Below are 71,685 nucleotides of genomic sequence, written 5' to 3'. Positions count from 1 at the left end.
GAGGTTTTGTAAGGAGTTCCAAACATGCATTTGGAACCTGAAACAAGATAGACAGCTATAGACTATACATAATCTTGTCCCTGCCTTGTGACTGGTAGAATTCTAAGTCCACAGTACTGGAGATAGTTTCTAGTTTACCTTGATCCAATAGATTGCTAGGACTTCAAGCTTACTCTTAGGTCAGTGTGAACCCCCAAAACCTAGACTGAATTTGATTTAGACTCTTGAATGGACTCCATTTTCCAATAGGCCATGGAATTAAAGGGTACCTTACAGCCTTGTATTTATGGTAGTGTCTGTAGATGTATCTTCCTATTGTACTGCTTTCTTGAACCAAACTCATTACCTGCTCAAGTTTAACCTTCTTCTTCAAGGAAGAGACAATTATGCCTAAATGTTTACAAGCTAAAGTTACTTATAACCCCAGCACTTACTGTGCTGGAGGCTTGGGGAAATACATGTTTACTTGATATTTCTGCATTCCTCTTTCACTAAAAAAAAAAAAAAAAAAAAATCTGTAAATCCAGCTGAACACTGTGGTGCACTTCAGCAGTTCTAGCTACTTGGGAGGTGGAGGCAGGATGATTTCTTGAACCCAGAAGTTTGGGACCAGACTGGGAAACATAGCAAGAACTTGCCTCAAAAATAAAAAAAAATAAAATAAAATATTTCTGTAAATCCAGTATTCCTTCACTCTCTTCTATGAGGAAAAAAAATCATCCTTCTCCAATTTCCAAAGACCTTTTCTGTGTGGCACACATGCTTCAACTTCCGTCCTCATCTCATGGACAACACAATTAATTTCCTGTTGATTTGAAGATAAATCACTCATGTGCCATTAGATACTATGACTAATGCATGCCACCTTCTGAAGAGGAGCTAAATAACCTACCTGTAATTCTAGTTCTTTTGTAATAGACCCACATCTGGTTTCTCTTCCTGGTCTAGTTAAGGCAGGTGATGCATGGGTAATTTTTCTATCCTCTTCCCCATGGACATAAGGCTGAGGCGAGCTACCCATCTCTGCACTGTAGTTCTGTGTTAGAAACAAAGGAAAGACAATTTCCAAAGGGCTTCTGGGAAGCCTAATAAATAGCTTTATACAGCTTTTATGGTCCATTTCTCCAAGGTGCATATAACCAGCAAATTGAGGTAGAGCAAATTGAGTCTTAAGTGTCATATCTCAGCTTTCTTATCTTCTAGCACATCCCAGAGAATACCTGAAACCCCAGGGTAAGCCAACACCAAGGTTAAAAATACCTTTCTTGTTGGCTAGGGAAAAGCAGGCCTGCACCTAGTAAAGGGACGGTAAAGGCCACAGTCACACCTGCTGGACGCTGTTGCTGGACAGTCAACCATATACAGATATAGCCCACAATATACTTCCTCCAGAGCATTGTGGGGACAGGCTGGAAAAGGTTTTCTTCTGGGTAAAATACTTTCCCACCCTGATAAACAGCCACCTGAGACTCTTATTACAGCTGTCTTTAGCTGAAGTCATGTTAAAATCAGTGCCTTAAAAACCCATGAGATTATTTAAAAAGTCATAAGTGTGCTGGGTGCAGAGGGACACACCTGTAATCCAAGCAACTCACAAGCCTGAGGCAGGAGGATCACAAGTTCAAGGCCAGCCTCAACAATTTAGTGAGGCCCTAAGCAACTTAGTGAGACCTTGTCTCAAAATAAAAGGACTGGGGATGTGACTCAGTGCTACAGCATCCCTGGGTTCAATGCCCAATACTATCCCTGCCCCCCAAAAGTCATAATCACACATGGTGAAAAAAAAATTTAAATAATATAAAAGTTTATACAGTAAAATTTGTCTTCCTCCCCCTTCATACCCTCAGTCTCCCAATTCCTCCCTCTCCACCAGCAATCATACTTATCAGTCATTTATAACCTCCCAGAAATGTCCTGTACAAATTCAGGCATATGCATGACTTATGACCTTTCAGAGCTGCCCTCCCTTTTTAAAATCTAAGCATGAGCACACACTTGAGTTTCCTTGCTCCCTCCTTCCTCCTTTTTTATTACCTCCTTGTTTTTCTTTGCAGACTGGCTTGCTCAAAGGGTCACTGTTTTAGTCATTTATTTCACGGCTGTGACTAAATGATCTGACCAGCACAATTATAGAGGAGGAAAGGTTTATTTGAAGGCTCACAGTTTCAGAGGTCTTAGTCCTTAGAAGGCCGGTTCCATTCTTTGGGACTCAAGGTGAGGCAGAACATCATGGTGGAGGAGCATGGCAGAGGGAAGTAGCTCGAATCATCAGGGGCGGGGTGGGGGGGTGGAGAGAGAGAGAGAGAGAGAGAGAGAGAGAGAGAGAGAGAGAGAGAGGGGCGGGGAGAGAGAGGGACAGGCTCCACTTCCACTCTCCAGGTACAAATATGTACCCCTTCAATTAATCCCGTCAGGGATGGATTCACTGATTGGGTTAAGACTCTTACAACGCAATCATTTCTCCTCTGAACCTTCCTGCATTGTCTCACGTGAGCTTTTGGGGACACCTGACAACCAAACCATGACAGTTAACTCAGTGCTTGAAGACTCCAGCACTGCCTGCAGTTCCCTGGTCTCCACCATAGAGGGCAGAGGCTTAAGGATGACCAATGGCTCAACATTTCCTCAGAAGTGGTCATAGTCACTTTATGGTGGCTTGTTTATGTAAGATACGAGCTCATAGAACAAATTATTTATTTCATAAAACCTGGTAAACTGTTTAAAATTGTTTTGACAGTAGAAATTCTTGAGGCTGAGTATGTAGCATGGTGGGAAAGAGCTTGCTCAACATGTGCGAGGGCCTGAGTTTGATCCCCAAGACCACTCCAATTTAAACACTCTTGTAAACCTTGAGAACAAGGTAGAGCTTCACATCCAACATCATTTAGCTGGATTTGTGTCTGCTTTTGATGTGGCACTTATGGGTTTGGGACCAGGACAGAGACCAGGCAGAGGTGATGTGAAGTAGAAAGAGTGGACCATGATCAGAACCAGGAGTGGGGTCAGGGCAGGGTTGTGAGTCAAAAAGCAGAAATAGACAAATCCAATTTCAAGAGAAGATAAGGGAGTTTCCTGTAGAAGATTTAAATATGCTGATAGTGTTTGTGTAGATTTCTTCCAAGTCATATGTCTATGACTTACTACAGTCTAAAAATAGTTATTAAAGCTTTCCATCCATATCACAAACAAGGAGACTTTGTGTTTCATGAAATTAATAAATGTGGTCTAATCTGATATATGTTAAATGCTTTATGTAATTTATGTATTCCTTATTTATGGAATTCAGCTTTTCTATGTGACACTTTTCACCCTTATGAAATATACTTAGAGTTCTGGCACTTTAGAAACATTTAACTTGAATCTCAAACTTCGAGGCCTAACTTCCAGGTTACAAGAAAATCAAGGGGTAGAGAAACAAGCTAACCAGCATTGTGAAGAAGTCATTTGGTATACCCAGGAGACCTGGTTCTCCACGGGGCAGCAGACCCCAGGTCTGCAGCAAGTCAGCAGCATGACAGAAAGGACCTGCTGTGGTTAGGCACCCTAGGGACATAAAAAACAGGTGCAATGTATGTCTTGTGTTGGATACTAATTCAGATAGACCAATTATAAAGGACATTTTTAGGAATAATTTGGGAAATTTGAATGTTAACTGGGAATTTTATAATCTTAAGGAATTATATAACTTAATTTGGTTAAATGTTAGAAATATTATTTTGACTCTAGAAAAAATCGTCTTATTTTTTAAAAGGTATACCCTGAAGTTTAAAAAAACAAGCTTTTTTTTTTTAATTTATTTTTTCTTCCTGGGAACTTTGAGTATTTAAAACAAAGGAACCAGATTAGGGTAAACATGGCCGTGCTGCATTTTCCGTTTTGTTTTTGTTGCTTACAAACAGGGTGTCATTGACAACCTGGGATAGGATGTGTGGGGAAGAAATTAAAGCAAATTAAAATGCTTGCAGTCATACCTGGCTGACGACCTCCAGCTGCCGCTTGGAGAGTATTGAGTTCTTGTATTAAGTTTTGCACTGTCAGCAGGGCAGGCATGTGTTATATAAAGTCAGGATTCTTGCATCACAGTATTCAAGCCCTCTTACCCACATCCTATCACATTCAGCAGTATATGTGGCAAGAAACTTCAAAGCAGCAAAAATGGCTTGCCCCAGGACTGCCTCTGGTCCCAGTGTGTTGAGGTTCAAAGTGAACCACCAGGACCCCTGCTTGGGAGGGAGGGCAGATGGGCTTAACCTGGGGGCGTTAGTTCTCCCAAGGGCACAGACCTCAGAATCATGTCTGTGCCTCTACAGTCTAAGTCCTTCTTAAGGAAGAACCAAGGAGAATTATTATTATTTGGGCCCTCTGACTTGCTAGGCGGAACAATTTGGACTAACTCTTGAAATTCCCACAGAGACAGCAACCCACAATGCTCCTAATCCCCGTCTGGACCAGAAACTCAGGAACAGCTTCTTTTGGAATGGATTCAAAAAGCTCATCCCTGACTGTCCTAATATCTCTCAAGCCTAGGCCCCAGGGACCTGAGGCTCTGGCTGATTCTGAGACCATGTCCTTCCACCCATCCTTCTGACCTTGCTGAGTGCACTGAGGGAGTTGCAGGGTGCTGGGCAGAGTGTAAACTGAGTGTTTCAGTGCTGCAGGGATCTCTCTGAGCAGCCACCACAATGCCCATCTGTCAATTAGCAGCAGGCTATGGATTAGGAGTGGTAGAAAGGATGTCTTTAAATAGATTTCTTTGTTTGTTTGGTTTGAGGCCTAGTGATTGAGGTCACTCTGGGAGAAGCTTCAGAAGGTCGGAGGCTTTGGGTTTTACATTTCACAACCATTATCCTTGCACTTGAATGGGGAAAAGACAAGGTTAACTGGGTGGAGGACAAAGTGAGGAACAGAAGTTCTCAGTCTAGGAAAATCAGAATATGAAACGTTATTAAAATACATATTTCAGGGCTGGGGGTGTAGCTCAGTGGTAGAGTACTTACCTAGTATGGGCAAGGCCCTGGTTTAAATTCCCAGCACCACAAAAAGGAAATGAAAACCAAAAAACTCCATGTAATTCTTATGTCTTAATCATTGCTGGGAAGGTTTGGCTTGGTGGGCACCACTCACCTTGATAATGAGTCCTTGGTGCCCACTGCTGGAAAGGAACCCCTGTCCTTGTCCCCTTTGAGCCCATTCTGTAGGGTAAAGGGCACCAGCTTGGAGCAGGTTTCTGTTCCATAGAAGGAGAAGGGAGCCAGGTGCCGTGGCACATACCTGTAATCCCAGTGACTTGGGAGGCTGAGGCAGGAGGCTCTAAATTCAAAGTCAGCCTCGGCATCTTAGCGAGGCACTGAGCAACTCAGTGAGACCCTGTCTCTAGGTAAACAAAACAAAACAAAACAAAACAAACAAACAAGCAAACAAAAACAAGAAAAAACAGCTGGGGATGTGGGTCGATGTTAAGCGGCCCTGGGTTCAATCCCTGGTACCAAAAAAAAAAAGCAATGAATTCAACCAGTCTTGACTTTAAGTCCTAAATCTGGCACTGTAGTGTTGATATTTTAAACCAGGCTCCGTGGCTAATAAAGAAAGCTGAGATAACTGGATAACTGTGGTCAGGTGTGGACTTGGGCAACAGCACATTGACATGAGCATGTGGGTTTGGGAGAGAAGACAGGAGAACTAAGTGAAGCTCCTTCCAGGCCACAGTTCTAAGAAAAACCAGCACCCTCACCTCCTCCAGCTTCAGCCTCCCAAGTAGCTGGGATTACAAGCGTGTGCCACTTTGTTATTCTTTCAACCGTGTGTCATTAAGTACCAGGGAGGCGTGATGCCTAGGGCTCCTTCTTGATGCTCCAGGCTAGGGGTGGGAGGAGGGTGGGGATAGGGTGAGGGTGGATAATTTTGCCTCTAAGGCTTACATCACTGTTTACTAGTTCATTCCTGTGTGCCCCATCACTTAAGTGTCCATAAAAATGGCATCTCCCTATAGTGACTGAACATCAAATAATGATGTTCTTTCCCTTAGCTCCTGTATTGGAGATATCTCATTGTTTTACTGACCTCCTTTCAATCTTCTTTCCTTTTCTTCTGGGGTTTTGCTGATGGGAAAGCGGTTATGTGCTGCCATCTACTGGCCAAAGTGTAGGCCAGGAGCTGTGGTCTGGAAAAGTCAAAACCCCTCTGTGCTATCACAAGTTTCTGGGTTGCCGCTTTTACATAATTTTGTTAGAAATCTGTATAGCAAAGAAAGGACCCACAACAGTGCTTTTAGGGAAAAATCTGGAAACATTGTGTAATAAAAAGTAAGGTTTTTAAATATCAAAATAATTTTAGACATACAGAAAAGTTGCACAAAGGGTACAAGGAATTCCATTTACCTTCTACTTAGCTTTCTAAGAGGAACACCTCACATAGCCATAGTACAAATATGAAAAGCAGTAAATTAACATTTATACAATACTTCTAATTACTCTTTGGAAATAATTTGAATTTTTCCAATTTTCTCACTCATCCTTTTCTTGTCCAGGATACAATCTGTGTCCCTGTATTGTATTTAGTTGTCCTCTCTTCTGGGTCTCCTCTAAACTGTGACAGCTCTTCCGTGTTTCTTGACCTTCACACTTTTGAAGAGTGTTGGTCAGTTATTTTGTAGGATGTTCAGCAATTTCTCTGATTTTTCATAGTTAAATGAGGAAATGCATCTTTGGGGAGGATAGGACAGTTTTCTTAGTGCATCACATCAAGGGATACATAATGTTGATTTGTCTTATTAGTCAAAAGTGATGCTAATGTTTACACCTTAGTTATGGAGGTGTCTGTCAGTCTTCTCCACTGTAAAGTTCTATTTTTACCTCTAATTAATAAATCATAAGAATTATGGGGAGCTGGATGTGGTGGTGCCCGCCTGTAAATCCCAGTGGCTCGGAAGGCTGAGGCAGGAGGATTGCAAGTTCTAAGCCAGCCTCAGCAACTTATCGAGGCCCTGAGCAACTTAGTGAGACTACCTTTAAATGAAAAAATTAAAAATGGGCCAGAGATGTGGCTCGGTGTTTAAGTGTCCCTGGGTTCAATCCCTGGTACCAAAATAAAATAAAATATAATAAAATAATAAAATAATTATGGGGAGATTCTTCTGAGATTGTGCAAATATCCTATTGCTTATTTTACTTTTACCTGTTGATTAGTTGTGTAGCATTCATGGGTATTTCTGGCTTGCAACAATTTTCATCGTGGTATTTGTCTAATGCTTATTCTCTATATCCATCACTCCTCCTTTTTAAAATTGAAATTCTGCTGTAAGGAAGAACTTTCGTTTTCCTTCATTTATTTATTCATTCAATCATGTACTTATCTCAATATGGGTTGATGGATATTTATTTTATTCTGTACATTGTAATCCAATTCTTTCTTTTCTTTCTTGTGGTGCTGGGGCTCTTTATTTATTTTGTTGCTCAGATTGTCCAAGCTTAGGTTCTGGGAGCTCTTTCAAGTCAGCTTCTGTGCCTTTCAACATGCTCCATCATTTTTTAAAACAGAATTTTATTGACGCATACTTGACAAATAAAAGTTGCATTTATTTACAATGTACAACTCAATCAAGATTATCAAAATACCCATCATTTAATAAAAGATTTTTGAGATATAGTCCACATACCATAAAACTTACCCTTTTAAAATGTATAATTCAGTGTTTTTGTAAATTCACAAGATTATTCAACCATCATCATTAATTATAGAATATTTTCATCACCCTCCAAAAAAGTCTATAACCATGATCAGTCACTTCCCATTAATCCTGTCCCTCTGGCCCTGGCAGTCACTAGTCTACCTTCTGCTTCTATGGACTTGCCAGCTCTGGACATTTCACATAAATGGAATTATAGGATATGTGGCCTTTGGTGTCTGGCTTCTTTCACATAGCATAATGTTTTGAGGTTCATCAATGTTTTAGCATGTATTACTAGCTCATTCCTGTATACAGCTGAATTATTCAGACATACAACATTTTATTTATTCATCAGTTAGTGAACATTTGCCTAAATTTCTCTTTCTCACTGTTATGTCTAATGCTGTTATGAAATTTTGTGTACATGTTTTTGTGTTAATATGTGTTTTCAGTCCTCTTAGTTATATACCTACCAGTATAATTGTTGAATCAGGAGGTAACTCTGTGATTAACTTTTTGAGAGGCTACCAAATTTCTTTTTAAAGTGGTTACACCTTTTTATATTCCTGCCAATAATATAAGAGGGTTTGAATTTTTCTATAGTTTCTCCTATTCTTGGTTTTTTTTTTTTTCCTTGTACCTTTTATTTTTTGGGGAGGGAGTTGTTTCTTTTTGAATTATTTTATTAGTGCATTATAGTTGTACTTAATATTGGGGTTCATGATGGCATAATTATACAAGCATGTAATATAATTTATTCCAATTCAGTTCCTAGTGCTTCCCCTTTTCCTCCCTGCCTCGCTCCACCTGCTCCCTTTCCTCTACTCTACTGGTCTCCCTTCTATTTATTTATAGTTTTGTGAAATTGGTGCTTTATAGGTAGACATAAAGATGAAATTCACTGTGGTATATTCATATATGTACGTAAGACAGTTTGGTCAATTCCATTCCATCTTTCCTCCCATTTCCCAGCTGTCCTTCCCCTATCTTTTTGTTTGTTTGTTTGTTTATATATAGAGCTATCTTAATGGGTATGAAGTAATATTTCACTGTGATTTCAATTTTCATTTTCCTAATGACTTAATGATGGTAAGATATTTTCATGTCCTTATTGACCATTTGTATATATTATTTGGAGCAATCAATGTCCAAATTCTTTGCCTTTTTGTATTCTTCCCCCCCCCCACCGCCCCCTTTTTTTTTTTCATAGAGGAGATTGAGCTTAGGGATGCTTTACCACTGAGTTATATCCCCAGTCCATTTTATTTTTCATTTTGAGACAGGTTCTTGATAAATTGCTGAGGGACTTGCTAAATTGCTGAGTCTGGCCTTGACCTTGTGATTGTCCTCCCTCAGTCTCCCAACTCTCTGGGATAATGGGTGTGTACCCCCACACCCCGCTTCTTTGCCACATTTTAAAATTGGTGTATTAGTCTTTGTATTGTTGAGTTGTAAGTGTTCTTTATGTATTCTATATACAAATCCTTGCAGATATGTGATTTGGAAATGTTTTCTCCTATTCTGTAATTTGTCTTTCACTTTCTCATATCCTTTAAAGCACAAAGGTTTTAAATTTTGTTAAAGTTAAATTTCTTGCCTTCTAGGATTGGGTGTTGAATCTTTTGTGGGTGTGTTTTCAGAGTCATAGCTGAGAAACTATTATGTAACTCAATGTTGTAAAGATTTACTCCTTTGTTTTCTTCTAAGGGTTTTAGTTTTGAGGCAGGAGCAAAGGACAGGTAGTCAACTTAGATAGTAAATGATTGGGTCAGAAAGATGAAGGCTGATTATCAAAGAAAAGGAAATAGGTTGCTAACACCTCCGAATCCATACCCTCCCCCGAAACTAACACCTCTGGGGAGATCTGCACTTTCCAACAGAAGTGATTGACCCTGGGCTGCTCCTTCCTGCCCGTAGGCACCATACACAGGGAAGGAAGAGAAGGTCGGGAGGGAGAGAAAACCTAGAATCTATGAAAGGGCAAGACACACCTGCTCCCTCGGGCACCCAGCTCTGGGCCCCAACTTCTCTCCAGAGAAGTCTGCTACCCCTGTAATATCTCTCTCTTAAATAAAACTTGCTTTCTGTTCTTGCCTTGGCATTCTCGGGTGTTTAATCTTCAACACCGGGGGGATGAGAACACAATTCTGTTTTCTAAGACTGGTATCAGTTTTAGCTATTATATTTAGGTCAAGACCTATTTTGAGTTAATTTATGTATATTGTCTGGGTAGATGTACAACTTCATTTTGCTTGTGGATATCCATTTGTTTTAGCACTATTTGTTAAAAGAATTAACACCAACTTAAGTTCAATAGTCCATAAAAACATTGTTCCGATATCCTTATCTCTTCCATAAAGGTCATTTTTTGTTTGTTTTGGCACTAGGGATTGAAACCAGGGGTGATCAACCACTGAGCTACGTCCCAGCCCTTTTTTGTATTTTATTTAGAGAGAGGATCTTGCTAAGTTGCTTCAGTGCCTTGCTAAATTGCTGAGGCTGGATTTGACCTTGTAATCCTCCTGCCTCAGCCTCCAGAGCTGCTGGGTTTACAGCTGTGCACCACCACACCCTGCTGAAGGTCAGTTTTATGTGAGGATTTAGTTGGTCTCTAGTCCTTCCCTATTCAATTAAATACTAAGCTAGGTGTGGCTGAGTTTGGTAGCTGTGATTATCGTTAATCATTTGTTGACTTTGAATAGATGATATTATGCTATCTAGGTGTGCACAGCTATTCAGATTCCCACCTTTTTCTTTTGAGTTTTTTTTTGTTGTTGTTGTTGTTAGCTTCACTATTACCCTGCTTTGGGAAGCTGCAATATTAAACACTTGTCTCTGTTTTTGGGGGGAGGCTGGGGTTTGGACCCAGGGGCACTTAAACACTGAGCCACATCCCCAGACCTTTTTATGTTTTGAGACAGACAGGGTCTCACTAAGTTGCTTAGGGTCTCACTATGCTGCATAGAGCCTCACTAAATTGCTGAGGCTGCCCTCCAACTTGTGATGGATCCTCTTACCTCAGCCTCCTGAGTCACTTAGATTACAAGTGTGTGCCACCACACCTGGCTTTTTTTTTTTTTTTTTTTTTTTTTCCTTGAGTTGGGCTCTTACTGTGTTGTCCAGGCTGGTCTTCAACTCCTGGGCTCTAGGGATCAGGGACTGGGTTCTGGTTCTTGTTGGTTAACGCCCTAGGGACAAGGGTGCTAAAAAGGATGCTAAAAGATCTCAAGTTTGAGACTAGTCTGGGCAACTTAGTGAGACCCTGCCTCAAAATAAAAAATAAAACTAACTGGAGATGAAGCTTAGGGGCAGAGCACCCCTGAGTTCAATCCCCAGCACCTCCAAAAAATAAATAAAAACTTGAGCATACTGAGTCAGGTCAAATTTTTAAAGTCTTGTGAATGGGGGTTTCCAGGAAACTTCCAGAGAATTCAAATAATAACTATGATCTGAAAAGGGTTCTTTGGAGTGGTCCCAACTCCTTCTGCCCACTCCAGTAGCTATAGGACTGTTTTCATTCTGATCCTTGAGTTGTTTGGTTTTTAAAACTAGTGCAGAACTAGGCAAGGGAAAATGGGAAGAGCTCAAGTTAAAATGTCACATAGCTTGTGTCTTTACTGAGATTCTGAAGAATGTTACCCACTCTTTTTTTTACAGCTGATTGAACCTGAGCCTTTTATTATTATTATTATTATTATTATTATTATTATTATTTATTTATTTTTTACAAACTGCATTTTGATGCATTGTTCACAAATTTGGTACATAATTTTGTTTCTATGGTTGTGCATGATGTAGATTCATACCATCTGTGTAACCAAACATGTACATAGGGTAATGATGTACATAGGGTAATGAAACCATTTTTCATACCCCCACTCCCTCTTGATTGTTGCAAACCTTTGGTTAATACCCAGAGCTCTGAAAAAGCTTATTTTTGATTTTTTTTTTTTTTTGCCAGTACACTTGTTGCTTTTATGGAGGAGAGGTTGTGTGTAGCTCTTCTGCCGTTCCTCTTCGCCTCAGGATGAAAACACAGAGCCGAGGTCCAGGTGCCTCTCTGTAAGAGAACTAGGACCACAGTAATGGTCTTCAGAACTCAGGTTTGTTTGTCGTGTTTTTTTTTTGTACCAGGGACTGAACCACATCCCCAGCCCTTTTTTTATTTTTTATTTTTGAGACAGGGTCTTGCTAAATTGCTTAGGTTCTCAGCTTCCAGAGCTGCTGGGATTACAGGTTTGTACCACCACACCCAGCTCAAATGTTTTTTGAAACCTTGAGGTAACTTTGCCACAGTTACATCAAGTCTGTTTCTGTACTGAGCCTGTTTCTGCAGTAAAACCTCGAGCTCTGGTTGTGTATGAGTGACTGTCATGCAAACAGCGGGTAGTTGTGCTCAGGGAAGAGGATGTCACCTGCCCTTTTCTGAGTTCACATAGTGAACACGTCATGGTTTGCTCTGTGAGACTCCTGAGAAAGTCACAGACATTTCAGTTCTGAAGTTATCTTCAGGTCCATTCATTCTAGATGAGGCCTAGATTTAAGTGTAAAATCTAAGCCAGATGGAGCATTGGCCCACCTGGAGAGAGAGAGAGAGAGAGAGAGAGAGAAGAGGGGTCAGATAGAAACAGGCAAATAGAAACATCATCAAAGAGAAAGTATGGTGGAGATGAGGGGCAGGAGCTGTGCTAGAGAATCACGGGGAGGGTTTCAAGCATCTCAGGTGATCAGGTGTGAGGGAAAAACATTTAAGAAGGATGAGGAGTGGTGGTGAGCAATTTTTGCAGCGTGAAGGGAGAGATAGCACTGCAGGCAGAAGGAATGGCCTTCAAAGGCAAAGGCAGACTGGGGTGCAGAGAACAGCCTGGGGAAGAGTGGCATAAAGTCAGAGAGGACAACAGGGGCCAGTTCTTGCTGGGCCTTATGTGACTGTGTCCTGGTTTGCCCAGCATATCATTTGTTTGTTTGTTTGTAGTACTGGGGATTGAACCCAGGGGTACTGTACCACTGAGCTACATCTCCAATCCTTCTAATTTTTTATTTTGAGAGGCTAGCCTCAAACTCGCAATCTTCCTGCCTCAGCCTTCCAGGAGCTGGGATCACAGGTGTACACCAAGTATCTGCTAGCATATGTTTTTTTTTCTTTTTTAAGATGTTTTAATTAGTGATTATAGTTATGCATATGCATTGTGGTTCGTTGCAACATGATCATATGAGCTTGGAACAGAACTGTCCCCAGTACTTTCTTTTTGTTTTCCCTTCTTCCCTCTACACAATCCAAAGTTCCTTCATTCCTCTCTTACCTGCCCCTCATTATGTATCATCATCCACTTATCAGAGAAAAAATTCGGCCTTTGTTTTTTTGGAATTGGCTTATTTTAGCATATGACTTTGATGATAAATCCTATAGTCACTCTGATCACTAGTCATGGTGAGCATTATAATAAAAAGAATTTGGGGGGCTGGGAGTGTAGCTCAGTGGTAAACTCCATGCTTAGTATGCATAAGACCCTTGGGTTCAATCTTTAGCACAGAAAGAAAAAAAAAAAAGGGTAAGAATTTTATCCTAGGTGCAATGGAGAGCCATGGGTTTGGAGGCAGAGAAAGACCTTGACTGGGAAGGTGGACCAGGCCACATTGTGAGGTGAGGGAAGGTTACATCCAACCAACCAGATCTCACTCAGATTGTTGCATAGAGCTCATGGTATTGACCTCTTTTTTGGATTTTGTTACATCAGAATCACTTAATGCAGATTTGTACGCCCTTTTCCAGAACTGCTTATTCAAATCTGTTAATAAATCCTGTATTACTGGGAACTCTACAGCTGGGTCTGGTGCAGAGTCTCAAATCCAGCATTTTGGAGTCAATTGCCGGGGCCCTTTGCCATCCAGACGTGTTGCTCAGGTGCCATCAACAGCAAGCAGTCAGTTGTGCTGGCATATGCTTGCAGAGGGTTAGTGTGTGCAAGTCACCTGGGGATTTTGTTAAAACACAAATTCTGATTTAGTGGGTCTGGGCTGGGGCCTGAGATTCTACATTTCTCATAATTCCCAGTGATGCTGTGGCTGGTGGCCATTGGATTTTACTTTTTGCAACAAAATGGCTCAAATGACTAAATTTGCTTTTTCACCTTTCAGCTATATTTTGATTAACTTAAAAATAAGAGTTATGTGTTATGTGCTTGCTCTCCATGAGGCACAACACATCCTTGCAGTCATTTTATGAAATGATACAATTGTTACATCCTTATAAAGTAGACCGAGCCTAAGAGACACCGAGTGATTGCGCAGGGTCACAAGCCTGGTGACCCTTACCATCAGTCTGTGCCACGTTTCCCACTCCCTCACTCATTTGTCCTGAGATTCTACTGGCTCTTTTAGACACTCTTCTTACCTACGATCTCTCTTCATTCTTACTTTTCAGGAATCCAGTATTTTGTTGCCACATGTTATCTGTCTGAAAAGAAATACCTCAGTGGGAGGATAAGACTTTCTGACTGCCTTCTTCCCTCCAACACTCAAACCATCTTCATGGGAGAGGGGCAGGTTAGGAAGATAATAAGGACAGAGAAAGAGAGGAACAAATTGCAGGCTTGACAAGGAAAATGAGTTGACACATGCATGAGAATCTGGATGTCTGTTTCCTAATATTTTAAAATTTCGGGGTATCTATTTTCTGCCAACCTAGTACTAGGATGGCATTTTTTAAGTAGCTGTATTTCTCACTCTGCTGCATAAGTAAAGATGCTATATCCTGTGACTGAAATTCTTGTTGTTTTGGAGAGGTGACTTGAGATCTAACCCCTTCCTCAAAACAAAAATCCTTAAAGAAGAAGCAAGGCAAAATACTCCTGCTTTGTGTTTTGTAAGGAACTGACTGATACCATAAACATGGTGTGGTCCTGACCTTGGCAACTTGACTAAATTCAAGTGGAGGACCAGAGATGAGTGTGAAGCTTTAAATACTTGAGTAGAGAGCAAGGTGCGCTCCCTCTCCTCAGCCCCCTCATGCTCAGAAGCATATCTTCAGAATGCATCCTGTTCTTCAAGACTAGTCACGGTCAGGTGCCATGGCACTACCTGTAATCACAGTGACTTGGGAAGCTGAGGCAGGAGGATCGAAAGTTCAAGGCCAGCCCTGGCAATTTAGCAAGACCCTGTCTCAGAATAAAAAAATTAAAGAACTGGGGATGTAACTCAGTGGTAGAGCAACCTTGGGTTCACTCCCCAGTACCAAAAACCAACAAACAAAAAAACAAAAACAAAGAAAACTGTGGTCACTAGGAAAAATGACAGAGACAGAGATGACCCTAACTAGTGGAGTAGAAATTGGGAAAACTGCTCTGAAAAGAACAAAAATCAAATGTCATTGATAGTTACTTGCTCTCTGCCACCAGGACAATATACTATTTTCAGTGCAGTAAAGAAATAGAAGAGAAACACCTCCTCAGGGAAAGCTTCCATTTTTCTTCTGGCTTCATTATCCCTGGGCTTAATTTAAAAAGTCCTCCCCAGGTACTCTTGGCCTCCTCAGGTTTTCCCTGTGAGACTTTCCAAACCTATGCAAATTGGCTCCGCTATGGGGAAAGTGTTCAGGACACCTCCAGGAGCCTCTTCTTTCAGTGTAAGGTTCAAAGTCTCATCTTCCAAAAACTTCTTGTGGCAAGATGATTGCTTTTTCCTTTCTGCTGTCCTAGTATTCAGACTTTCAACTGGGAACCTACCTCTACAAGGCCAGTTGAGGAGTCTGCATTCACAGGTCTCTTGATCAGTCATTAATCTAAAAGAGGACCCTAACTTCCCAGTCCTCTCCTAGCTCCTGAGACACACAAGCACACAAGCAGGCACGAATGTGCATTCCCCACATGTGCATTCCCTTGCATGCTATTTTACTAAAAAGACTTATAAGGCCTATCATCTCCAATAATAATTGGGTTGCTGAAAATGGCCCTCTGGAAATAGTGTCCCACTTCTGTTGAAAGACACCCTTTTGCTCCACTAGAGAACAACTTTTTTCCCCCTTAATTAAACTTTCCTTGATGATGGCACTGGCTTTTGTTTTCCAGCATGCTGTCAGTTTCACCCTTCCAAAGGAAATCCATGAACTCCTAGCTTAGGATTGCAGGTGGAATAAAAACAAAAGAAGGCAAGAATTGTCTAAATTTAAAGTGCTGGAAAATCCAACATTTTATTTACTACATTTTGGTGACTACATAAATGCTGAAACATTTTAACACTGGAAAGCATGATGGCATCATCGCTTGCTTTTTTTTTTTTTTTCTTTTTTTCTTTTTTGCTTAGCAAACACAGCAGATGATATTGCACGGCATAAAGTGAGAACAGTAGCGAAGCTTTAAAAAAAATGAAAGACTCCTTAATGCAGTACAGGAGATACTCATAAACAAACCAGAATAATGCCTAATGCATTACACTTCTTGTAGCTACACACAAAAATACAGAAGAAGCATTGGACAGAGAGTAAGAGAGAGACAAAATATTAGCAAACAACCATAACTGGGTACAATAATCATTTCATCTGAAATGTAGATGCAATGTAGAAACTACCACTGTTTTCTAATTGACAAAGAAAATGACAGCAACATTTGTCTTTTATCAAAAAATTTCTAAGCCCCTCATGGTTAAGTTTTTAATTCATTATGTCTTTTTTTTTTTTTTTTTTTGTATTTTTGTGGTTTTTTTTTTGTTGTTTTTTTTGTTGCTAAGGAAGAACTCCCTCTGCTCTTGGAAGATTTTTCTACTCTACTGATCTTTTTTAAAATTTTATTTTATTATTATTATTTTTACCTGATGATTGTCTTAGGCACCCTCCTTACATAATAAACCATCAAGCTAACTTGAACGGGGAAACTGAGTCACACTCGAACAATAGCTAAGGTCAGAGATGTACCAAAAATAGGAAAGTGGAAAGGGACAGGTCTAAGTGAGTGACAGATGGGCTGAATCAGACAGGACAATAAACACAGGGAGATACGAAGACAACTACCCAAGCAAGTGGAAGACAATGTTTTAAAGTTTATTTTTTTTAAAAAAATACTTGTCACTTGGTTCAGACGGCAAATCTAAAATGAGCCCACAATGATTATGTAATAAATGCAGAACATACCACAAAAAATCAAGACTAACACAAGAAACAGAAAATGTGACCTTGCGAATACAACTCTGCTCCGTGCTTCATTACTGATTTCAACTCCCTCAACCACTTTCGTCCAGTTTCTATGACTAACTGCACAGCATTTGTATTAAAAACACGTAATCCATCAATGCTTACCAACAGAGCACTGAATGATCCTGCAATTCAGAGCAGATTTATTGCCCTATTAAAATACAGAATGAGTATAAAAATGTTCCTAAGAAAATGTAACTTTTGACCCGAAATCTAAGCCCTCCCTTTCTTTCCCCACCCCAAACACACCTGCAAAAGAAAATAAGATAAAATTCTTGTGTCAAAGGGGAAAATATTTACATCTATGAGTTTATGACAAAGTCAAAGCAATTTATCTCACCAAATGAAACAAAACAGTGGTGCTGGCTCTTCTGAGGATGCCCTTCGTCATTTAGAATTCTGTGTGTGCTAATATAAAGTATGAGGGGTGGGGGTACTGCCTTGGTCAAGGGCCTGGGCAGGAGGGATGCTCTTGTGTGAAAAAGAAATTCAGTGGGAAGAAGAAGAGTGAGAAGAGACAAACTCAAAGAGCTCTGGGTGGATTCACCCCGGGACCCTGACATTCAAAGGTACTTCTTCCAATTGTGGCAGGGGTCTGTGGGAAGGTAAGGGGTGAGGGCAGTTGTAGAGAGAATAGGCAACTCTGAAACATTTTTTTTTTTTTTAAATTAGAATGAAAACCATGGCTGAACAATTGTTTTGGTTCTTCCAGGAGCTGTCAGACCCACCAGCGTGGATCAACTTGACTTTCTTTTTAAGGGCTTGACTCCAGTAAGCTCTCAGCTTTGCAAAAAGAAATGTCTCCGGGCCCTGCCCCTGACTGGAAGATATTTAGAAACTTAGGGAGAACAGAGGATTTCCAGATTCAAGTTAGCTTGTCTCTGCATTTTTATACTCTTTACTTCTCATAACTGTTCGAATGGTTGAAAAAAAAAATAGAAAAGTATCTCACAAATGCCGGTGCTTTGAAAACATAAAAAAAAAAAAAAAAAAAAAAGTCTTAAATTCTTTGGAATTTCAGGTCTTACCTGCAAAGTAATCTTTTTCCAAAAAATAAAAAATAAAATTAAAATAATAAAATTAATAAATTAAAGGATCAGCATGAATAAAGCCTTTCTTATTTCTAAATGATAGGACTACCTTGAAACACTCTTTTTTGGCATGTACAAGTTTTTGAGGGGGGACCTGGCAGTGTTCACAGCACGTGTGGAAGTGCCTGCTAAGAAAAAGCTAAAGATACACCCTGCAGTTAAGAGAAGCTCCTGCCTCCAGCTCATCTTAGCATCAAGAACAAAAAAGATTGTAACATAAAGCTTTGGCCATTCGATTCTACTATATACATTTTACAAACTACACAGTCATAAATTAAAGCAGTGATTAAATAAGCTCATATAAAATGTACTTAAATTAAAAAAATCACAGCACATTATAGAGAAAAATAGGAACCAGTTTCACAAAAAAGAGATTATATATATATTTATATTTTTTTGTTTTGTTTTTACCCTGTGGAAACAAATTTTCTACGAAAACACAAAACCTCCATAAGTAACTGTCAAAATGAAAATCATTTCTTATTCCATTCTTGCATTTTTACACAACTCTTAACCCACCTGGGGAACATATTCAGAAATTAAGTCTTCCTTGAGCAACAGAGCAGTTCTGCCAAGAAAATAAACCCCAAACCAAAGGGGAAGGGGAGGGAACATCCCAAACATACAAACTACAAAATAAATAAGAGTTATAAAGTTTTTTTTTTAAAGTAACCTTAACAATTATCAAACTAGTAAGTTCTGCCTTATCACATAGACTCTCTATACAACATAACCCTAAAACTTTATTACTATGAGGTATTTGGAGAAATTGGTAAAAGTGATGCACGGCCTGCCTGGTGAAGGGACCCAGGGAAGTGGAGAGGACCTCGAGAGGGAACAAGGAGGAGCTTTGGTTTATCAGCAAGAAATTGGGGGTGGGGGGAAGTCATCCTTTGGTATCAAAGAAAGTTTCATTGCATGGTTGCACGGAAAAAGCACCACGGTGAATAATTATTCCTTTTTTTTTTTTTTTTTTCATTAGTGGCCTTTCTAAGAGGCTGAGGTATTCAAAGAGTATAAGGTGAGAGAGGTTAACAGCGGTTTAACACTTTGGTTCAAGCAAGGCACTCATCCTAGGAGTTTACAAAGTTTGCAACATGTTTGCCTAGAGATTTACAAGAAGAACTAGCAGTAATAAGAGTAGTATTTCCTAACGTTGTTGTTACCATTACCATATCATTATTAAGAATGAAGACAAGTTTACACACTGAGTGAAGAGTGAGGAGGGGAGAGGAGGTGGGGGAAGGGAGGGGGCGGAGTTCCCTCTGCAGACCAAGGCCGGCATGAAAATATCTTTGGTATTCTTTGGTATCATCAATGTGATTAAAATCACCAATGGAAATTGAGTGAGGTAGCGTCTTTGGTTCACACTATAAATAGTAGATCTTTACACATTTTTTTTTTTTTTTTTTTTTTTTTTTTTTACACGTGGAAGTAGCTATTTCTTACCTTCTGCTTCTTTGTCCTTACTATTTAGGAAATAGTTACCAATGTACTGTAAAGCTAACCACACCACAATAATAATCCAGAAGGCCAAATGTGTCTCAAAACAGCCTCTGGCATTTGAATGCACCCTAAACAACTAGATAGAAAAGGGAGAAGTGCTTTCTCTTTGTTTGCTAAATGCATAGTTTTCATCCTTTATGTACAAAGAAGGGAGGACCTCTCTTGGGGAAAATGCCTTTATAGCTCATGTGAAAATGTCCTAGGACTCTTTGGTATAGCAAAATTTGCATTTAACCTGCAAAGACGAGTTATTCACCTGGGGTAGCAATGGGAGCGGAATGAGTCCAAATGTAGTTTAGTGCTTTTATATTTTCCTGGAAAACTAATTACACTTTTTGGGGGGCACAATGAGTGACATGTTCAGTTAGAACTTCTGGATTTCCCCACACATTTTCTTTGGTCTTTGGGGTCTATTCCAGCTGCATTCAGGGACTGAACTACTGAATTCCTGACATCCAGAACTCTCTAACTTGAACATTTACTGTAATTTGGGCTTCTGTGTTGTCCAGACTTCACACCTCCTGGCCCTCTTTTCAGGAAAGCTTCCAATTATGAGAGGACCTGAATGATTTATGGCCCAAAACAAAAAACAGACTAACTTCCATTCTAACAAAAAAAAAAAAAAAAAAAAAAGAGTATTATTTGAAGTGCAGTTTTGTCTTTAACAAACAAACAAATGAAAAAGCAAGATATCTTTTTTAGCTGAATTTTGCTAAAGGATTGAGAAATGATAATTGAACAAATGGAACATGACCTGCTCTGTTACATGTGGTAGGTTCAAAACAGGAGCCATAAACTAATGCTACACTAAGGAGGAATGGAATTTTTTTTTTTTTTTTTTTTTTTTTTTTTTTTTTTTTTTACTATACACCAGTTCAGAAACACCTAAAGAATCAGTCATATATGATGTGATAAGTGTATTGCTTGTGAGGAGCTACTTGTTCATTATGATTTCTAAAAATCAAAGGTTGTATGTTTAAGTAGTTAAGTAAAAAAAAATTGCTTTTCAGGCTCTGATTTGTGCATCTGTTTATGAGAAAATATATCTCTAGGCCCTGAAATTGCATAATGGGTGCAAATTCAATGCTGGTATGAAAATCATCTTTGGTGTCAGCAAGTAAGATAACTGGTTATTTTTCAAAAAAAACATTATGGTAGGATATTTAATGTTTAGTAATATTCTTTGAGACTGTGTCTACACAGCACCAAAATAATTGGTTGAAAATGCAAAATGCAGTTGGATTAATTTTCAGAGTAGTGCAGTAAAAAAGAAAAAAACAGCATGGCTGTATGAATTCAGTTTTTTTTTTTTTCCTGGAGTATTGAAATTTGGTAAGATTGTGTGTAAACACAGCTTGAATTTTCCCTGCATTTAAAATTCTTATGTTTTAAACAAATAAGGCTTTCCTCCCTCCTAAATTATGAATACATTTTATACCCCTGACTTAAATGCTAGTCATGTTTTTCTTTTTTATTTACGTTGATAAAATTATACTTTTAGTCAATCTTGAAGGGTGGCCATTTAAATAGTCTCTCAACAGCTGAACTATAATTGTGCCATATATAGAAGGGAAAATTTTAAGCTGAAATTTTGGATGAAAAAAAAAAAAAACTAAGACAAAATGTGTCAAGGCAAATGCAGTATTCCATTAAAGGAGAACTACATGATAGTTTCCTTTTCTCCATCTATAGCAGACTTCAGGAGACAGACAGATGGCCTGTTGGTTTAGCTTTAGCTCTCCAGGTGCTAGCCTGTTTTAAACCTAGTTAAGATACTGAGGTTTGATCTTAAAGAGTTAGGTTTTGTGGCAAGATAGTTTAATTTTTTTCTTCAGCATTTGAAGTGACTCTCAATAAACAACTTATTGTTAGGATAATTTTTAGTTTTACATTTCCAATGAGATGTGGTAATTAAGAGTATCCAATTCTTTACCTAATGTTAAGACAGGCATCCATTTACGTAAGTTATGATTCAAGAGAAGTTTCTGGGATCAAGTGATTCATGGGGGTACCACTAGGACAACATTACTACATTATTATTGTTTTTGCCTTGACTTATACGGCCTCAACCGAGTGATTTGGAGAAATAGAAATTTTAAATTTTGTATTTGGAAGCTCAGGCCTAATTTTTAATCTGACTCTGGAATCTGTGTTATAAAATTTCCAGTTTCATGCAGTAGCAAGAAAGAATGTAGTATGCTTTGAAGGTTATGCTTCATGGAACAAGTTGCATAATACTGACAGAACCAAAAATCTTGTGTTTCATAGAATTCTGGCTTCCTCGATGCAGTTCCACCAATTCTAACACTTCTCAGTAGCGCCTACTGTCTTATCAATGTTCAAGTCATAAAATGTCCGGGATTGGCAATAAAATCACTATGATTACTTTTTAGGATGATTATAAATTCTTGGGACAATTCATTTTAATAATAATGTTAGTCTGCTCACCTTATTTATATTTGTAAAAAAATTTTAAAGATATTTGGTACCAAATGCATTAAGCAAATTGAAGTCAAATTAATCTAAGTTCTTTACTGGGTGGTCTTGTGCTAAAACTCATCACTTTGGCATGTTCACTTTGGCCACTTTGGCATGTTCACTTTGGCCACTTTGAACAAATTTTCTAATTTAGTTACCTGCCCTTGTTAAAACTTAGTTTTCTAGTGTGTAAACGGGGTCCTATTTTGGAAGGAGTCTCACGTTTTCTCAGCTATGAACAGATTATGGTATCATGTCCATTTTTCTATGTAAGTGACATTTATGGATCCTGGAGAGGAGTGTCCCACCTGGATGTACATGTGTAGTGCATCGACCTCTCTGCCGTGATATTAATTGCTTCCCTGAAGCTACATTCTTTCTTGCCATTTCTGAAAACTCATATTTCAAATACTTCAAGAGTCGTAAATAATAGTTGTGGATCTATGTGGCATGTGTATTACAGCTAGATCAGTTCATACGTATAACTTTACATAGTATCTTGTGTAAAAATAGCTTTGGTTATTAAAATCATTGCAATAAAATACCTGCACTATAATATTAAGTGTGTTCTTTGGTACCTAGGTGATTTTTTAAATGGATGGACTCTTGTTTCATTTCTTAAAAAATATCTGAACATTCCTTAACAAACAAAGAGAATGCACTGGTTTAGGTGTCATTCAAATTTTCTTTGCTGGGTTTGAATCTGCATTTAGGTTGCGGGCCTGGCAGGTTCAAACGCTGGGCTAGACGAGTGAAATCACACTCTTAATCCAATGAACTCAGACAACCCCACACCATGTCGGTTGCACTCTTATAGTGCAACTCTTCCTGAAGACCAGCCCTGCCTAAGATTTTAACCACTGGTGGCGTGCGTGGTGTGTGTGTGTATGTGTGTGTGTGTGTACATGTGGGTGTACCCATACACAGTACTGAGACACCATACACCTTCGTGGTGCAGTGGGACAGTACTGATCTTAAAACTGTCCACACAATGGCTCAAAATCACTATGCTCCAAACCACTAAACAGCCAAGCACAGAGAGAATGATCATGGATTGAAGGTGTGAGATCCAGTGTTTTCCCACTCATAACTTCTTGCTGAGTCGTCGCCCTGCTGAAGTGTGTCTCCGAACAAAGTCAGAATGCAGGTGAGCTAAGTCTTTGGTTTCTTTGGACTATAAATATCACTTTTTTTTTTCTTCAAATATTTCTAAGTATAAACCTGCTATCTTGAGGTCCTGGTCTTTAAAAATTTTTTTGTTTTGTTTTGTTTTTTTTTAATTAAAGCTTTTCCACCGAGGTTTCAGTTTGTGGTTCTTCCTTCATGCTTTGGTACAAGTGCTTGATGAAGAAGATGAGTTGCCTGAATTGGAGCTGCCCTCGTCCTGCCACTTGTCCAGACTCCTCCTCCTCGCGTTCATGAAGAAGTTGCTGACGGTGCTCAGCTCCAACCCCAGCTGCTGGGAAATGGTGATTTGCAATTCTTTGGATGGACGCTTATTTTCCTTGAATATTGCATGTAGAGTTCGACGCTGGACATCTGTGAAGACCAACCTGGGCTTTTTGGGTGTGTTGCCTCTATCCTTCCCATGTTCTTGTTCTTTCCTTTTGCATGCTGAAAAGAAACAGAAGATGTTAGAATAAATTACCTGGGGGATCAGGAATAGAAAGACTGGGTCAATAACATTTTTAGCCATTCCTGATGGCCTACATTCTCTCTGCTGAAATCTGATTGAAACACCACAGGGGGCTGGGAGGGAAGTATAATAAAAAACAGAGAACTGGACACAGGTAAGACCTAAGCACGGGTTCCATGTTTGACCAGAGTATCTACTCTTTGACTTAGGTATATCAGTTAATTCCATCTGGGCCTCAGATTCCTCGTACAATGCAAGTCTCTTGCTAAATGAACTGATCACTTTTGAACTATGATTTCTCCCTCTGTAAGGCACACATAAGAATACTTACCTTGTTGGTTATGATATGAAATAACATATATAAAAGTTCATGGTGGCCGGATGCAGTGGTACATGCCTATATTTCCAGCAGCTCAGGAGGCTGAGATAGGAGGAACACCAGTGCAAAGCCAGCCTCAGCAAATGTGAGCTGCTAAGCAACTCAGTGAGACCCTGTCTCTAAATAAATACAAAATAGGACTGGGGATGTGGCTCAGTGGTCAAGTACACCTGAGTTCAATCCCTTGTACCAAAAAAAAGTTCATGTAGTTCAGTGGTTGAGTGCTTGTCTCGCATGTGAAAGACCCAGGGTTTAATCCCCAGCACCACCACCAAAAAAAAAAAAAAAAAAGAAAAGAAAAGAAAAGAAAGAAAAAGTTCATGGTAACTGAAATGCTTTACAGATGCATGGTGTTATTGCAAGAACTGATTGCAGATCTTAGGAATTTATTGTCTGCTGCTGGTAGAAAATCAACATTCCAACTGAGAGTCTAAAGGAATTGCATTTGTTTTCCTGCTGATCTTTTTTCTGTTCCAGGAAACTCTGTACATAAAATTTTGGGACTAGGTGTGTAGCTCAGTTGGTATTTTATCTAGCATGCATAAGATTCTGGGTTTGATGAGATTCTGGATTTGAGACTCCAGAGTTGAGAAAGAAAGAAAAAAAGAAAGGAGAAAAGAAAACCCTGTAGCCATGTTTATTTGGGGGTCTCTCTGTATCCATTTGGCTCTTTCGGTAAGTCTTGCTCTTAGAGTCCCCTCCTCCCTTACCTGGTTTCCCATTGAGAGACCCAGTCCTTGCCCATGCCTTTCTGGTCCTGTATCATGAAGCTGATTCTTAGAGCTATTCCAGTACACCATCCCAATGTGGCCCTTAGCCCTCACAGGTTGGTGTTGGATCAACATCTTCCTCATCTTTTCTTGTCTTTCCAGCCTAGTGTGACTCACTGGCTTCTTCATGACAAAGGGCACTAAGGGCTGCATTACTCACAACATCCTTCCCCTCCCCATCTCCACTATCAATGAACCCCTAACCAAACCCCAGTAGAAACTGTGCTCCAGTCATGCTGATACAGCTTGCAGATAAGCCTCCTGTGCTCTAACTCCATCAGACTGCTGCCTGTTGGGCCCCTACATAGGCCTCCTCTGGAACGGCCACTGCCATCTTCATACTGACTGGCTACACCTCTCCAACCACAAGAGGCATGCTCCCTGGGGGGTCGGGAGGGCCACTCTCACACCTCGTACATCTAGTTCACATCCCTGGCTGTGGCTGCCTCCCATTTCACCTAATCTGTGTGTTGTAGGTTCTCAGTCTCTGACTAGTTGTTTCGCCAGTTTTGGCTAGATTTGGGCTCTGTGCTTTCTCCAGGTAATCTGCTCCTGTCTGAGCCTCTACCTTTCATTCCTAACTATTCTAGATTCCAGATTTCCGAGTTCCTCTACAACCTAGGTGCCCCAGTACAAATTAGCTCAGCAAGAGATCAGTTGAAGTGCTAGTAGGTGAAAGCTGAAGAAGCCTCCAGTCTTTGGAGTTCAAAGGGGCTCCAATTTTTTATAAATATAATGTGTTATTTAGTTAAGAAAATTTTTTTTTGAGAGGCCAAGGGTGTAGCTCAGTGTCAGAGCATGTACTTAGAGTATGTGACATCTTGCATTCCATACCAAGCACCTTCAAAAATGTTTTGAGTATATGCTTTCTTGTTTGCAGATTATACATGTATTACTATACTATAAAATTATGCACATTATAAAATGTAGGAATACCTAAAATGTAGAAATTTTAAAAAGGGGTAATATAGAGACAAATAGACATAGGAATTCTCTTCTCCAGATGCATGAACTTGCCCAGGCTCTGGAATGCATTCACCCATTTAAAAGACCACCGCTGGTCCAACCATTATAAATACTAAAGTAAGAGCTTTGGAAGTGAGCTTCCCTAAATAGAGTTCTTCCTTCTGGGACCTGCAGCCCTCACAGGGCAACCAAATTAAGTCCCTGAAAAAAAATGAGTAGACTACAGTCAACTTGAGTCTGAGTTAACCCCAGTAGGAGGAGACTGGTACAAGACTGATGCACATGGCTGGTGGAGTCATTCATTCACACTCACTGAATATAATCCAGGCTCAGCTCATAAGAAGGTCTGTCTAGTGGTTATGTAAGTAAATTACCTCTCTTTGAGGTTAATAAGGAAGGCATTTCAGAGGTGCTAGAAAGATGAGCCCTAAAGGCTAAATGGAGGCCTGCTGGTGAGAGAAGTGGGTATCCTTCCCAGGTGAGGAGCAGCATTTGTAAGGGACTGAGACAGAGCAGCATAGTGGTATTCATGGCACAAGTGTGCACCCGAGGGGGAGAGGTGAGGGAGATGGACTTCTAGCAGACAGATCAGACTTGAACCATCATGTGGGTGAGGAGGAGTTACTGGAAGATTTTGAGCAAGGAGGCAATGTGATTAAGTTCAGGGTCAGAAAACCCCTCTGGTGTGTTGTGGGGATGACTTGGAAAGCAGCAAGATTAGGGACAAAGATATCGTGGTGGATGATGTCCTACTCCACCCTGCTTCCCCCTTAGGGGCTGAGGCTCTCATACCTGGTGGCTGGTGGCTCTCAGCTGAGATTCATTATAGGAATTTCCTTTGGTTAAAGGTTATGCCACCCTGGGGTCGGGTGGAGGCTGCTCATATCCAGTGGCAGGTAGAAGCAGTAGGAGATGGTGGGGTGAGTGGTGGTGGTCAAGGAGAATAGAATTTGTTAGTTTAAGATTCTTTCACCTCAACCCCTTATATCAAGTTTAGACAAGTCTAAAGGGTTATCCAGTTCCAGAGCACCCTGGAAGATTGGTTGAGGTTATTCTTGCAGTTCAACTAATAGTGAATTACAGTGCAGTTCAACTTACTTCCTCCAATCCCCACAAAGGCATCAGTCTGTCTAGCACTCTTCAACAAACTTCCCATGAAAATCTCAGAAACTCAAGCATTTGTTTCCTAAAAAACCTGACCTAAGATAGAAGACAGAAAACTGCAGTAATAAGGACCCCAAATTAGACAATGGCAGTTGAGGTCAGAGAAGTCTTTCTTAGGAGGTAGAATTGAGAGGAACAACAACTTGGCTAGGACAGTAGAGTTTAGAACATCTTCCAGGTGTCTGGTTGGATGGCAGTATTGGGACGTTTGGGAATGCAGAGATACATTTTATGAGGGCAGCAATTACTTCTGTATTGGATGAAATGCATTGGAAGTGCTTGTAGGACATTCTGTTAAAGATCTCCAATAGGTGGTCATCCAGCAGACAGCAGGATGTATGGGGTCTGGAGCTCAGGGGAGAGATTTAGGCTAAAAATACAGACTTGGACATCATTAGGGCTCTAGATGATAAATGCACAACACCTATGGAAAAGTAAGTAACAGTGTTGGTTGAAGCCTTGACTTATGTATCATTCAAAAGGAAGAGCTAAGGGAAATCACACAGATCCATTTTCCACCTAACCAGGATGTACTTTTAAAGGATTTTAGTCTGGTCTCAGTTCTTGGCAGGACTGGGTGGCTACCCTGGAGCCAGCATTTCCCAGATATCATCAGAGAAATGATTGGGTCTCTGGCAGAGGTTTTTGAAAAGATGGTTTGCAGATCAAGAAATTTAGAGAAACCTTTAGGTTAAATATAGCCTCTTCCTCAAATTCATAATATATGTTAGCATACATAATATTTTCTTTGGCAGAGACCATTGATTAATGTATTATATAGTACTAATGCTGGGTGACTCAGTTTGAAAGTTCCTGTCCTAAGATCACAAGCACTGTAGCTGCTACAATACCAAAACCTGGGAAGTGGAGATTTTGTTGGAGCAGGGACCTGGCTGAATAGTCAGGTCTCAGTCTCCTGGGCATCCTAAATAGGGAGGTAGAAGAGGAAGTCACAGCCCATGTGGATGCTGGGGGTGGTGCCTGTGGATAAATGGATGCAGTTATGTGTGGAGAGAACTCTGAAGAAGCTGGAGCTGCCAAATAAGAATACAGAGATAGCAGTAGAGTGGAGAAGAGACTAGACCTTGTTGAGGGTTCTGTGTGACCAGAGGAGGTGAGGAAGAGCAACCTGCAGAAATAAAAGTCATACTTTTAGAAGCTTTCACAGGACTGTAACTGATAGAGCCTTTGAGAGCCTATGAGAGGCATGCTTTGGAATGTTTGAGGGATGCATTTTGGGGTAGAGATGATCCATCATAAGGGAGGAAGCTATCAACTGGAGGTTTGAGTGTCCACACAAGTGTGCAGGGTGGAGAGAGAAAGAGTAAGCGAGTGAAAGTGGAAAATAACAAGCACTGATGCTGAGGGAATAGTAGTGCAAGTGTTTTAGGCGGCAGTAGTGATTTCTGTGTGGATATACAGTTTCCATTAAAAATAGAGAAATATTTATCATAGAACTGGGTCTACTGTGAAAGGTAGTACTGAAGATAAAGAAGATCCATCATGAATCACCTCCATGAAGGTGGGCAAGCAGGATTCAGTGGCAAATTGTAGTGGCAGCTACAGATAGATGACTTGGATCTCTTTGTGTATGGTTGCCCATAGCTAGTACTGTGCAGCAGGATGAAGTAGACCTGGAAGATGGTAAAAGTCCGAGTATGTGCACAACAGAAATAAAAGATGAAAAAGGAATAAATAAATAAATACATAAAAAGAGTATGAGGACATGGGCAAAGGACAGAGGCTTCTATTTCAGGCATGCCTGGGGACTTGCTCTGCCCATAATAGGCAAGGTAGAGCCAAATGTATTTCAAGAAATGGATGTAGTTATGTTTGAAGGATGAATTTGCAGGATGTTAAAAGGCATTCTGTAAACAATAAGTTGTGAGGTTAAATTGGTTTGAGAAATGCTAAGTTAATGATTACATGGGCTTCTTTAATGCAGGACTTCTCAGAGCCTGTGATATGGAAGTGTACACCAACATTTTCTATCTTAAGGGATCCCCATAAATAATCAAGGAACTCTTTATTCAGGGAATTTCTCTTTGGAATAGCAATCCTTAGAACAGTGTTTCTCAAAGTGTGATGGGCAGACCCATGCTGGTCTACAAACTATTATTGACTTACAGCAAGATTGGTGCAGAAAATGGAGAATAGTTAGAAATATTAACAGAAGCTTGACACTGTGCAACATTCAAGTGTTTTACTGTTTTTCTACTAATACATTTTTATTGTATTGTCAGAACTACTGGTCCAGGACAGAAGAAAATTAGAAAACAAACAAACCAACAAACAACTACTTCTTTACTACCTGGAACTTAAGAGGCCTTATCTTGGAACATACCTCACAAAAATGGTATGTAGTAACATTCCAGAATCAGATACCAGTCAAGCATTTTTTTTCCTGAATGCTTCCACATTTATGAAGTACAAAAGACAAAAGGAAGCTCTGTCATTCCACAATAGTATCAGTCAAGCATTTGTAACTTCACTTATATTCATTTTCCTGATTTATTCCACAAAATCCCTTACAACATCTAAAGTGCTGACAGTTATGTAAAAGTCTCCCAAGAATTTGTTGGTAATATGTGAGCACAGATGTACTGACCAGGGAGATGGCAAGGCCAGATGGATTTATAATACAACTTCTTAGATGAACCTGGATTCAGAAGACACAGTGGTCAGCTCTAGGGCCACTGAGAGAAGCATGATCTTGGGGGCTGAGGATATGGCTTAGTGGTAGGGCACTTGCCTAATATGCTCAAAGTCCTTGGTTCACCTGGGTTCACTCCCAGTGCCATGAAAAAAAAAAATGTTTTTATAAGTATTGTGTTGCATGCTGTAATCCTAGGGCTCAGGAGGCCCTGGGAGAAGAAAAGAAAGAAAGAGGGTGAGAGAGAGGGAAGGAAGAGGGAGAGGAGAGAGGGAAGGAAGGAAGGAAGGAAGGAAGGAAGGAAGGAAGGAAGGAAAAAAAGAGAGAGAGAGAAAGAAATAAAAGAAAGAAAGAAAAGAAAAAGTGTGATTTTGGGCAAGTCCCTCATCTTCTTTGAACTTATGTCCCCAGTTGCAAAATGGAGGACAATGGCTTCCTTACCTCTCAGGATGGTAATAAGCATTAAGTAAGATAAAACATGTTGGAGGGATTGAAACCACTAACATGTAAGGAGTACTGTAGATTCTTCCTTCTTTATTCAAAATACAAGTATGCATACTGGGCTTACACATCAGGCTTGAATCTTTGCTCTGACTCTGACCACTGGTATGAATTTATAGAAATCCTTCAATCTCATTTTCTGCAGATCTCTTTAAATGAGCAGGCAATATTCTAGGATCCCTATTGGTTCTAAAGCTCTTGTCTACAGCTGTAGTTATCTCTTGTTTTCCAAAATCTATTACCTCAGTTAAACAATGTCGATGTAACCCTTCTCTCTTTGCAACATACAGCCACTATGTTGACTTTTCATTGTATCATGTCCATCCTTCATGACTTCTCAAAAAGAGTAAGTAGCCTTTGCAATCAGCTAGTCCTGCAATAATCCAGACTCACATCTGAACCTACAGTGGCAAACATAAACTCACAGACCTAACAGTTGCTTCAAACTTATGAACTTTAGACAATAATGTAATAACAACTGCCATAGACTCCAGTTAAGCATTTGTCCTCCTAGGACTCTGAGTCATTACACAATGGATGGATTATTTATTTATTTGTTTTACTGAGTTTCTACTTTTGCATTAAAGTTGTAGAACAATTTGTTTAACATGCTTCCTGATGTTCTTGATGTATTTGTCCTAGGGTTGGCTGCTTCATACAGATGGAGTACTGATTAGTATAGAATCTTCTTCCTGTGGTCAGCAGAGTTAGGTATGTTTCAAGGTGTGCTTATGGAAAGCACATGGTGGGGTGGGGGCAGGTATAATCAGATGTACCCCACTCCATGCTCCCGGTTCATAAGGGAGGTGGCATCAAGGGAAAAGTCTTGCTCTAGTTGTCTGAGGATTTGGGTTCTGCTCCTGGCTCTGTCATTAATTAGTCAAATGATTGGGTTAAAGCCTTGAACCAAGCTGGGTCCAGGTTTCTCAATGGCAAAAATAAAAGGGTGTGGGGGGGATTTGAACTAAATAACTATCTGCATGACTTGATGCATGTCCACAGTCTTCAGCACTGACCCAGGGGAAATGGCAGATAGTGTGGACCCTGCCCAGGACTGTTGGTTTCTGAGTAATCAGTGGATACACTGAGAAGTGTGAGGTTTGCACTGTTCTCTCTAGGAGCAGCTGGGCAACCCTTCTGATCCATTTCCTGTCTTTTGTCAGACTGTTCATGTACCACTGCCTCAATCTCACTCCTGACAGGCAGAGATGAGGGGGAGGTGGGACAGATGAAGACGAGAAAGCCTTTTGGAAAAGCACCCTCAGGAGAGGTAGGTAAGGGAATGAGATCTGTGTGTTTAGTCAACAGTATTATCATGTATTATAAGATTAGAAAATTAGAATTCATAAATGGAGTTTTTTAAAAATAATTTTGTTTTTCTTTATAGTCTTTTTCTGTATTTTTTATTGGTGCATTATAATCATCCATAATAGTGGGATTCATTTGTAGGATTCATTGTTACATGTTTGTACAATGGAGTTATTCTTGCCCCCCCCACCCCCCAGTACTTGGGATTGAACCCAGGGGCTCTGCATCACAGAGCTACATCCCTCAGAGGGAGGAGGATGGCAAGTTCAAGGTCAGCCTCAGTAACTTAAGGTGTCCCTGTTTCAAAAGGGGGACAATGGGGATATAGCTCAGTGGTAGAGCACCCCTGGGTTCAATCCCCAGTACTGAGAAGCAAAACAAAGCAGTAGCCAGGCAGGCATGGGAGGTGAGCCCTCAGCCCTCACCCCTACTGCCACTGGGAGAGAGTCCCTTCTGGCCTGTTTCAAGAACAATAACTAGTTGGTTTTGATGTTCACTGAGCCCCCAAAGACCCTCTCTTAGGGGCCTAAAGCTGTTTCTCAAAATAAACTCCAGGAGACAACACACATGGACAAGCAAGTATACAACAGATTTCATTAAACAAGACCAGGTAAGGGAGGGACTCCTAAGGGGAAACTGTGGAAGTGACTGTGGTTCTGTCCTGAGCCTGTCTTCCAGGCCTAGTACCCACCACACTGTGGAGATTAAAGAGACAGGCTATTGACCATGAAGCTTCAGGATTAGAGCTCAGGCTCCGGGCATCCTGGGTCAGAATGTTATCTGCCTTGCCTGGAGTCATTTTGCTGTGCTGTGTATATATTTACAAGCTGAACTTCCAACTGTTCTAGGAATGAGGCAGCCTTCAAGTGGCAAACTCGCAGGGCACAGCACAACATGTGGTTTGAAAGGCCACACTAGTGAGTCCTCACTGATATGGTCAAGGACAGCCTTGGCGTGGGAAGCATACTTCTGCACAGATTGTCTGGAACCGATGCCCAGCAGCGGGAGGTAGAACCAACACAATCTGCTGGACACAAGCTACTTTGGTTATGTGTCTGTAAACATGTGGATGGCCAGAGCAACTATGGAAACTTCTGGGCACATATATGAAAAGCCTAATACTCAGCGGACTTTCCCAGCAAAGAATAATCATCATAACTCACCTGTACCTTGTTTTACAGTGCTAAAACACCTCCAACAAACTTTCACGTGTGACTCCACAAAACTCAGGTGAGGTAGAAAGGTATTCCCTTTTTTTAAAATAAAACACTGTGAAAGAGGTCAGGTTACTTGCCCATGGCTACAAAACTGGCGAGTGTGGGTCATCGACCTTCAAGTTCACTGTGCCCTGGATGCAGAGGTTAATGTGGTGGACACATCTTGAAAACCTTCCTAGGATTGTGAGATGGCAGGAGCATATGAAGTAGAGCCCAGGGAACCTGGGGTGAACTGTTGACCAGCTGAGCAGCAGGTCAGCTGTCAGCCAGACCTGTCTCCAGGTGGCTGAAAAGTCTGCACTTTGCCCATTCAAGGAAGTGGACTGGATGGAAGTTGAGATGGAAGCAGTTTGGGAAACACAGTGCGCAGCACATCTATGCTGGCCTGGGAGAGGGACCTGAGTGAGTCCATTGTCAGGAGGGGTGACAGACAGCATAGGTCAGCTGACTCTATGTGAAAGAAAAATGCGGTGTGGAGGGCTTTAGCTAAAGCCAAGAGAGGTAGATCTGCTCCATCCATTCAGGTGGGAATGGTCATCCAAACTTCTCACCACTACCCTGCCCCTTGTTGATTTTCGAAAAGAGATATCCAGGAAAGACATCTGCCATCCCATATTTGCTGCCTGGAGTCCTTCCAAAGTCAGCATATAAAACACTTAGATCCATTTCTCTTTTCTCGGTAAAGCTCAGTAGTAGCCCAGTGGTAGCCCAGGAGAGGTGGGGGCTCCTGAACTGTATTAAAAAGGAGGACAGTCCAGAGGGGTGGAACAGGGACCCCTCCCTGCCACCCCCATGCTAAGCCCCATATTGTGAAAGACCTTGCACGGCCTCATAACTATTATTATCTCTAATTGACAAATGAGCAACCTGAGGCTTAGTGAGGGTGAAGGCCTGGGCCAAGGTCACCACAATGATCTTGGTGGAGCTGAGGTTTGAGTCAATATAGGGACCAGTGATTACTAGAGGGGACCAGGAGGTGTGGCTCCAACCAGTCCTCAGGCACAGATGGGGGAAAGTGGAGAATCACATCAGCTTTTGCCTTCCTCCACCCCTCACAGGGTCCCTCTTGTGTGATTCTCGGCTATCTTAGCTCTTTTCCCTGCAAAATTCTGTTTCCTCATTTGTTCTGTTTTCCTGCTGGCACAGGCTGGGAATCCTTGTTGAGTGAATGTATTTCATACTCCAAAGTCATGGGCATTGTTCTCTTGCTGGCTATTCTAGTCCCAAAACACACCTCTGCTGAGCACAGCCTCGAAGATTTCTATGCTCACAGGAGAAGACACCTGCTGACCTGAACTTTCCCTCCACAAAGTGCTCTCCCTGTATTGCAGCTTCAGAGTTCTGGTGGGAAGAGAAGAGAGGGCCTTGCACCTGATTGATTGGTTGGCAGCAAAGGGGAAAGTGGCTCTTTTCTGAAAGTTTGGCTCAAGAATTTTGATTTCTTGATTTAAAAAAAAATGATTTTTGATTTCTAAATTCCTAAACTTCTCCCCCCCTCCTTTATTTAAGAAATTTTAAAAAAATTTAAATTTTATTGGTTTATTTTTGGTGCTGGGGATTGAATGCAGGGGTCCTCTACCACTGAGCTACATCACCCAGGCCTTTGTTTTTATTTTATTTTGAAACATGGTCTCGCTAGGTTTCAGAGGGCTTTGCTGAGCTGCTGAGGCTGTCCTCAGACTTGTGATCCTCCTGTCTCAGCCTCCTGAGTTTCTGGAATTATAGGCATGTACCATCATGCCCAGCTAAATTCCTAAACTTCTGCTAATGCCTGATCTACTAGAGTTTTGATACATCAGTGTTCCTTATTTTTAAAAAGGCCCTCAGTAGTTTGGAACCCAATAATTGGAAATATATGATATGGATACCCTAGTTATGATGCTTATTTGGACAAACAGTCCAAATGGAATACCTGACAAATTACATGCTTATTATGCATTTTTGTCTCATATAGGCCTATTGTGAATTATAAAGTTTATTGATCCCATTTCTATAATTAATGGCTGTACATATTGCTTTACAGTATTTGTAGCAACTGAAAGTCATAAAATAGAATTTCTTTAAAAATAATCTACAACTTTGACTTTACCAAAGTTATCAGACATTTTCTACAATAAATTTCAAATTAGTGAAGTTTGCCTTGTTTGTATTTCTACAAGTTTGTCTCTAGAATCAAATTACAAATGTTAAGCTGCCAATAACATGTATTATACAATGAGCTTCACAGGGACCTTCCAAAAGCCCAAGAAGAAAACTCTATTACACTCTACTGTAATATTCAAAGACCTTGACACTGACCTCAACCACCTTGCCCATCTTGCTCCCCACTACTTGTTCATGCAACGACCCATCACTCTTGCTACACTGCTCAGAGGTCATTCTTAAACACACAATGCACTTCACAGCTATAGTCCTTTATTCAAGCTGTTCCCTGCACTCAGAATGTCATTCCTTTTTTCTACACAAAGAGTTACCAATGTAATCAAGGCCAAGGTCAAGCATGAAGCACCAGAAGGCTGAGGTTCCCTGCCTATGATCTTCCTTGCTAATGGGTAGTGATTGGTTCATATACCTTAGTTACATATAGAGGAAAAAAGAATTAGATTTATGGATGACAGCACATATCCACAGAGTCTGAGCAGAAGAAACCATAATGACAATTAATGAGATGATCTCAGGGGAACAGTCTTGAAGAAATTCAAATTCAAGGGATAAAAGACTCAAATGAAGAATGCTTTATAGTCAGGTGCAGTGGCACACACCTGTAATTCCAACAACTCATGAGGCTGGCAGAAAGATGAGAAGATAGAGGCTAGCCTGGGCAACTTAGATCCTATCTCAAAACATTAAAAGGGCTGAGAGAGACTGGGATTGTGGCTCACTGGCAGTGTGCTTGCCTAGCATGTGTAAAGCACTGGGTTTGATTCTCAGCACCACAAATAAATAAATGAATAAAATAAAGGTCTATCAACCTCTAAAAAATATTTTTAAAAAAGGGCTGAAAATGTAGTGGTAGAGAGCACCTGGATTCAATTCCCAGTACCACTAAAGAAAGAAAGAATGTTTTACAATAAGGTGAAATGATATATCATTTTGCTTCTTTTTCTTCTGGCAACTGCAAAGTCACTGGACATTTTGGTATTTGCACCTTGGCTATCGGTGCCCTGGATCCCTGGTTGAGGGTATCTTTCTTTTCTCCTCGGCTTCAGGGCTGGCCTGGATTCTGCAGTGAAAGTCTGGAGTTACCCTGAGAAGTTCTTAGTCTTGGCTATGAACTGGAACCATCTAAGAAATACTAAGAACATTGGTGCTTGAGATTCATCTCCAGAGATATTGATCTATTTAGTCTACCAAAGGCCTAAACCTGGGTTTTTTTTTTTTTTAAAGTTCTCCAGGTAATTCTAACTCAGTCAAAGCTGAGAACCACTACTCTAAATCAGTGCTTCTCAAACTTGAATCACATGAACACCTTGCTAAGGTGAAATTCTGAGTTAGTAAGTCAGGGTGGGGCCTGAGATTCTGAATGTCTGACCTGATGATACCAAGCTGCTGATCCAGGCCTACACTCTGGGGAACAAGGGCCTAGAATCCAGACTGTGAATGCTAATCAAGGTATGGTCAGATACATCAATTTTATAGAAGCAAGAAGGGATGGTTTGTTCAAAATGCACATTTGGGAACCCCATCCTATACCTAATCAATTAGATTCTTTGAGAGTGTGATTCACAAATGAATATTTAAAATAAGCTTACCAGGTAATAGAACTACTTGCTTTGAGGCCAGTATTTTTTTTTCCAATTTTCAAAATTTTATTACCAGCTGTGTCAGTAGTTTGCTTACTCTTATTAAATTGATTTAAAACAAAACAAAACAAAACCCAGACAGAGCAGAGCAATTCACAAGCACCATCATCAAGTAGACTACAAATCTATCCTTTGTCACAGAGCAAGAGGTCACTTAAGATCACCTCAAAAAACATCTTTTCTACAGGAGTATCTACATCCACTTGTCATTCCTGAACCTCAAAGCTCCTTTTTAAGTAAGTCTTAACCCAGCTTCTTTTGATAGTCTGAAAATATGGAATCACCTTCAGAACACTGTTGAAAACATATTAAACTTGGAGATAGCCCAGATCCCTGTTCTTTTTTTTTTTTATATCAGGGATTGAACTCAGGGCACTCAACCACTGAGCCACATCCCCAGCCCTATTTTGTATTTTATTTAGAGACAGGGTCTCACTGAGTTGCTTAGCACTCCACTGTTGCTGAGGCTGGCTTTGAACTTGAGATCCTCCTGCCTCAGCCTCCGAAGCTGCTGGGATTATAGGCGTGTGCCACTATGTTGGGCCAGATCCCTGTTCTGAAATGTTAAAATTATTTTACATGAGTACATAGTATATTCTTAGATTTATTCTGTTATATTCCAAAGAGCTTTTATTCCCCCTTGATAATGTCTTCCATTTCCTCTGAGACCTTTCCTTTATAGTCATTTGGTTCTACTGCTTTTAAATTCTCTTGATAACTCCAGTGGTAGACCATTTTCTTTTGTACCCACACAAATAGCCTTTTTGTATTGTGGGAATGAGGGAGCATGCTCATAATTTGTCATCAGATAACTTCAACAGGTTATTTCTTTTCCTTCTGGAGTTGAAACTTTAGCTTCTTTTACAACATATATTCCACTTTTAACTCCTACTTGCTCATCCAGAAAATTTAAATTGCTTTTGTCCATTTTCTATACTCCTCCCCACACTTCACTGCCAGGACTTTGAAAAAATGATAGCTATACCTCCATGCCACCTTTGACTTTTTTTGCCTTGGAACAGGCCAGAGTCAAGCTTAAAATCCTGCAGGTAGGCCATACAACAGAATGGGGCCCAGGGGTTTCAGAGGTGGATCCTCTCCGCCAGCAGGCTGTTGCCAGAGGCAAAGTTCAGAAAACTCTCCTCCTTCTGGTCCACACCTTCCTCCCTGGCAACCCAATTAGCCAAGTCTCTCCAGAGTCCTGTACTACCCTGTAGGGAGGAAAGTGGGAGTGCCAGGAGCCAGCAGCAACCGGGCCTGGTCATTGGGCCAGACATCCCTGAGGCCAGAATTTTTAAACTTTCAAAAGAATCACTCCATACACTTACCAAAAATAGAGACTGATGGAATCAGAATTTTAGGAGAATGGTCTGGGAATCTGTGATTCTAATGATAGTGGAAGTTGGGTAAGAACAAAGAAGGATCAGATATTAATGACTGACTTTTTTGTTTTTGTTTATGATGTTGGAGATTGAACCCAGGGCCTCACAGGACTGTGAGTTTTTTAGCACTAGCTGACATATCCTCCCTCATCTTGCCTATAGAGGAGGGGAAGGAGCTATGGGACTAGAAACTATCTATCCTCTTGTACAAGTAGAATATTTCTGGCCCAGAGAGAGGAAGAACAGTGTTCCCAGGCCACCCTGATTATCCACAGGACTGGCCCCCATATACGTGTAACAAACTCATGCTGAATATTTTGATCTGTGCTTCTCAAACTTTGGCATGCCTTAGACTCACTTTGAGATCTTGTTAAAATATAGATTACTGGGCTCTATCCTAGAGTTTCTAATTCAGTAAGATTTCTAACAAGTTCCCAAGTGATAATTGGGGGCATGTGTGTGTAGGGAGGTAAGGACTATAAATGAATCTTATCTAAAAATGTTTAAGCAGTTTGATTACTTTATGAGTGTGTACCTGTTGGAGCAATTTTGAAACTACTTAGATGTATTATAGGACTGAGAAAATGAGTGTGTGTGTGAGAGAGATGGAAGTAGATTATTGGGTGTCAGGGTTCTCACGGTGGGAATATATTGCAATTGGAGGTGGAGATAGTTGTATAGGCTCATTATTTAAAAAATCTGTACATAAGCATGTTTACATAAATATGCACGTGTGTTATGTATACATAAGAGTGTATATGTATATTTGTATGTGTGTATACATTAATTATATGCATATATTCTTCATGGCTTTGTCTGAGAGGGTGGAAAGACAGCCACCTTAACAACCAGGAGCATGTTCTGCATCCAGGTCTTCTCCGTCTTTAATATCAGTCTTAATACTCTGCCCCTGGGGCAGAGTAGATGAGCTTAGAACTGTTTTTTTTAATGCCAGAAAGCTGGGGGGCGGGGGAGTTGGAACATGTCACAAAGACAAAGGAGCCAGGTTAAAAGGACTCCCACCAGTCAAATCTGAAATAATCTGAGCATCAAAATACTTAAGTACAACAATGAATTACAAACAATTGGGCCTGGGGCTGGAGTTGTGGCTCAGCGACAGAGCACTTGCCTAGCATGTGTGAGGCACTGGGTTCGATCCTCAGCACCACATAAAAACAAGTAAATAAAATAAAGGTACTGTGTCCACCTACAACTAAAAAAGTATTAAAAAAATAAATAATTGGGGAAAAAAAGAGAAATGCGTAAGTCTACAACAAAAGTAAATGGGTGAGTGAGAGAGAAGGAAGGGCTTCTGCTATTCACTACAGAAGGCCAAGGGCTGCCTGTCAAACAAGGCAGGAGTGCTGGGAATGGAAAATAATTTTGGAACCATCAGAATACAAATGAGAGCATGTAAGAATCAACAGATGCTAAGTCTAGGGGGAATTTTGATGAGAAGTGGCATATCATCATGGTCTAAAAGTGTTCACCCATGAATTGCTTATTAGTTGTAAGGAATGAAAAGAATGGATCATGATCATATAGTGGAGAAATTAGATGACACATCCGGTGATTAAAATAAACTCACTAGTTAAGAGGGGGACAGACAGTTGGGGGACTCTAGATGTGATCCTCTGAGAAGGATATACATGCAGTTTTCTGGATAAGAAAACATAAACTCAATGGAATCACCAGGAAGCACCAGAAAAACACAAAGAACTAACATTAAAAACAAGGGGTTGTTAGTCTTCAAACATGTCAATGTGGGCTGGGGATATAGCTCAGTTGGTAGAGTGCCTGCCTCGCAAGCACAAGGCCCTGGGTTCAATCCCCAGCACCTCAAAAACAAACAAACAAACAAACATGTCAATGTTGTAAGTGACAAAGGAAGACTGTGGAAATGTTTCATAATAAAAAAAGCAGAACAGATATGACAACTAAACCTGAGACTGGATCCTGTGCTTTAGGAGAACAAGGCTCAACGAATATTATTGGGTCAAATGACAAAGCTGAGCAGTGACTATGTAAGTGAATATCCCTATCCTTAGGAAAAACACTCTTGAATATTTAGGGGTAAGGGGCCATGATATATGTAACTTACCCTCATATGGTTGAGAAAAAAAAATTCTGTGCATGAGGAAGAGAAAAAAATCAAAAAGCAAATAGGATAAAATGTTAACAATTGGTCAAATTTTTGGTTGGTTTTGGTACTGGGGATTGGTACCAAGGGTGCTTTACCAAGGAGGCGCATTCCTGACCCTTTCAATTATTTATTTGAGGCTTGGTTTTACTAAGTTATTTAGGGCCTCACTATATTGCTGAGGCTGGCCTTGAATTTGTGATCCTCTTGCCTCATCCTCCCAAGTAGCTGGGGTTACAGCCACCATGCCACCATGTCTGGCTTCCATTTTCAACCCACCTAGAAGGTATCACACTATGCCACTTATTCAGATTGCAGCACCTTGCTGAGCTTGTAAACACATTTCTAGGGAAATGTTCAGTCGAAAGAATTAACGGAAGCAAAGAACCATTCACTATTTTCCTTCGGTATAATTTGGGAGATGGAAGAGGCCCTTAATTATTCTAAAAAGAGGGTTACACATATACACACATGCTTGTATGCTTGAAAGTCATAGACTGTCTTCCAAGAATTCAAAAGAAATTGACCATGGATTTACTTTAGGGGAGGAGGACTACATAACTAGGGAATAGGTTGGGAGAAAAACGTAGTTTTCTCTGTACATCTATTTATGATGTTTAATTTTTTTTTCTTGTTTGCTTTGGTTTGGGTTTTGATACTTGGGATTGAACCCAGGGATGTAATATCCTGAGCCTTTTTATTTTTTATTTTTAGACAGGGTCTCACTAAGTTTTGAGTTTTACTATGCTACTGAGGCTGGCCTCAAATGGTGTCCTCCTGAATCACTGAGATGACAGGGGTGTGCTACTGTACCCAGCTAAGCTGTTTAACTTTCTGAAAAAGATATGCATCTAGTATATATTTAAACATAAATATCTTTTTAAAAGTTGGGGCTCATGGGACAACCATAAAAATAACTAGATTAGAGAAAGGATTTTTTATGAAAATATCTTGTCTTTAGGATGCTTATTTCCCATCACAGAGGGTTTGACTCAAACCAAGACTTGCCAGCACTTGTCTGCCCACCAACCGGTCTATGCTTATATCTCTTCTCCTGTACTCCTCAGTTACAGACTGAAGCTCCTGATCCACTATTTACTGGGGGTTTCTTTATTTCTCTAATAGCAGGAATGGATTCAGATACACTTTTTACATTGGTTCTTCAGGGCTCCTGTATGCCCAAGGGCAGCTGTTGGCTGAGGTGGGAATGACCATCTCAAAACTGAACCAGAGGGAGTGAACTCAGAATCTTCACCTCAATAGCATCATGCTCACATCACCTCTCATCCAGTAAGAGACAAATTTGGGTGAAAAAGACAATTGACTCATTCAAAATCTCAAGTTTATACAGAGCCCAGAGAGTCCATCTATCTTAATATGCAAGTTTGAGAGGGCAGTTCCTCCTAAAGAGTCTATCTTTGTAGTTATATCAACACAGCCATTCTGTGGTTAAAGGTATATCCAAACACCCAACTCCCCAACCCAGGGCCACAGTAGTCAGTGCTCTTCCGTTTTTACTTACCACAAGGTCTACTTGATTTTCCTTTAGAAATACTTCTCAAAACTTGTCCACCCATTTTCTCCACCTTGGTTGACAGTGACATATCATCAGACCCTCCTGATCTATTGCTACCCCTCCTAGCTACTAGTTCCCTGCTACTTCTCCTCCTAGTCCCTCCCACTCTGACACACTTTCAAAAGCACAAACCTGACCATTTCCCTGCATGACAGGCCACCACTTCCTTTAGCTCCTGCTGTCATAGGCCAAAGGCCCTGGACTGCACAGACATGCAAGGTCCTTTGTCATCCTTTTAAAGACTTCTTTCCAGTTTCATTTTCTGTTTGCACTGCACTGTATTCCTACCTAGATCACGGCCCTTAACAGAGGCGTTGTCAGTTATTTCCCCACACGCTTTCTCCAGGTTGGGACACATCATTCCTCTTTTTCACCCCAGGGCCTGGCACATGAGAAGCTTTTGGGCAAATGAAGAAACAGGGCCCTTTGAATGATGTAGCATGGCCTTTGAAGGTGCTTCTCAGACTTTACACACACAGAAATCTTCTGAGGATAGTGTTAAAATACAAATTCAGATCCCGTGGTTCTGGCATGGAACCTGGTCTGCATTTCTTACAAGTTCCCAGGCGAGGCTGATGCTGCTGGCCAGGAAGCCACACTTTGAGCAGTAAGGACTACAGAACAGTACTAACTTTTTAGATGGAGGAGCATGGGGATCAGTTATTTTCAAAGGGATCTTGAAATTTTTAGTGATTTTTTTTTTTTTTAATTTCAAAAAGATCAAAAGGCTGGGCATGGTGGTGATCCTTGAGACTCAGGAGGAAGGAGAATGATCTCAAGTTTGAGACCAGATTCTGCAACTTAGTGAGACTCTGTCTCAAAGTAAAATTTAATTAAAGGCAGGAGGTGTAGCTCAGTGGCAGAGTGCCCCTGGGTTAAATCCCTAGCAACACATAAACACACACACACACACACACACACACACACACATACACACACACACACACAGATCAAAAAAAGTCAAAGATTTTATATACATACCACCTAAGTGAGCTGTGGAACTATTGGTTATTTTAGAAATGAGGGTAAAATAATTTTAAAAAATCATTTGCTTTTAAATTATTGTATCAATATTCTAATACTTCATTTGGAGTTAACATTAGATTCATCTGGGAAGCTTTTTAAACAACACATAGTCTCCTTCATCTTTCCCACCAATCTGAATTTCTCCCTGGAGGAATATGAAACCTTTGGTCCATGGCTCCCACCACGGAAAACTACAACCTTGGAAAATGCTTTTGTTATTGATGGGACTGTACTGTGTCACTCAGTTGTTCTGGGGAAGAAACAAACTTTCAGTTTTATGGTAATTCATATCCAAGAAATCTGCCTGGAAACCTCTTCCTCCATTTCTGATCCAAGTCTGACTCATCCTCTAGGTCTTCAAAATTGTTCCTTCATCATACTCAGTCTTCTCCTCCCTGGAAAACTCTCCCCACCCCCCATGCAATTTAAACTGATATCTGTCTCTCTTCCCACTACACTGAGTTCCAAGACTGGGGTACTTTCCTTCCCCAGTCCTGACTATAGAACCTGCTAGAGCATGGGCTCAAACGAACAAAGACATTAACTTTTTTTCTTTATCTAATGAATTTCCTCTTTTGCTTCTTAAACTTTGTCTACAACTGTCTGCATAAAATTCCTAGAAGTGCTAACATTTAGCACAGGGCTAAGACTCGCTTAAATGACAGCACAAGATGTCTTGGAGTCTGTTTGCTGTATATTGTTTGGGTCGGGGGATCAGACAAGAACAATCTCTTTCTCTCCAATGTTCAAACTGAGTAATATTTACTGCTTACAAGACAACATGTATCATGTTTGTAAGACATGAAGCAGTAACAAAATGAACACCTATGAATCCACCACCCCAACAGAACTAGAACATCAGCTGCCCTTGTGAAGCCACGAAGACGTCCTCTTCTCTTATCTCCCTATATCCCCACACCAGAGGCAACCATTCTCCTGAATTTGTGTTTATTATTATTATTATTATTGTTAAGTGGGGTGCTGGGGGTGGAACCTAGGACCTTGTGCAAGCCTGCACAAGCACTCTCTCACTGAGCAATATCCTCAGCTCCATTTTTTTATAGCTTTATTTTATTTATTTATTTTTATGTGATGCTGAGGATGGAATCAGCACTAGTGCCTCATGTGCTAGGCATGTGCTCCCATTTGTTTTTATAAAAATAGTTTTTATCACAAATTTGTGCATCTCTAAACAGTAAGTGGTTTTGCCTTGCTTGCTTTTGAGTTGTGTAAAAATGGTATTGTTCTGGTGTGGTTTTCTAGTGCTTACTTTTTAAAAAATACAACATTATTCCTAAGATTCATCTATATTGTCGTATACAGCTTTGGCTCATTTGTTTTTATAATAAGCATATTATTGCAGTACATGAATTCATCATTATTTATTTATGCTTTCCTTGTCAGTGGACATTTAAGCTGTTTCCAGTTTTTTGGTCTTAGGAACAATGCTTCTATGAACAGTCTTTTTAGATCTCTAGGTATACTCATGAGTTTATCCAAAATGTATACAAAAGAGTAGAATTGCTAGGTATGTGCAGGTCCAGGGTGATAAGAGGATGCCAAATTATATGTTTGAGTTCCTGATAATCCATATCCTCACTAACAGCTTGTGTTACTAGAACATGGGCAATGGAATCCCAAACTGGCACTTTTGAAGGCAGCATTCCTGACTGGATGGGCTATTTCCTCTGACCACCTGTCTGGAGAGGCTGGCCTGAGACTCTACCCACAAGGCTGGGCCCTGAGCCTCACACCTTGCTGGATCTTAATATTGGGGACAGAACACTAAACTGAGACAAGAGACTATAGTGCCTACTGGGCTTTGCTATGGACACACAGTCATCATAGAAGGCAATCCATCATAGAATGTGGGAACTGGCTGGGACCCTAAGGCCAAAATACTTCATTTTACATTTCAGGAGACTGAAGCCCAGAAAGGTTAAATTACTTGACAAGGTCTAGGAGTTAATTACTGCAAGAACCTTTCTCTAGGGCACTTGATTTTTAATCCAGAGTTTTTTTTTTTCATCCAGTAATGTAAGTAATTTATCATGATCCATAAAATTAACAATGACTCTAAATATTCAGATAACTGATTTGTTTTTAAGAAGGTAGTTGTTTAAGTGACTGATAAATTTGATTATTCTAGCTTCTTTGCTTATGATGTAATATTCAATGAGGTATACAGTGGAAAGATACAACCTCCACAATTACAGTTTCAATATGCAAATTAACTAATACAAGATTCAGGTCTCCTGAGGAAAAGTATTCCCAATCATTCTTACCCTTGGATTGCCCCCTGTACCAAGGAAAACATTAGGCACCTCCTTAAGAAGCCATGTTTGTGAGGAAGGCAAACTTCAAATTCATTAAATTCATCCTCACTTTATGATCACTCATAATTAAGCTATCCTAAGAGGCTGGGAACTGTAGAGGTTATGGCAAAACAGCCTCAATGAGTTGATGGTTTATAATCCAAGAACTCTTTCCATATGAAGGTGGAAAAAAAATTGAACAGAGAGCAATTTGCAGCAGAGGTACTCAGCACTCTTCAGAGTTTGTATAATAATAAATGTAGCATAATTGTGTGCAAGAGGACTCTGTCCTCATCCATCAAAGGCAGTAAAAATGGAACTGGGGAGGAAAGAAGGACTGCTTAATAATAGGAAGGGTGCATGTGAGAAGGAAAGTGACTTCCAAAGCCTACAGTGGAAATGTCCGTTCTGTTGACCTCAGGAATTCTCTTCTCCACTCCTACCCATTTGCCATGCTCCTTGTCACCCAAAGAATCCATTTACCATTTAAAAATATTTTTTCCTTTAACAACATCTGAAGGTTGATAAAACAAGAGCTTTCTGTGAGGCATCCTCCTTTTAATGTCAGGGGAGGTTTATTACTTCAGGGTGGAGGGCTTGGAGGGAAAGCACCTCAAGTAATTTTGCCCAGGAATGCTGACCAAATGGTATTGAGATACTTCTGGTTCAAGTTTTCCTCCTAGCAGTCATTTTAATCAGCACTTCCCGTATTTAATGAGCTTGTAGTGCCATTACATAATCACCCAGCTCACTGGATTAATGATGAAAAGAGGAACTGATTTTTTCTGTTGCATCATTTGAAGTAAATGTTAACTTTCTTTCTGAGTCCTTAGTTACCCTAACCGCATTAGTGTGACAAATATGTCTTTGTCTAGCATAAGTAATTAGAATTTAATCACTTTAACTGCATCTTAATTACCCCAAATGAATTGGAAGGACATTTAATAGCAAAGATTAAATTGCCTTAATGAACGATTTTTGTGACTCCATCAATACTTGAATCGCGTTAGCCACTCCTCTCACGCACTCCAGGCGAGGAACCGGCAGTGAGCACAGAAGTCACTAGGTGGCGCACTTCGCTCGTTTGTTTATTTAATTTCCCCATTGATCTGTTTTGGAAGGCAACAGGAAGGAAAGCAAAAAGCACATAGTTTATTGTGTTCTTCTGATAACCTCTCTTTGGGACTATGAGATCATCACCAGATGTGAAAATGAAAGGAGTGATTTCAGAAACTGTCGATTCTGAGTACCCTATGGCATATGCAAAGAAAGATGAGAAACACATGGGTGACTGGAAGCATGCAGGGTTTGAAGGAAACTGTAAGTTGCCCTCTGGACAACTGCCAACATATAATCAGAGTTTTAGTCAATTTATTATTTTGTATGTATGCAGAGTCCTAAAATATGAGTAAGAGGCAAGTTTTGGAACAGCAAGACAGGCACTGATGTGGAGCCAAAAAATATAATTGCTGTCCAAGTGTAGACTAGAATGCTGATGCTTGAAAATATGGGAGGATCTGGGCCCTTGGGTCCTCCTCCAGGCATGGGTCTCAAGGGGCCATCCCTACTCACAGAGCACATCTAATGAGATGGGCCTTGCCCATCAATAATTGTTTAAGTGAACAAATGGATAGAGACTTGGGTTCCATGTGTAAGTCCGTCACTGCCCTGCATTCTCCCTGGCTGCTTCTTCAAAGGAGAGCAATAAAAAATCTCTTTTAAAAGTCTTGAGTAAAAATGAAAGAAGTTTCCATAAGTAACGCTCTTTGAGAGTCCCAGAGGGAGAATATATTCTCTCTAATTTCAAGAACTTTATTATGCACAGACTTCCTATTGTGTGTTTATGACCATGAATCTGACATTTCCACACTCCAGGTCCACTGATTTGGTGGACCTGAACCAGCAACAGAAGCATGGGGTAGAGGATAAAAGAGTTTTGGGTTTTTAATTGGGAATGCTGATTTTAGGGCATCAGTGTTTTCCAGTTGTGTTAGTACTGATAAATTATTTTACCTCCCTAAAGAAAGCATCAGGGAAAATCATGGTAACCACACAGACTACTGGTTCCAAAACTTCCCTGCACATTAAAATCACCTAGAAGCTATTAAAAGTTCCAATATCCCAATGCTTCAATAAGCAGGGAGTACTGGTATATATCTATATATATGGCCAGCTACTTGGGAGGCTGAGGCTAGAGGATCTCAAATCCAAGCTCAGCCTTGTTAAGACCCTGCCTTAAATAAATAAATAAACAAAAACAAAACCCCAATGCTCAGGTCATGTTCCATACAGAATATATCCAAATATCTGTTGTTGCAACCAGATATTAGGGTTTGTTTGTTTTGTCTCTAAGTGATTCCAATATGTAGCAAGACTTAGGAGCCATTGGCATAGATGATGAGAAATGAGAATATCTATGTGCCTACCACAGTATACAATAAATAACACAAAACAAACTTAAATTTCCTTTATTATATTATTTATTGCTATGAAAAATCTGATGGGTTGAATTTTAGTGTCTGGTTATTTTCAGTTGTAATCTTATTAAATTGCCTCGTCTAAAAGAGAAGAATAGTTCTAGAACTAAACTGTTCCAATTTTATGACAATATAACATATTTTGGGAGGGACATATGTAGATGATTCTATAGCAAGACCCCAGGATAAATAATTTGTATCAAAATAGATTGTTTAGCATTTGGCTGAGTTAACTAATCCAATTCTATCATCTCAGAAAAAAATTAAGCTTCATTAGTATTAACACATTTATATTAAAATAAAAACCTATAAAAACTTATTGATGTGATAGGAATTTATGATTATATACTAAACTCATTCACATTAGAAATAAGTTTTTCCTTTTTAATGAACTATAACATTGATCTTTTTCAAGTAGAAATAATGTGATTTTCTTCTCATAAAGGTGCTTACTCATCTTATTTAAATAGACATAATGAAAAAAAATCATATTTAATGAATATTTGTTAAATGTCTCTCTCCAGCATGATGAGAAATGGATTCTCTAACACCATCCTAGGTTAGGGGGGGCATTCAATTTTACCAAAGGCTGGAAATCCTGTTGCTTTAGTGGGAACTGAAATGAACCTAGCTATTTCTCATTCAACCCATGAAGACTCTGTGGTTGAGTTGCAGTATTTAGTATGTGTTTAAATATTCCAATGTGTGGAGTTTTCAAAGAACACTCAGCACTGCCACTTCAAGGACAGTTCCTCTAACTACAGTAGGCAAGGACCAAGACACCCAGAGCCTCCTTTTTAATTTCCCCACTGCATTAGATTTGAGTATTTTTTTTTTTAACAAGAAGATCAGGAATAAATTTTACTGAAATGCTCTGTAAGAACTATTTCTTCTGAGAACTTTGGGGAGCAGCATCTTTTTGATTAGCTGAATTCGCCATGAAGGTGGAAATGATGACATCAAACAGCTCGTGTAACAACCTCCTTAAAGACCTCGTAGATTAGAGATGACTATAGATTTTCCCCAGTGCGGATCAAAGGGACTGAATTGAACGTTTTAGCTTAATGATCCAACCCCTGTCACACCCACAGGGACACGAATTCCGATTTTATAAGCAGGTGTGCACGTGCATTCAGATGCATACACAAAGCTGCTGTGGGGGACGAAAAGATCAACCACCAGATCAACGCCGATAGGTTTGATCTTTTTGATTACTTGACTGTGCCACTGTATACTCCTGGCAGGTCTCGTGCTCTCACAAACTTCGGAATATTAGCTATCAATTTTCGTTTTCTCACTACAACTTTTAAAAGACACCCTAGCTGCCTTTAAGGGGCGCAGACTAGGTGACGCTATAGTGGGGCCCTGTCCAGGGTCCTGACGCTGAGACGCTGCGCCAGGGCTGCGGACCTGTCGCCTTGGTTCGCCCTTTCACCCACCCCACAGGAGAGGAAACAAAGACTTCCAAGCTCAAGGCCTCAGGGTTGCCTCCTGACTCCAGTCAGTTTGCTGGAAGAGGAGACAAAAAAACAAAGGAACCACTAATCCGCTCACACTATATCCCTTGGCCCCAACCTCCAACTTCAGACTGCCAGGGTCACCTTCTCTACCCTGACTCTGCTTTTCTCAAATAAAAACATGTCAGCAAAAGCATAATTTGGATAACAAATCCAAATATGCATCTTATTTGGGGATGTGTTGGGGTGTGCTTCAGGAAGATGAAAAATTTGTCTCCATCAGTGGGGCAGCACTAGGCATTGTTGAGGACCTCAACAAGTTAATTTGATATCTTTCTCCTCCTCCTTCACACCCTCTTCCTATCGAAACAGTTATCAGTTTGAAAATCCCTAAGACGGAGATGTTCTAAAAACAAAGACTCAGCAAGCATCCCTTTCCACTCCCAGCAGGCCGAATCACTGATGCTTGCTGGGCGTCCAGCCCCAGCAGCCCGCAGGGGGCGCACACAGCTTCCACAGCCCAGTCTGTCTGGCAACCCAGAGATGGTGAGTCCAAATGAAGGGAATCAGGGTGCACAGCAGTTCAGCCCCCGCTCGACTCACAGAGGACTTAAAGCTTGAAAATAAAGACATATATTGGGCTCTGAGTCACTTTGCTGCTACAACACAACCGTGTTATTGTGGTACTGTAGGTCCCAAGTATCAGTTGCAATCGACAATGTTGGGGGACTGAGTCTCAAGCAATTGTGGTGCCCTGAACCTTGGATCCAGGATCTGGATTACTTTCTGGATGGTTCCAAGTAGCTTGGGGCTGCACCTCCTGCCAGAGTCAGACATCTCCTGAACAGGCTGTGGGGTTTGTCTCTGGTGGGCATTCTCCCTGCACTGACACCAAGGTCACCACACAATAAATAGCCACCAGGTTTCCTCAAGCCTCAGAAGCAGATTTAGCCCACACCAGTCAGATGTAACAGCTCCACTCTTCAGCACCTGCATATGTCTTCTGAAACCTATGGGCGCCTCCCTTCCTCTTGTCACTATAGGGGACCCCCTATGGTTCACATACCCTCAAGGGGGCAGACACAAGCTGATAAAGGTGCCTGCTGAGTCTTCTGGTGACTGTCTCCAAGACTTTTGGGTTTTGCAATTGACCGTTGCGTGCATGTGAGTGTGTATATGTGTGTGTGTCTGTGAGAGAATGAGTGAGAGTGAGAGAAGAAGAGAGGGAGAGAGGGAGAGAGGGAGAGAGGGAGAGAGGGAGGGAGGGAGGGAGGGAGAGAGAGAGAGAGAGAGAGAGAGAGAGAGAGAGAGAGAGAGAGAGAGAGAGAGATATTGATTGATTCCCCACGGAATTCATGATGCATTGCCACCATTCATCCTGAGCAGGTTCTGGGACACTCGGTCTTCTTCTGACAACAGGTCATCCCCTGGCCACAGTGAGAGGAGGCCATTCCAGAAATTTCACCCAGGATTCAAGGCTGACATGGGACATGGTTGGTCCATCTTTGGCTCTTTGTTTGCACTGCAGCAGGCTAGGAGCAGCTGCGGGACTCCAGACCCTCTGCACCAAGAGGCTGAGATGGAGAAAAACCCGGCTCTTGGCGCCTTATTCTCCCTTTCTTGAGCCCAGGAATCTTTACAGCTCCCTTGCCCTCACACCCTGTCCTGTCTTTTCTCCCTGCTCAGGAGTCTTCCAGGATTGAGGAAGTGCAGTTCTTAGAGTCCAACATAGCATTCCTGCCTGGCTCCCATGGCCCAGGGAGGCAACGGGACAGTTGAAATGTCACTGGTCGAGGTAAATATTAACAAAAAGCAAATGGACTTGTGCGGGGGCCAGTTATCAATCAACCAGGCCGCAAGGCCACTCACGGCAAACACAACCCAGGTTGGATCCGGCGAGACTTTCTCATCGCCGCCTCCATGCAGAACCCAGTCCCCCTGGCTCAGGTCCTCCTCCAGGACTTTGTTGGTGAAAGTAGGGGCCAAAGTCCTGGGTGCTGAAGGCCTGACAATTTCCCCTGCACGGTTTGGAGGTTTCCTTGCCTGCAAGTCCTGCAGGGTTAGAGTGGCCCAACACCTATCCACTCGGGAACCTCTGGCCTGTGCTCAACAGCCTCCTAGGTCTACTGTGCCTCGCCCATTTGTGGGTATTCACTGCAGTCTCTTCCTGCGCTGCTAGTTCCTAGTGTAGCCCAAAGCCTTCTGGATTCTTTAATTGGAAACTAATCTCCTCACGTCTTGAAAGGCGCCAGCGACTGCGGCGGGGCACACCCCTAGCCCAGTTCCCCCACCCCACTCGGGATCAGAAGCATCACTGCGAGCCCAGTCGCGCTGTGTTGTAATGGGGCAGTAGCAAGTATTACATTGAGGGAACATATATTGATTTTCTTAAAGGTAGTTAATTTGGTGAGAATTTCTTCTGTCGCCCGTCTTCCACTGGAGTTGAAATTTCGAGACCAAAGCCGCCTCTTCAAACATGCTACCACTGCCACGTGCAGAGGGTTATGATGGTTGACAATAGGCTGCGTGGAACGTAGGGAACAGAGAGGAACACGGAGAAGCCACCCTGCCGCGGGGAGCAAAGGAACGCATGGCAGTGCGATTCCACTTCCCTTGAGGGTTGGGAGGAGACTGGGGAGCGGTGTCTTTGAGCGCAACAGCAAGCAAAGATGCTAGGGGCACTTCTGCATTTGGGAGCAGGCGGAGAAAGGCAAGCACCAAGGTCCTCAAGCCAAGGCCAAGTCGATTTTCAGGCTCCTGCACTCCTAGCCTAGACACCATTTGAAGGGTTCAGAAAACGACCTCGTGTTTTTTTTTTTTTTTTTTTTTTTTTTTAAAGAAAATGTTAACGAGATCGCTGTTACTCAGTGATTTAAAAATAGGTCTCGCTTTTGCTCCGAGTTCCTTGCGTGGGACTCTCCTGGCCAGCACTACACGCTCAGTCCCAGCCCTCAGTACCATCCTTTTAAGTGAAAAAAATCAAAAGTAGGAGACACGATGTTCCACCCAATTATCAGGACACCAAGTGCTTCTGGGTTTGTCGAAAAAAGTGTATCCGGCCAGAGTCTCCTATTTTGTACTTTTTCTAGGAAAAGGCCGCCTGCCTGGGGCCACAAGAGCATCAGGCTTGACACAGGCTATTAGGTGCCCAGGCAGGCGCCTCTTCAATGACCTTTTGGGTCCCTCCAGTACCTGCCCAGCACCTCACTGGCCTCGCCTCTGCTGTGCGGGTCGTGGCGCTTTTCCCTACCCCCACCTCAGCTTTCCACGCCTGGAGGTCAGAGGGCACATACCTAGAACTGGGCGCTAGGTCGGTTTCCAAGTCTCGGGGGTGTTGCTAGACGGAACCTATCAGCCTGTCCCTTCCAGGGGAAGACCAGAGGCAGTGGGGAGAGGCGGGTCGATGAAGTCAGGAGTAAGTGCTCTTTCACTGGGGGTGGGGCGGGGACCCTGGACTTCCCTTTCCACCTCTTTTCCACTTTTCCACGTCCCACTCGCTGATATCGGCGAGCACTGCCTAGGTAAAAGGTCCTTAACTCCAGCTCTTGCGGTGGGCCTGTGAAGATGCACTACATTGGACGCCCACAAAGGTTGAGCAGTCAGGGCAGGGAGTGACCCCTTCGCTCATCCTTTTACCAACCTCAGCTGCCGGTAGGGTCTCGGTCATCACACGCCGGGTAAGATGATGCCGGTACTCAGCGCTAGAGAGTGGAAACCTCGGAGCCCTGGATTCGCTGAGACACTCCGCTAGCCTCTCCCCTTCGGTCCCCTTCCCCACTGCCTCGCCTGGCTACCAGATGCAGGCAGCAGGAGTGTGCCAGAGAAAGTTGCTTGGCGAAGACCAAGCTAGGCTGGAAAATCCCGCAGGGCAGAGGCTCAAGCAGCTTGGTGCTCTCGACCGAAGACCTCTAGCGCCCAGACCCAAGGAACGCTCTGGGTCGTTTCAAGGCTCGAATCGCAAGCTCACCCGCACCTGCCTCCCTCTAGCTTCTTATTGGCAGGCACGAGGTGGGGGGAGGGGGCTTCGGCTTCACGCTTTGATTTTAGACTGTGAAACGGCTCAGTGCCCCCGGCTCAGAGAGGATTGACTGTCTCTCGTTCTCCAGGGACGAATTAATGGAGAACGATCAGTTAATTAACAAACCCTCATTCTGGCTTTTACCTTTCTCTTCACCAAGGCTCTGGCCCCGGCGCCAAGCTGAGTTGCGCGCGCGGGGGTGGGGACTTGGACTCAGGAGTCAATCAACTTGGCAACCTCCGCCCAGGTCTCATTAAACCCAGTCTGCCCTCCGCTGCCCTTGGCTCTATCTCCCCTCCTGTCCTCCGTCTTCAAGGTGTAGCCGAATCTTCCTGAAATCCCTGGTGCGGTTTCGGCTAGTTTCAGCTACCTCCTCCGCCTATCTGCATTCTAGGAGAGCCAGGCGCGCTGTCCGCGCAGCGCCACCGAGACCTTCCCCCTTAGCTACGAAACAGCCGGCTTGGGGTTTTTGGGTCCAGTGGACCTTTGTAGACTTGGGGATCATTTACATACTTCCATCCTCCTGCCCTGGGATTCAGCTGAAAGTCACGAAGAGGAATAAAACAAAATGCCAAGTCCTAAAAGAATGTATAGCGAAGGTGGTCCTTGCCAGTTGCCGCGAGCTCCCTTACTGCTCTGCCGCTCTCATCTGGACCTCGGTACTGTGTGCCCCCCTCCCTCTCCTTTCCACGGTCAGTTCCACACTCAGTGTATACTAACTTTTCCGCCGCATCCCCTCTACACACATACCGCTCCACAACTTTGCTACGTTTTGCCCGCACTCTTAAAAGTGCGGTTCTCCTGAGCCTGCCTAGTGCCTAGTTAGCCCAGGAGGGGGTCACCGCAGCGAGTTCAGCCAAACCTTGACTGGCAGTTCTGGCAAGCTCCAGCCCAGTGCTGTAACTGAGGGTACTGAAAGGGAGCTTCCAAGCGTAGTTCAAGGCACGTGTGCCCCCACTCCACTTCTCAAGCCCTGAGTGCTCAGCTGATAAGCCACGTACAGACTGTATCCTAACAGATTCCAGGATTTCTCGCTCCCTCCGGTTGTCCGATCCTGAAGCGCGGTCCTCCGCACAAATGCGCCCCTACAGTCACCGAGGCCACTGCAGCTTATGGCCTTCCACAGCCCATAGCCCTGAGCCGTGGAAGAGGCAGTCTACTCCCAAAGCCGTGTGCTGGCTCTTCCACGCCCAGGGATCCCTCTAAAGGAGGGGAAAGGATGAAAGCTCAGTCTACTCTTTCCCTCCCACTTTCAGGCCCTTGAGTTTCAGCATCCCTTATCTCGCCTACGCGCCAAGCTCTTTGACCTGCTCACCTGCTAAGCGGAGCGCAGACATTCGCTGGAACTCTGGTTCTTGCAGCCACTTCCACATCCTCCGGAAGGTCTCTCGGCCGGATTTGAGTTTGCTCCAGGGTTTGGGGTTGCGCAGCAGGTCCGAGAGGGTCCCCTGGGAGCGGCAGAGCACCCTCTGCGCGAAGATGGCCTGTGGGATGCTGTAGCGTTTGAGCTCGGTGGTGATACGCTGCGCCACCTCTTTGGTATTGATCTCTTCCATCTGCCCTGAATTACTTCCATTGCTGACCTGCGCGCCGGTCACCGAAGGGTTGGGCTCTCGGGCCGTTCCCAGGAGCTGTCCGTGGCCCTGGGCATTCAGGTGGGCATGGGGGTGGTGCGGAGGAAGGCCATTGATGGGCACCATGCCGGCCGAGGTGGGCGTGAGATGCTGCTCCCCGTGGCGGCCGAGCATGGCCGGGTGGTGGGCTTCGAAGCCGTTGGGGGTGAGCATCTTGTCGGTAGGCATGGCAGCGCCGGGGTGGGCATAATGGGGAAGCCCTTGCTGGGAGTTGTGAATGCTGCCCAGACCCGAGCCGGAGAGGGGGGAGAGGCTCTGGCCCATTCCAGCCACGTCCTTGTGGTAGGGGGTATAGAGGTTATTCATGGAGGCCAGCCCGCGCTCGTCCCGCATGAGTGTGAAGCTACCGCTCACGTTGCCCGCCAGACGCTGGTGGTGGTGTGGGTGGTGGTGATGATGGTGGTGGTGGTGATGGTGGGGGAATTTGTCCGACACGGTGGAGATGGGCGGCAGCGGCTGCAGAGGGGTTAAGGTGGTGTAGGTGGTGGGCATGCTCATACCTGGGGGAGTCTCGCAGGCCATGGTCATAGTGGGGTGCAGGGGGCCAGTCAAGCTGTGCTCAGGGGCTCGGTGGTGATGGTGGTAATCGCTGCCTCCGCCGCCGCCGTCCAGGAGGGACGCCATGCCCATGGAGCGTGGGTGCGCGGGAGGCAGGTGGCTACTACGGTGAGCCACAGAGCTGCGCGCGTGGGGACTGCCGCCCAGTAGGTCGGCAGGGGCGGGCACCGGCTCATGGCTCACCCCGTGCAGCTCGCCGATCGCCTCCATGGTCAGCTGCGCGTTCATCGTGATCCCGGCGAGCGGGCGGCGGACACAACATCGATGTGGCCGGGCAGAGGCTGCGAGGGGCGCACGGAGTCTGGTCTTCACATCAGCTGCCGGCGACTGTTGCCTTTCTTCCTTCCTCTCACCGTGGGGCTCTGTATGAGTGAGTGTGTGTGTGTGTGTGTGTGTGTGTGTGTGTGGCCTTCCCTCTTGCCCCCACCTTCCCCTCTGCGTCCTCCTTTTAAAAAATATTAATTTCCAAAAAAGATCCGCGTCGTTGTGAAAGCGCGGGGTCACCAGCCCGCCCAGCCCCGGCCCCCTCTCACCCCTCTTCTTAGAATTGTGAGGTCCCCGGCTCCCCTGACGCGACCGGCGCGCCTGCCACGGCTGCTGCCTGCCTGCGCCGCTCGCCAGCTCGAGCCATGGCTCGGTTACTGTTGCAGACTCTGTGGCCGCGGTTCAGTCGCCGCCGCGGCTGCAGAGGCCCGCCCTCACGCCTACCGGTCGTACTGCGCATGCGTGAGTCTCGGCCCCGCCCCCCGTCCCCCCGAACCCAGCCCCTAAAGTCCCCGTACAAATGAAGGTGGGGAGGGGGTGGTCCTGCGCCTTTCTAGCGGCGCCGGATGGCCTGGAAGCTGTGGGCACGTGCAATAACTGGGGCGGAGCGCGTCCTGGGGTCGCCGCCGCAATCTCGGGAGACTTGCTTCCCGCTCACCTCCCTTGCACTGGTGGGCTCTTTCCTTCCAGCCCCAGGACGCTTCTGCCGGGCTCCCATCCCGGTTGGCTCGCTATGCTGGGAGCATTGCTTCTCTCTTTCCCGGGAAAGGCTGCCCGGGAAGCTGGGGATTGTGTCATCACTCCTTTCACCCAGGCCCACTAAGCTCTATTTCCCGGAGAGCTGCTGTTAAGTCGGCGCTTTCCCCACCCTTAAATGTTCGGCCTATTGAAGAAGGGAGCCGTAAATATCTTAAAGGTCTCGGTCAGCTTGGCGGCTGCTGACCCCTCACCCTTCATCCTCCCGGATACTTCTTTGCGCACCCTTCTTTATCCGTGCCCTGGGGAAGGAGCACTAAGTGCCAAGAGTTCATACCTCGCTGTCTCTAGCCGCTTGTGTCCTTCTCCCGCGCAGCTCATAATTAAGGCTGCACGCCTGCTTCGCCAGTGACTTGGCGGGGAGAGGGGAGGAGGAGAGTAGGAGTGCCCTGGTGGGTTCCCTTGTTAACTTCCGGTACTGGTGGGGCTGCCGAGGCTCTGACTGTTGCTGCGGTTGCCTCTATAGCTCTCCTGGTAGAGCACCCAGAGGCCGCTGCTTGCGAAAAGTACTGACGCAGGCAGGGTAAATGCTGCCACGCGGGTTTCCGCTTGGCCCATAGGGACGCCCCTTTCCCCAGGTCCCTGAAGAGGCCTCCCGACTTGAAAACTAATTCAGCTTCGGACGTAATTTCGCCTTTCCCACAGTCATGTTCCAATCCGGAATCGAACCTAGTCCTTAGGTCTGGTGGGGACGCGTGGGGAAGCCCCCAGTGTGGGATGTACACCCGGCCGCCACATGCCGCGGCTTTCTTTCATTTACAAAAGAAAAGGAAAAAAATCCGTAACAAAAGGCAGAGCCGTGTCCGCTTAGGTGCTTTCATCCCTCGGAGAAAGGACAGATGTGCCCATTGTCAGGCCCTTGGCAGTTATGGCCGGGTCAGCGCCGAGCCTCAGCCCCGGGCGAGCTGTGTTCACAATGGGGACAGACTCTCAGACCCAGGGTATCTGGGCCTAGATACAGAATAAAGTTTGTGTGTGGCCTGTGCTGAGCCAAACTCAAATTGTAGGTTTGTTTGCAGACACACCAGGCTGGAATCCACCACCGGTGTTTGCACTGTAAATGTTCCCAGACCCTTGAAGAGGCCAGGGCTGAGTTGGTAGTCATGGTGGTGGTTGAGTTTCCAATAGGAAAGTTTCAGCTGGACAACCTTTGGGGGAAGTCCCCATCAGCTAGGGCAGGAACTAGGCAGGTCCCTCACCTTGCTTATGTCCCAACCACCAACAGGCCAACATCATGATTTAGGTAGGTCAGGGTCAGTGGGCACAGTCAATCTGACTTCCTTGAAAATACCTTGTTCTGGTACTGATTAATATGGCTGTCTCAGAGACACTCTTATCCTATCCCAACAATTTATATGGAGACCCTGAAAATGGGGGTCCATCTTAATGGACTTCATTTCTACTAGCTCAATGAACATTGAGGAATATCCCTGCCCCCCAGGAAAAGCCCTTTGGGAAAAACACACTAACCAAAATGAACTCAGAAAAACAATCACTATTTTAACATGTCTACATCTATCTCTTCATACACATATTTACACAAGCATAAAACATTTGTTGTCTAGTGGGTCACAGTATGTTGGTGGGAAGCTTTTAAAAAACATTGTTGTTTCTGTTCTCTTTTCCTATTGTATAGAACATTGGCCTCTCATATGAACCCAAATAATGGGTTAAAATAACAGCAGCCTTTGAGTTAAACTGGTGCCCCTCCCCATATTTTAATCCCACAGAAATGATTGATTTGCCCTTATGACAACTCTTTTCCCAAAAGGCAGCATGTTAAAAGAAAGAAGTAAATACCACCAAGTGCACAAATTGTTCATGGTTTTCTCTTTGTGTAGCTAATTAGGGTCTTGATCTTGGAAACCCTCCTTGTGAGGATCCTAGCTGATCCCCTGGAGGCTACCTGAAGAGGGCTTGATCAGGTGAGCTTGACTTCACCCATCCACAAAGGGACTTTTGAAAAGGGAGCCTGTTTTGATGTCGATCACTAAAGGGGAAGTGAAGGGAAAAATCTGGACAAGTATGTATTGGACTTGCTAAATTCAATGTTTCACACTTTTTCCTAAAAGATTTTAAAAAATGCATGTGCAGGATTTGGTTTGGTTGGCAAATCTCCCTCATTTTTCTTGGCTATTCATACCTTCCATTTAACCACTGTTTTCCTGAAGTTGATGAGTTGCAGTGATTTCTCAGTCAGAATATTTTTCTTACTTGACCTCTTAGAAAAACTTCAACTTACTAAGAATGTATGTTAGTGCTCTTCTCAGGCCTAGCTGAGGTGAGCCTGCATTTGTGGGGGTGGAGGGGTACTAGATAGATTGCCAACTGTGGAAGGGCTGGGATCACTTTTTGTCATTTTGTCCTTTTCTTTTCCATCTGCCCCACCCAATGCCTGGTCCCAACTAGATGCATTATGGGGAACAAGGGAATTATAGTACAAGGAAGAGTTCTTTGAAACTTGGTAGGTCAATGTGTGTGACTGAGAGGAAGTCTTATAATTAGATATTTAGATTTTGGTAGCTGCAGGAAATATAAAGAAAAAATATTACTAATCAACATCAGAAAATTACTACAAGTATATATGTTTTCTAAAAAAGGAAAATACGACTATTTACTAGATGCTTGTTGCTGGCAATATTTTCAATGTGGAAACAAGGATTTCAAGATGTTTATTTTGTAAATGTCAGAGAAGAGCCTGGGAGGATGGAGTGTGCAGGTGTGCTCTGTCTTGTGCTGCATGCCCTAAAGTTTGCCAGGCAACTCTCCAGGCAACCCCATCGGGATTAAAAAAATAAAAAGAAGAAGTTCATTTTTTTAAATGCTGACCACACAAAGTTCTCTGAGAACTTTCTATTGGTTTCAGAGTTAATACTTTATTTCTCTTTGTGAGTAGTAGAGATGTAACATATGGTTGGTTCCCAGTTTTCAGGACTATTCCAAAGAAATGTTTCTAGACCCCCTGAGTCATCAAACATGTACTTTTCCATTTGTTGTTCTCACAAACAGCAATCCTGGGTGTCAGAGCAAATATTCCCACCCAAGTCCCAGTGGGAGACTGACTCCTTGGCTAGAGCCTCAGAATGGAACTCATCAGCATTTCTGATGACAACAGCCAGTCTAGAATTAAACTGCTGGTGAGGAACCATTTCCTTGATATCTAGCTACAGTAAAACACTTGTTAGCTGGGGGTAAAGGATTTGATCCTGGGTGCCTCCAGGCTCTTCTGTCTTCCTCTGGAGTCCTCCCACCTCTGGAGAAATTCTATTCAGAAAATTACTATTGGCTTAGTATAGAATTATCAAGAAATTTAGAAGGGATTGGATTGGTGATTCGCAATTGAAAATCATTTTTTAAGCACATGAAAAACTAGTTACTGGGCTGAGGGTGTAGTTCAATTATAGAGAGAGACTAGGTTCCTGGCCCTGGGTTCAATTCCTAGCACTGATGGGGGAAAAAAATAAGTGACCTTCACTCTCTGAGAGCCAAGGAAGTAACCAATTATTCTGACCCTCCTTTTCAATCTTTGATCTTCTATTTGTCTATAGCGTGTATTCACCTTTTCGGTTAACTTCCCCCCTTCTTTTCCTTCTTAAATTTGGTTTTCGCCCATGAATTAAAAAAAAAAAAAAATCCGGCATTTTTGCACTTTTGTTTCATATTACTTATCACTCCAAATCCCAAAGAGAGGATGCTCTGCCGAAGGGCTATCAGCTTATGCCAACCGAGTTCTGACTCCAAGTTCCAGACCTGCCAAGAGCCACCTGAGTGGCCATCATGGAACATCAGACCACTCCGGGTGTGTCTGTTACCTTCTGGGTAGAGGAAGAAGACCGCTCCCTCTTCTGGGCCCCTGGCTGAACAGGAGGCGGCTTCACCTGGGTTGAAATCCTTTCTGGCTGTCACCCATTCAGGCGAGGGCTTTTCAAGGATTCAAACAAACCAAGAGCGCTGAAGGAAGAATGGGTGTCCTGATGTCCTGAGCATGAGGGAGGGGTCCAGGTTCCCAGGTGACTCTCTGGCTACAGGACGGTGCTAGTTGCAACCAGCACGATTCTGGTGAAGTTGGCCCCCCGCCGCCAACCCTTCGTTGGGTTTTCTTTCTTGGTCATAAACTTATATCGTTGAAGAATTTTACAAAGGAAACCTACCCAACCCTCAGAGGGCGGTGACTTTTCCAGATTTTAGACTGCCATGAATGCTGTTCTTTCCATGCCTTCATGTTTGAGAGCTTGTGCGCTGAATTAACCACGCGCCAGTGTTGACTTCCAAGGCTGGGGACTGGAAAGGAGAGCGGGAAGAATGGGGGCCCTTCTTGGTGCAATTCAGAGGAGGCGGGTGTAGCAAAATCACTTCGGGTTGGTCCCTAAATGCACTATCTCCCGGCTCTGGAGGGACTGGAAGAGCAGAAGTCACAGGTCGCTGCCCAGCCGGTACCCTCAGGTCTGTTGAGCTTGGACCAGCCACCCCACCCTGAGCGGGTTGCGGGCTAGGAGGCCAGGCGCCTGGCCCACTTGGCGAACTCCTCCGCAGCCTCACGGGGTAACGCCGACCTGGATCTGAGAGCAGCTGCACTTGGGAAGGAAAACTCTTTAAACAAATCATTTTGGTGTCTAATCAATTAGTGTTTGCGCAGTCAAGTACCATAGATTTAACAGAATAATCGTTACCGCCCTTGTCTTTATTTGACCCGCAGACACCTAGAAGATTTAAAAATAAAACGCTAGTGTTCTGGTTTCCTCACCCCTTGCCTGTGTTTCTCGGGGCCTGCTGGGCCTGGATCCCGGTCTTTTTTTTGCTTTCTTCAGAGTCTCTTTCCCTCCCTCTTCATCTCTCGAACTTGCCTTCTCCTCCTTTACCTTCTTTTCTTGCTCTTCCCAGCCGTGGGCCTTCCGTTACTCTACCATCTCATCTCCCTCCCCCAACCTCCCAGACGGCACAAGAACCAGCCTCGGTGTTTCGGACCCGGGTACTCGGGGCAAGCGCACCTGCCCTTTGGCCTGAGAGCCATTCAGTCATAGGATTATGGAGTCTCCAAGCGTCCAGTAGTATTTCCCCCGACCCTCGTGGGCTTGCTCTTTCCTGAACTGGTCCAATACCCAAGGGATCATGTTAGAGCCCTTTAGTTTTTGTAGAACTTGAGAAAGGCTTCGCTCACCTGCATGGTGGGGTGTGAGAGCATTTAGGGGTCTTGCGGGGCGGGGGGGGGGGAACAACCCCAAAACAAAAAACAAAAAGGCAAGGTTCTGAAAGGATGTTAAGAGGAAAACCAGCACAGCCTGATCTCTAACCCTCCAGTGCTGGGCGGGAGGTAGGACCTGTGGACGTAGGAGTGGGGAGCTCCCCGAACGCACTGCTGTTGTGTGGGGTCGCGGTTACAGTCTTCTCCGATGTTCTCTGGGCGGGGTGGGCTCCCAAGGTCCAAGAGTCCGGGCGGGAGGGTCTCCGGGCGCTCCTGAATAGCCGTTCCTGTGTGCTTCCTCTCGGTCGGGTGTCTTTTTCAGGCCTAACGGGTGTATGTGTGTGTAGGCAGGACGACAGTGCGCCATGCCGGGCTCTCAGGCCTCCAATGCTGGCCGCGGGAGTACCGGGCCCCGAGAAGAGGTCCGGGCCCTGAGTAGAAGTCCCAGAGGTGTGAGTGATGGTCACCAGGGCCAAGAGACCTGGAGGTGGGGCTGTGGGGCTGTGGGGAATGTGGGTTTGAGGGTGAGGAACTTTTGGAGACCCGGATGGATAAGAACACCTGCATCCTTTAGTTCTTCCCAATAATTTATGTGAACAGGGAGGTCCTGATGATTTCAGGTAGTAGGTTGGCTATAGGTGAGGTTGTAATTTTAAAAAGGGGAGAAGGGTACTAACTGCAGGTAAAGCTCCCCCTCACTCCCATTGTCAGCCTCCTTGGGGGTTCTGGCTGCACTGAACCTAGAACATTTGAAGATACCTGGAATTGCCTCTCAGTTCAGATGCACTATCATCCCGCGGTGAAACTTTGCTCTAAACAATAAATGATTATAATATACTTGACTACTGCCCGTATTTTCCTGTTTAACATACATTAATCCGAGTAACAAAAAAATCAATATTGCTAACAACATTGCAAACAAATCCTAGTCTCACACAAAAACCTCCAAGGGTTTTTGTCACTCCTACCTCCTTGAATTTTGGTATTTGCTTCCAGCCCACATGTAGGTCCTGTCTTAATTCTCTAAAGATCCCGATTTTACTTTTGCCATGGGGGAAAATCAGGGACCCTCTAAATCCAGCTTCCTCTTGAAGACCTCAAGTTTCCTTCAAACTGTCCGCTCCAACACCAGCTAATGCCTAAAGTCAGTGACTGGTTTTTGTTATTTATCCTCCCTAACAAAATTCCACCTCATATGTGGCAACCCTAGCATCTCTCCAGGGCAGGAGACCCTAAACTGAATTTTTCAGCCATCTTGCTCCCATTCTAGCCATCTGAAATGAATCTGGTTGTTATGGTTGGATATTTATGATTCTTATTATGATTATTTTTAAAAAATGGTGTTTTCCACCATTTTTCTCTGGAAGAAACAAACTAGAGGGGCTGGCTAATGAAGAAACTTAGGTTTGCAAAACATTATAAATTATTTAGTATTGTATTTCAAGGGAAAAATAGCTTTCTTAAATCATCCCCGCAATATAAATTGCAGACTTACAGTATGGTCCTGGTAAGTCTAAATTTTTAAAGGAGCAATATTCAAAGAGACATAGATGTCTGTATTAATTATTTATTCGCCGGTGCCTTCCTTCGTTTCTAACTTATTATTAATTAGGCGCCTCTAGTCTTTCGCAGAGCGCTCCACTGAGCCGGTTGCAGCTTTAAATATGAATTAAAAGCAAATCCAAGCTACTGTAATGCGAAAATTATTCCGTGTCTTGCATGGCAGAGATGAATAGCTGCGTGGATCAATACCGTGAAACTCGGCTCCCAACGACAGGGTTATTGATAGCTTATATTAATGATGTTAATGATGGAAAAAGGAAAACAACGGCCCACCCGACTTAGAAACTTTTTAGCCACTGAAACCCCGCAATAAAAACGGGAAGGGGGCAGGGATCGGGCTTAAGTGTAATAAGAAAATTATTTATGAAACCGGATAAATGACTTCAGAGCCTTGATGCATTTGAACCTAACGCTCTTGGCTCCTGGCGGCCCTGGCTCCAGCTGGGGAGACCGCGAAAACCCCAAGCCACGCGGAACTGGGGAGCCAGGGGGCTCTCCGACCGCCTCAGCAGCCTCCGGTTTGCTCCCTCTTTCCTGGTTCTCTCGGGAAGAGCCTTCTGGGGCTCTGGTTACAGAAGCGTTTGGAAGTTGGTGGAATAGGGCTGGCGGGAGACTGGTCCCCTGCTGTCTGGGCGGAGACAGGTAACCCGGTCAGTGTGGGACTTTGGCCGGATTTCTTTACTGATTCTTTTGGCACCTGCCCCCAGAGGGACGTCTAATGCTTCGGTCTGTTCTGGTCCCGTTATGCACTGTTGCCCCCTGCCCTTCTGGCTAAGGTTCTCGGGATCCCCAAAATGCAAACTAGTGGCAGGTGCTCGAGCAGGAGAGGAAGGGCTTTATGAGAAGAGAAACCGTTCTAGACGAGGCGGAAAGACTGGCAAAGAAGCTTGCTCTCCTTCCCTGTGCCTCAGCGGGTTCTTTACCAGACCCCGGGTTTAATGGGCTTTAGCATCCGGCTCCGGCAAGCGCGGGATCCGCTAGGATCGGTGTTCCTGCGGGTGGAGAGAACGAACTCTCTGGTCTGAGCCCCATCCTCCAGTAATTCGGCACAGGCGCCGGTCTCCTCCCCTGCCAGCCCCAAATATCGACCCACTCTCTCTTTCCCTCTAGCCGAGGGCCACTGAGAAGGAGGAGGGCGCAGAGTGGGGAAGGGAAAGGTTAAATCCTGACCCTAGAGGACGGCGGGAAAGGTCAGAGCCTGAGGGTCAATCGCAGATCCAGGTCCCATCCCCCCTCTGCAGGGCGTAGAGTCGCCAGGTCCCCTCCCCCAGCCAGGGTCTTCTACTCTCAGAGTCGGAGAGGGGTCGACCCCTGGCAGCAATGGAGCGGTGCTGGAGCAGCTAGGGTAGCTAGCTATTAGCGGTCCCCTCCTGGCAGCACGGTGAAGCCAGCCCTAAGTTTAGATTCTTGGATTGGAGTAGGAAGTTAGGGGCATTTATTCTGTTCACCAAAAGGGAAGGGTCGGCCCAGAGCAGCAAGTAAAGGCACAGGGGCATTCTTACTTTCCATCTCATGAACTGGATAAATTTGCATTTTTCTTCATTAAATCCTTAAATCGCAATCTCTCTCTCATTTCCCCCTTTTTTCCTTCCTCATCACCACCCTTTCATCTCTTTTCCCCTATCTTCCATTTCTCTTTCCATTCCAGTCCCTTTCCTTCTCTTCCCTTCCTTTTCATTTTTTCCTTCTTTCCTTCCTTCTCCACTTCTCTTATTTCCCTCCCTTTCCTCTCCCCTTTTCTCCATCTTTCTTATTCTTTACCCCCCCCCCCCCTTATTCTTTCCCTCCTTCTCTAGGTGGGGGACTGGTGCAGATCTTTGTACCCCATTACTGTCATATGAAAAGCTTCATTTGGCATCAACAAAAACTAATCTTTGTTTTTGAAAAAGGACAGAGAAGAGCGAGCTGTCAGGTGAGCCTCAGGATGCAGAAGTGTCTCCAGGACTGTGGGACTTTTGCTGTAACTGGCTCCCACAGTGCTTTTCAGCTAGGTCTTTGCTACTATCATCCATGTTCCAGTGACCCAAGACCCATGGGGCTTGTCATCTCTCTCTCTCTCTCTGTGTAGGTGTGTGTGTGTGTGTGTGTGTGTGTGTGTGCAGTTCTTCTTGCTAATTCTCCTCAGTGCCATGTAGGTCCCTGACATCCACATATTTTTTGGTTATTGTTTTTATTTTTAGTTATTTGCTTTTATTAAAAATGTAAAACAAAGTGAATCTCTGAGGACTTAATCACTAAAAGCACCAGTCAAATCTTAACTATCTTAGGGTGCTTGGGGTGGTTAAGTTGAAACCATTATCTGGATAATTAGAGAAAAATGAAGCTTCCTGCCACCCAAGAAAAATCTCAGTTATCTGCTTTCAAGGTCCACAATCAACCACGTGTTTTGGAAAAGCTCTGACTGCATAGACTCAACCTCCTTGCCATATAATCTACAAGCACAAGGTCCTTCTTCAGAAAGGAAACACAACAGACACTGCAAAAAAATCACTTGATTCTGGAAAAAAATCAATATCGAAATTAGATTTATTGTCTGCTTATGTGATTAAAAATGACAAAGTGTTGGCTTTTATTTTCATAAAAAGACAGAAGCCTGAACAAAATAATTTACTATCGAGTACTGCTTGCTTCATTTGCCTGGCAAAACCTGGAGAAGGCTAGTTGGGCAGGGCAGTTGGAAAGTGTAATGGGGGTGGGGGCGGAGCCAGATGCTCCCTGCACAGAGGTGGGCTCCAGGTTGAAGGATTTGTGTCTTGCTGTATGTAGGAGGAGAATAAATTTCCTAATCTCTAATCTGCTGCAATGCCAGTGTAGCTAGGTAGTTCTCAGTACTGCCCTATTCCAAAGAAATGCTGGGTGATCTGTCCCTGGCTCCTAACTTTTCAACTCAAACCAAGGTTCCAGGTCTTGTTCCCCACAATGACTTTAGGGTGTTGCTGTCTTATTGGTTTCTGGTTTCCAGTAGTGTCAGACACTTTCTGGCTAGCTCAGATGGCCTTCCAGATCGGCATCCAGCCTCAGATCCTACCTACCACAGGATCCCTGTGTGTGCTTTTGATTGTGTAGCTTCTGCTGCTTGGCTTGGCCCAGGTGGGTTCTCTTCCCCTGGAGGATGGAGGATTGAGTGGTTATCAGAGTCCAGGCTGGAATCCAGAAAAGGGGTTTCCAAAACCACTGGGCTGGAATCTTCAAGTGTTGTGGGTAATATGCACATTCCAGGCTGCGTTTGGGAGGAGTGGTTACACCGGAGCCCGAGGTTATTTATGTTCGTTAAAACAAAATAGAAAAATTAAGAAAACAAAAACAAAAACCCCACAGTGTGTATTTCATCTTACATTTCCCATAATTCTCAAACCAATTCAGAATCTACTCAGTCTACTACTCTCAGGTGAGCGTCCAGCATGTGCAGCACACACTCCTACTAGTTCACTGCCCACACTGGAACAAAGTGGCTCCCCTACTGCGAAGGGTCATGGAAAGTGGCACGCAAGAGTGCCAGGGGTTTCACGCACATGTAACAACATCATTAGAAAAATAACTACAAAGCCGGGTCCCTTAAAGCCCCTAAGCACGCCTTTCAATTGAGAGTTGATGCTTTTTGCGGGCTGCAAACGTGGGGGATTCATTTGTGAAATCGGTAATTGGTCTTTATTTTTGTTCCGGAACCCAACTGAGAAGGCTTATCTCTAGGTAGTTATGGAAATGAAACCCAACCATCTCTTCCACGGAATCTCCACGGGCATGGCTTCTTCAAGGTTACCTTGTTCTCCTCTTGGTATCGAAGGTTTAAGGAGAAACACAGACGTGGATCCTTGGTTCCTTAGAAATTTGACAGCGTTTCCCCCAAACATGCTCCTCTTTCTGTTTTTGTACCTGTCTTGGACGGGCCAGCGCAGCCCCAGAGTCGGGTTGCCTTTCTCTCAGACTCCTGAATGGAGGACGCATTGGTCCCTACAGAAAGGTCTGAGTAGGCCGCCGTGGAGATGGGGAAGACACCCCAAAGGTCCAAGCGTCGAGTGGTTCCTGCTGTGGGGTAGCACCAGCTTCTTTCAGCCTGAAGACAGGTTCTGCCACTAGCTTCTCAGGGAACAAACCCGGCCTCTTCCTTTACTCTCCCAGATCTTTCTCCAGCATCTTCACCGGACAACCTCCCTCTCCAGCCTGGATCGTAGAAGGTCAGGCCTTTTCTAGGCGCGGACTTCTCTGCACCACCGGCTGAAGCGAGCGCTGGAGTGGTCTCCCCTGTAATTAAGGCTGGATGCCCCTTGTCGACCAGAGAGAACAGACGCAGATCTCAGAGCTTCCCAGTCCCCCGCCAATTTAGTCTCTCTATATAATTGATGTGGAGTTTTGAGGGGGTGGGAATGGAGCAATTTTATTTAGGAAATTATGTCTAGACCATAACATCACTCATCTAGACATTTTAGGAGTTTTCTTTCTTTCTTCTTCTTTTTTTCCTAAAGGAGAGGCAGTTTTAATGATTTCTCTGTGTCCACGTTGGTGTAACTTTGACTAAAGAACCAAGGAGCAATCTTCTAATGCATCATTTCATTGCCCAACCTGGCCAGAGCTGAAAAGGAGTTGCCAGAAGGGATACCGGAGAGGCAAACCAATGTCCAGCCCTCCAATTAGACAGTTCTATTGCAAAGGGGCCGACCTTTTGACTGCGTGGGGGCAATTCCAACTGGCAGAGCAAAAAGCAGATTTCTATGCATGTTCACGTGGCCCAATGTAATGAACACATCTCCATCAATTCCTGGAGGCAGAGGGCTCAATTTACTTGTTTTAGTTGTGTAGTGTTCTCAGCCTCAGCTGACTGACTAGAGAGCAGCTAGTAGTTAGAATTCTCTTTCCAACGAAAGCGATGGTCAATAGAATTCTTGGTATCAAATGAGCAATAATTTGCTGTGGCTACATGCTGGATAATGAAAGATGTTAGTGGGATCAATAAAAAATGAAAACACTTTTACTTACATCTTGAGTTACTGTTTTAAGAGAGCGATCGCGATGCAACAAACCCAAAGCTAAGTCCAAAGCCTCCCAACACCTTCCTCAGAATCCAGAGGCAGAGTTTTGTCACTAACTGACTGGTTCTTCCTGTCCCACAGGCTACTACTTTCTCTTTCAGTGTTGACAGGAGAGTAGATAATTTGCATCAAATTAACCCTATAGAAGCCAGTTATAATTTAACTGTCAGGGCTCCATTTTTTTTCCTTCTCTCTCTAAAGGCAGAAATAAATTTTAAATTGTTTTCTACCAGGATGAAAGATCGCCTAACTGATTGTAGTTTACCAAAAAAGTATGCGAGTGTCCCAAAGCTGAATTGTCTTTTGAAATGCCTCAAAATATGCATTTGACTAAGATGGTCACGAGGGCCTCTGTTCTTTGGTTGTATATATAGGGGCAAAGGAAAATATTCAATTCCTTTTGATTTGGTTTGTGTTATTAAAATCTGGAGACTTCAGGTCCCAAACTCAAATTTTTTTCCTGATAAACTAATTCCCCTATCTTCTTTCATAATCATTTCATCTGTTCAATTTGTTTTCAGTTTATATTGGTTTTATTTGTTCTGTCTACTCTGCTTTTCTCACCATATGATCCCAACTGCTCTCTTACTTATCTTGTCATTAAGAATGCTTATTGTGAAACGATCAGAGAAACACTACATATTTAAAAGATACCAAGACTTAAAAAGGGGGGGGGGGGCGTTTAACTGCCCTGGTGCTCTGCACGAGACAGGCACAACGAAAAAGCTCACTGCCAGACAGCTCCCAGCACCAGAACCAATATAAGCAAAGAACATTGGAAAATACGTGTTTGGCTGCTTCTGAGGGCTTAAAAAACCTACATTTTGCTCACCACTTAAAAAGCAAAACACACGAATTTAGCCGCCGCTTAATTTCCTCTGACTAGAGGAGCTAGTTGTGCCACCGAGTTAACAGTTAGTTCTGCAAGATCAGTGGCCTGTGATCATCTTTAGCAGATTTGGGTTGGGTATGGAGAGACATCGAGCAACCTGGGAAATTTAGAAACCGTGAGCGAGACTAGGGAAGTGCAGAAAAGTTCCAATTTGGGGATTTTCCCTAGAAAGTGAATCTGGATGGCTTGGCTCTACAGGGCTCAGAAATACAGGTTCGTTTAGCCACCGCATGCTGCCTAGAGGCAGAATCTCGCATAGAACGGATACGCTCGCTGGCGTACCCGCCACCAGCGCCTGGCACGCCCGTGTTATTTGCACCCTGCTCAGAGGGCCGGTCTCCACTCTCATTTGCCACTTTACACTCTCCGGGAGGACCTGTTTGTTACCTGCGGTGGTCGGGCGGCAAGCTGGGAGGGGGGAGCCCCACTTAGCTCTCCAGCGGTGACGCTGGCGCTGCCCTCCGCCCGTGGCTTCTACCCTTTTTGCTTGGCCACAAGCTCAGCAGTGGACCAGCTTGGTCAGGCCCCTGGAGTCTCTGCTCCGGCCTATCGCCCCCTTCTTTTCCTCCCCCCACCGCCGCATACGCCTTGAGACTGGCTTACCCTGGTAGGCGAGTCGCGGCGCATTAGCGGATTTCATGGCAAGTTGCTTCTGTGACATGCGATCAGGTTCGCGTTGGAGGATTTGCCCCCTAGGAGGGAGGGAAATGAGAGTCAATTTGCATAATTTCAAATTAGAAATAGGAAAACGGGGAGCCGAATTTTAAGCCCACAATTCCTCCCTCTGCCCGGAAATGATAAATCAGTCCCTCCCCGCCCAGTGCAGAGCAGGAAAAAGTAATCAGCACACGTAGCAGGTAATACCTTTTATTGCGCTCATTTTAAAGACAGGGACGGGACGGCCCCCAGCTCGAAGACTTTCTCTGCAGCCCGGCCTGGGGCAGGTGGCTCAGCCCGGGCGCTCTTCAGCCCACGGATTCCTGCCAGGTCGCGGGACGAAGGGCGCCGGGGAAAAAAGACCTCGGGCTTGGTGCCCAGCGGCCCCCCTCAGCGCCTAGGGTCTGAGCCAGACACACAGACCCAAATTCCCTCCGGCTCCTTCGGCTCCATCTTTAAGTCCAAGCAAAGATCAATTCCCTCCCTCTCGCTTTCTCGCTCGCACACACACATTTGTAGTCATAAATAAACAGCTCCCAGCTAAATCAGGAACCGGAGAAGAGAAAGGGAGAAGGAAGGAGAAAGAGAAGGATGAGAACCGTGGCGCGTGTCTCGCCTCTCCCGGCGCCGTGTGACTCTTTTTGGTCAGGCCAGCCTTGCATTTGGGGGATGCAACTTGCATTTGAATAGCTGCCTGGGCTTGTTATGGACCCGGGAAAGCTCTGAAAGGGAATCACTATGCAAATTGTCCCAGTTACAATCGAAAGGTTCGATCTCCAGGAGCTGCCTGACGGAAGTTGATGTCAGCTATCTGTGCATTAGGGTTGCATTACCGCCTTCGCTGTCCTCCTCACCACCCCCGCTCGCGCCTGCCCGGGAGTTTTTTTTTTTTTTTTTTTTTTTCCTTATGTGTATATTTTTCCCTCAGTTATTAAAGGGGGGGGGGATAAAGACTGAAGGTGGCGGCATAGCTGGCTTGGGCCTGGGAGGTCCACGGGTGGAGAGGCGAGGAGGTGTGGCAGCCCTGGGAGTGGGGGTGGGGGTAGTCATTCTTTTGCAGCAGGTGTTGATGGTGTGTCCAAAATCAAATATTTAGAATTTTTTTAATGCTATGGAAGAGAGGTGGTGGGGGGTTGGGGCGGCGATGTCTACCTCCTCCCGTCTGTTTGATCCTACAATGCTGGCTGCAGATCAATACTCGCTCACTGTAATCCCAGTAATTGTAGGGCTCGAAGCTTTTATTTTAAAGAAATAGGACACCAGGGCGCAGGAAGGCGACTGAGCCCACGGTTGAGTCGCGGTACCTTCGGGGTCCTTTTGGGGCGCCCACACTTTACCTGGGAGCCCTAAAAGCTCCCCGCAGTAGTGTGATTGCGGGATTGCAGCACTGGGCATTAGCCAGGGCCCATCTGAGGGTCCGCCAGAACCGGGAGACCGGCGTTGCTTGCCGCCCGGAATGGCGTTGGGGAGAAGGCGGTATGGACTTAGGACAGGCAGCACGCGACCAGAGGCTCTGGGTGGTCTCGCCTCTTCCCGGCCTGGGTCCTGGCCCGCGCGGGCCAGGCCTGGGGCCGGGCATCTTGGGCTTGGGCATTGAGCCTGGGTCACATAGGTCCCAGACCTTTCGGTTGGGGCCGGATAATGCTGGAATCCGGCCTACAAATGGAGCGGTTTTGTTCATTTTCTGCTTCCTTCCAGCGCCAGAGTTCGGGCCAGGCTGCTAACTGGCCTAGTTTGGGCCTAGTCTTCGTTGAGTCCGCGACTTGGGAGGCAGACAAGGGCGCTAGGACCCGGCGAAACTGCGCGGTAGACCCCGGCTTTCTTCGGGAGAGTGTGGCCGCGCTTTGGGCCGACGCCCACCGACCCCGTTGTGCCGGCCGGACTGGCAGGTCCCGCCCGCCGCCTGCTGCCTCTGCCGCCCGCCCCTTGCTGGCAGAGCCTCGGCAAGACTGCTGGGGCCTGAGACTGGCCTCCGAGCCACTGACCGCCAGCAGCTTCTGGCGCCCCCGAAAATGACCATCTGTCATTCAATTAAGGTTTCAGGGCAGCTGATGGGGGAGCCAGGGTCAGCGACCCCAGGACAAAACGGCCTGCTGCCTCGGATAGGAGAAGTTCAAATGTTAAATGCAGAACATTGTGCCCTCTCCCGGTCCCGGCCCCCACCGGGCCGCAGGTCCGACCGGTGGACAGCAGCCGGGTGAAGGGCAGCGGTCATTAGCACTTAGATTTCAGCTCTGGGTCGGGCTCCTTCTGTTGGGCTATTTTGACCAGAGAACCTTTAACTCTTTCACGCCAGCCATCCCTCTAGGGAAGAACAGATTGTCCGGAGAAGGAAAGAAAGAAAGATCAGATGCATCCAAATAAAGAGGTTTCAAACTGTATTTCTGTCACTGCTCAATAGGAAAAGCAAACAACATACCTAAAAGATAGAAGAAAGTT

The 71,685-nt window shown here is 43.8% G+C and overlaps 1 protein-coding gene and 1 long non-coding RNA gene across 2 annotated transcripts; both read right to left on the bottom strand.

Annotated features, from left to right (window-relative positions):
• Positions 1-18,861: 18,861 nt before the first annotated feature.
• Onecut1 (one cut homeobox 1) lies at positions 18,862-56,228 on the bottom strand. The gene is made up of 3 exons (XM_047541376.1): positions 56,203-56,228; positions 54,029-55,267; positions 18,862-23,539 (listed from the first exon to the last, which is right to left on the bottom strand). Exons 2-3 carry the CDS (start codon positions 55,131-55,133, stop codon positions 23,247-23,249), a joined length of 1,398 nt encoding a protein of 465 aa, XP_047397332.1. The 5' UTR covers positions 55,134-55,267; positions 56,203-56,228; the 3' UTR covers positions 18,862-23,246.
• An 8,937-nt stretch (positions 56,229-65,165) lies between these two features.
• Positions 65,166-69,731, bottom strand: LOC124977448 (uncharacterized). The gene is made up of 3 exons (XR_007107188.1): positions 69,454-69,731; positions 69,193-69,281; positions 65,166-67,588 (listed from the first exon to the last, which is right to left on the bottom strand). It is a non-coding gene; the product is annotated as an uncharacterized LOC124977448 (long non-coding RNA).
• Positions 69,732-71,685: the final 1,954 nt, after the last annotated feature.

The sequence above is a fragment of the Sciurus carolinensis genome, chromosome 2, assembly GCF_902686445.1.
Source record: "Sciurus carolinensis chromosome 2, mSciCar1.2, whole genome shotgun sequence".
NCBI classification, from domain to species: Eukaryota; Metazoa; Chordata; class Mammalia; order Rodentia; family Sciuridae; genus Sciurus; species Sciurus carolinensis.
This window is presented reverse-complemented; position numbering and strand designations above follow the sequence as displayed.

What these genes read in the sequence shown, in the direction of transcription:
- Onecut1 (XM_047541376.1), bottom strand. Translation starts at nt 55,133, where the DNA reads ATGAACGCGCAGCTGACCATGGAGGCGATCGGCGAGCTGCACGGGGTG. An exon ending in GTCTGCGCTCCGCTTAGCAG is followed by an intron (nt 23,540 to 54,028) that starts GTGAGCAGGTCA and finishes GTTTCTTTTCAG; the next exon opens with CATGCAAAAGGAAAGAACAA.